Source organism: Elephantulus edwardii, unplaced genomic scaffold (assembly GCF_000299155.1).
Source record: "Elephantulus edwardii isolate Elephantulus edwardi_28Jun2011 unplaced genomic scaffold, EleEdw1.0 scaffold00038, whole genome shotgun sequence".
Classification (NCBI taxonomy): domain Eukaryota; kingdom Metazoa; phylum Chordata; class Mammalia; order Macroscelidea; family Macroscelididae; genus Elephantulus; species Elephantulus edwardii.
Window position 1 is genome coordinate 7,916,821 of NW_006399788.1, and position 65,877 is coordinate 7,982,697.

The 65,877-nt window shown below is 40.8% G+C and overlaps 1 protein-coding gene across 1 annotated transcript; it reads right to left on the reverse strand.

Annotated features, from left to right (window-relative positions):
- Nucleotides 1-19,492: 19,492 nt before the first annotated feature.
- Nucleotides 19,493-40,929, reverse strand: ENTPD4 (ectonucleoside triphosphate diphosphohydrolase 4). The gene is made up of 12 exons (XM_006884909.1): nt 40,922-40,929; nt 39,341-39,538; nt 37,996-38,201; nt 33,447-33,597; nt 32,348-32,451; nt 29,423-29,482; nt 29,009-29,163; nt 27,047-27,213; nt 24,713-25,037; nt 22,747-22,832; nt 21,715-21,876; nt 19,493-19,841 (listed from the first exon to the last, which is right to left on the reverse strand). The coding sequence occupies exons 1-12, from the start codon at nt 40,927-40,929 to the stop codon at nt 19,613-19,615; spliced, it is 1,851 nt and encodes a 616-aa protein (XP_006884971.1). The 3' UTR covers nt 19,493-19,612.
- Between the last annotated feature and the right edge of the window lie 24,948 nt (nt 40,930-65,877).

The following is a 65,877-nucleotide window of genomic DNA, read 5'->3' on the forward strand; positions in this document are numbered from 1 at the left end:
GAATTTTTTATTCATTGTTGCACATTTTCCTCCCTACCCCCACCAGTTTGGGGGTGGAGCTCCCCGATTAAAATAAGCTTGGATGGAGGAGTGGCATCCACTTCCATAATAGCTTGCCTCCAGAAACCCTATGAACCTGGCGAGAGGATGAAAGACACCCAAGTGTAGAGGACTTAACAACAACAACATTTATTCATTGCTGCATAATTTCCTCCCTCCTCCCACCCCTCCCTTAGTCCACTTTGCGATGCATTTTAACTGTCCTTTCTCCCACAAAATTTCACTTTAATATCTGTAATTCTGAGGAGTCAACTTGGGACTGGGCTTAGAATAAGGTAAATATTCAGAAGTTATTTTCTTTAAGCTGAGCTTTGAGAAACGTTAACCTTCCTTGCCCTCACTTTGTGCAACCTAATTTGGTGCTTTCTTTTTCTTTTTTTCTCCAAGCTTGAGCAAGCCAAGAAAAAAGGAAGCCACCTGAGGTAAGTTTGGTTTGCCTAAACTTTTCTAAGTACAGTTTTAAAATGTAGCACCTCCTTAACAAATTTTATGGTGTGAGGGGAAAAATGAATGGAAAAACAGGGCAAGAAGTCTGGAATTCCACTTCACACTTCGCATCACTTTACATGTGGCTTTAGACACATTTAAAAAAAAAATAGCATAAAACTCTACAATCTGAAAAGAACAAAGAAGATAGAAAAGAAGATATTTTAAAGGACTTTTTTTCACAAACCCTAGAAACCTGAGGAGGTGATTAGACAAAGAAACTGCTTTTTTATAAAGTTACAAATAATCATGGAACATTTATTGTGTGTTACTAGGAGTCTTCTTTCTTCAGTTACATTGTTGTTATGACTCCTTGAAACCCTATGAACAAAAGCTCTGAATCCTATCCTTTCCTCACCAATCTCATACACTGGAGTATCAGAGTTGAGTCCACTGTTGCTGTCACTGTGCTAATTCATCTTGTTGAAAGTCTCACTCCCTACTTTACCAAGCATGGTGTCCCTTCCCAAGGAATAGTCTTTACTAGCAAAATGCCCAAAGTGGGAGAGAAGAAGCTTCCCCATCTTGGCCTCCAAGGAATACTATGGCTGCACTTTTCCCAAGACATAAATGTGTATTCTTTTGGCAGTCCCTAGGATATTTAGTACTTTTCTCCAACACTACAGCTCAAAGACATCAATTCTCCTGCTATCCTTATTTTTTGTTCAGTTCTCAGATGCATAGCAAGTAATTGAAAAGACCATACCCTGAACCAGGCTCATCTTAGTCTTCAAACTGACATCACTGCTTTTCAGTACTTTGGAGAGGTCTCTCTCTGAGAGCAGACTTTCCCAGTGCAGTATGTCTCCTAATCTCCTGACTGCTGGTACAAAGGGTGTTGATTAGTGATCCAAGCAAGATGAAATCATTGACAACTTCAGTGATTTTGGGGTTATAAATATATGGAAAGTTAAGTATAGGACCAGGCTGAAGGAGGATCAAACATAGAGTAGATATAGTGAAGGATAACAGAGCTGTGGAAAGTTGAAGGGAATGAAAAAAAAAATACATAATTTAAACTTTGTGGAGAATGGCTGAAAGCTTCCAGAAAATGCCCTTGTACTATGACCAGAATGAAAGACTTTCTTTGCAAGACTGAAAAGTTCAATCTTGAACTCAGTCAATAAAGTGTTAATTTATCTTGTTCTTTTTGATTCAAACATCTTTGCAGCAAATTAAGCATAGAATAGGTGTAGAAGACCAAGGACTGCAATCTCCAATATGGATTACATCTCAACATTAAGAAGACAAAGATTCTCACTACTGGACCAATTGGTAGCACCATAGCAGATGGGGAAGAGATTGAGATTGTTAACAATTTCGCAGTCAACACTCTAGGCAAGAGCAGTCTGGAAATCAAAAGACAAAATTCATTGGGAAGATCTGCCACCAGGGACTCCTCCAAAGTGCTAAGAGCAACAATATCAATCTAGAGACCAAGGTGTACCTGATCCAGGCCATGGTTTTGACAATTATTTGCTATGCATCAAAGAGCTGGACAATGACTAAGGACAGCAGAAGACTCAATGCCTTTGAGTTGTGGTGTTGGAGAAGAGTATTGAACATACTACGGACGGCCAAGAGAACAAATAGGTCTGTCTTAGAGAGGGTGAAACCAAGTTACTCTTTAAAGGCAAGGAGTGTGAGGCTCCCTCTCACATACTTTGGACATGGTGCCAGGAGGGGCCATTCCTTGGAAAAGGACATCATGCTTGGAAGGGTAGAGTATAGGAGAGGAAAACTCTGGATAAGATGGATTGACACTGTGACTGGAGTAATGGATTAGTTGTATTAGAGTCAATAAGACTGGCTCAGGATAGGCTAGGGTTCAGAACTATTGTATATAGGGTCACTATGAGTCACAGGCAACTCCACAGCACATGACAACAACAGGTGAAGTCTATAAGAGGAGAAAGTGCTGAGTCTGGCTCCCAGGGTGTCAGTCATGATTAATCACAGGCAAGCGCAGGATGAGTGCTCTTTCTGTAACCGTCTACTTCAAACTCTGATTATCATGAACGAAAAAAAGGAAAAGATGAAAGGCACTGTTAACTTTATCAATTATAGAGAGGAATAGCAAAATTCTCTAATATGGATTTTGTCTAGAAAAGCAAGTCCTGTGTGGGGCATTGAAAATGGGCTCCGTTTCCACAAGGCCACCAACATTCCCCTCCCTGTGACAGATGCTTTCCAGGAGTTCCAGTCCCAACAAAATGAGGTGAGATGCCTGAGATGCTTGTTTGATGATTAGTCGACTAGAAGAAAGAAAAAGCAAACCAAAATCAAAACCTCTTTTCTGTCCATTTAGTTGAGTCTGGGTGTTTAAACAAGGAACTTGTCTTTTGTGCCGGTGACCATTATGTGCTGTGAAGAAATGTATTTCTCTCAGGGCAGGAATCCCTCCTGAAGGCTGGTTGTTTTGTTTGAGTCTTTCACACAGGACAGACTTAGGCTGTTGACAGAAAGGCTTAAGTGGCCATGAAGTCTGGAGCCCAGATGTAATTCACCTGCTGCATCAGAGCAAGGGTGAAGGGCAAAGGTTGGAGGCCAGAGGGCCTTGTCTCCCCCGCAGCCCTCTTTGGCCAACCTTAATGGATATATTAATAGAAAGGCAATATTATGTGAAAAGGGATATGGATGACTAACCTTACTAAAAATATATCAACAGACAGACTCCTTCTGTGAGGAAGCACTAGGATCAAGGCTGGGACCACCAGGCCCCCAGAGCTGACAAAGCTGGAGAAGACTCTGAAAGGTATTGGGTTTCATCCTGACAGCCAGTTCTCTTGCTCCAGGCAACTGAACAGACTTTGCCCAGAGGCATGTGAGGTTAGAAAGGCCCTTCTTTGTCTTTTGATGACTTTGCCATGGGAAGACAGTGACTCTGTTGGAGATGACAGTCTTCTCTCCCTCCCAGAAGACCACCCACAAACTCATCTGTGAAACTGTTGTTGTTGTTGTGTACCGTCGAGTCACCTGCGACTCATAGCGACCCTATGGACAACAGCCCTAAACTCTGCTCTGGCCTGTGCCAGTCGCACTGTTTCTGACACTCCCAACCAAATTATCCCAGTCACTGAATCAATCCACCTCATAGAGGGCCTTCCTCTCCTGAGCTGTCCCTCCACCCTCCCAAGCATGATGTCCCTCTCCAAGGACCGGTCTCTCCTCACAACATGTCCAAAGTAAGTTAGACGGAGCCTCAGAATCCTTGCCTCCAAGGAGTCACCCGGTTTAACCCTTTCCAGGACAAATCTGTTTGTTTTCCTAGCAGTCCATGGTATTCTCAATACTCTTCTCCAGCACCACAGCTCAAAGGCATCAGTTCTCCTTCTATCCTTCTTGGTCATTGTCCAACTCTCTGATGCATAACAAGTGATTGCAAAGACCATGGCCTGTATCAGACACACCTTAGTCTCCAAAGAGACACCATTGCTCTTCAGTACTTTGGAGAGGTCCCTAACAGCAGACTTTTCCCACAGCAATGCGCCTTTTAATTTCCTGGCTGCTGGTGCTATTAGCTCTTAAAAACAAAACCCAACAACAAGCCTAAACTGTGTACTCCAAATTCAAAATTACAAGACAGAGACATATTTTAAAAAACTAATAGCTGAATCACTGCCTTCTGTATCTGTTGACATGATCAGTCCCTGCTCTCCAGTGTATTCCAACTGTATATCTGAGGCTCTAAATATTTTCTCTCTCTTTTTTGATCGGTAACTCAGGTATCAATTAAAATTATTGATTTTTTTTGGACTATTTTAAATAGAGATTTTATTGAAAGTTTATAGAGAACTTGAATTTCCATTCATTCATTGTTGCACGTTTTCCTCCCTGCTCTACCTCTCCCCCAGTTCACTTTTTTCTTTGGAAAATTTTTTTTCATTGTTATACTGTATCCACCCCCGCCAAGCCCACTTTACTATGCAGCCCTTATTCTGGACTCTTGTCAAGATGAGGCTATAAATCTTAAAGGAGATTGCCCACTTGTCTCCCTCAGAGGAACTAGTGGATTGATACCATGACATACATATTAGAACTATGTTATTGAGTTGGTAAAAATAAGCACTTAAAAGATACAAATGACGTGTAATAAACAACCTTAAATCTTTTAATGTGTTTACTTTCAGGTACAAATACCCTTATCACATTATTACAAAAATTATTTAAGCAAGTCTTTTTTAACATTATTGCATTTTAACATTACTATGTTTTTGTGCTGACTTCTCTTTGCATTCTGCTTCTTGTTGTTAAGTGCTGTCAAATTAATTATAACTCATAGTGACCCCATGAACAAGGGAACTGAACCCTGCCCTAGCTTGTACTCTCCTGACCATTTATGACACACTTGAGCATTCTGTCACAGTCACTATGTCCATCCATCTCACTGAAGGGCATTCCCTCTTCTGCTGACCCTCCACCTTTTCAAGAAGGATGTCCTTCTCCAAGGACTGGCTCTTTCTAACAACGTGTCCAAAGTACGTGAGACAAAGTTTCACTATCCATACCTCGAAGGAGCACCCTGACTACACATTTTCCAAAACATATTTCTTTGTTCTTTTGGCAATCCATGGGATATTCAGTACTCTTCTCCAACATCACAGCTCAAAGGCATTGATTCTTCTATCATGCTTGTTCACTGACCAGCTCTCTGATGCATAGCAAGTAATTGTGAAGACCATCGCCTGGACTAGGCACACTTTAGTCTCTAGACTGACATTGTTGCTTCTTTTTAGTACTCTGGAGAGGTCCTTGACAGAAGACTTTCCTAATGCAATATAGTTTTTGATTTCTTGGCTGCTGGTGCCAAAAGTGTTGATTGTGGATCCAAGCAAGATGAAGTCATTCTCCATATATTTTCTTGATCTTTTACAGCTAGTGTTTTAAGTCCTCCTTACTTTCAGTAAGCAATGTAGTGCCACATATTGCTTAGGGCTTAATTTTGCTGTTTTAACAGCTGGTCCTCTTCCTTTTCCATCTGTCTCTAGAATCTATTTTCAGTTTTCAGCTCAAGCTCATCACATTCCTCCCCCCGTGAAAACCTTTATTTACCTGTTTTCAAATGGTTGGAAACAAGATCAATATTATGGTACTTTTGCCAAATTGTACTTATTGTTCTTTGTTGAAAATATACACAATAAAACACACACTGTTTCACCAGTTTCTAAATGTACAATTCCATGACCTGGAGCCATTCTTTGAGTTGTGTAATCATTCTCACCCTCATTTATTGAGTCTTCTCCACGAACTCACTGTCCCCCACCGTTCCCATGTCATCTTTTGAGTTTCTGTTGTCACATTGATACCACAGAGAAAACTCTTTCCTTAATGTTTTATAACAATTACTATAATCAACTCAATCATGCATACATATTTTATAATACCTTTGTACTGGCAGGGCAATGAGGTGAGATGTCACAGTGACTGCAGCGATGGGCTTGAGTGTGTCAGAGATTGTGCGGATGACACAGGATAGGACAGGGTTCATAGTTTGCCATGAGACATACTCAGCTTGACAGCACCTAACAGCAACAACAAAGTAATTCATTAATAATGTCTCATAAAAAGGTATATTGTCTTTTCTGTCACCCAGTTTATCTGCTTATTAATTCTTACTCCTCTCTCCCTCCCTTCCTATCCCTGGAAACCATCCAAGAATGCTTCTATGTATAAACTTTCCCTTATCTTTTTGCAATAGTGGTCTTGTACCCTAATAGGGTGCTCTGGTGGCTTGTTGTTGTTATTGTTGTTAGGTGCTGTTGAGTTGAGTGCAACTCATAGTGACCCTATGAACAACACCCCTGAACCCTGTCCTATCCTATGTCATCCTCATCTCTGATACACTTGCTACATTGCTGCAGTCACCGTGTCAGTCCATCTCGTTGCCCTGCCAGCACACAGGTATGCAATTCAAATCCACCAGTTGCTCCATGGGAGAAAGACAGCAATCTCCTCCTGTGCCACTAACTGCCTCTGAACACCTGCTGGATAGGTCAGCTATGGGTTTGTTGAAGGCTCACAAAAACAATGACAACAATACTTAACAGTCCTTCTCTGATTGACTATGTAGCTCAGCATAATGTCCTCTAGATGTACCCACGTTATGCAGACTTTGATGACTTCTTTATTATTTTTTTTTATTGTGTGACTTCATAAATTTTAAATTCTTTTTTTTTTAAATTTAGGTTGCTTATTTTTCATTTCAATGAACATATTATTATTTTTTTAATGTTGCAGAGTAAACCACTGAGAGAGCTCTGGTGGTGTTGTCGGCAACTCAAAGGTGGCACATGCTGACAGTTCCAATCCACCAGTGGCTGTTCAGAGAAGATGAACAATCTCCTGTCGCGTAATTTACAGCCTCCAAAAACCTCCTGGAGGGTCAGCTCTCAGTTTGTTCTGACTCGATTGCAATGAGTTTTGAGTTTTTCTGACTCATGTACTGTATAAATGTACTTAGTTTCCTTATCCATTCATCTGCTGATGAACACTTGGATTGTTTCCATTTTTTTTTTTTTGGCTATTATTGCAAACAATACCTGGGCATGCATATACCTGTATTATAGTTCTTATTTCATGAGATACATACCTAAAAAGTGAGAGGTTGGAGCAAATGGTATTTCTATTCCTAAATTTATAAGGAAGCGCAAAACTACTTTGCACCAATACACAATTTTACGGACTCACCAGCAGTGTGTATGAGGTTACCAGTCTCTCCACACCCTCAACCAGCATTCGTCATCTTATTGAAATTTGGTATTATTGCTGGGTGAAATGTTAGCTCATTGCTGTTTTGAGTTGCATCTCCCTAACTTTATGAGGGGAAATGTGGCATCAGGGTTGAAGAAAGACTCTCAACAACCTGTGTTATGCAGATGACACAACCTTGTTGGCCAAAATTGAAGAGGACCTGAAGTGTTGGCTGCAAAAAGTCCAGGACTGCAGTCGTCAATATGAATTGAAGCTCAAGATAAAAAAAAGACAAAAGATTCTCACCACTGGGCCAAATGGCAACACCATGAGAGATGAAGAAGAGATTGTTAATAATTTCAGCTTGCAATTTCAATTTCATCCATAATCAACACTCTTGGCACCAGCAGTCAGGAAATCAAAAGACAAATTGTATTGGGAAAATCCGTCAGAGACCTCTCCCGAGTCTAAAGAGCAATGATGTCTGTCTTAAGAAGAAACTGGGCCTGATCTGGGCCATAGTCTTTGCAATTACTTGCTATGCATCAGAGAACTGGACAATGACTAAAGGTGACAGAAAAGTTAATGCATTTGAGTTGTTGTGATGGAGAAGAGCCTTGAACATTCCATGTATTGCTAAGAGAACAAATGGGTCTATTCTGGAGAGACTGAAGCCAAGTTGCTCCTTGGAGGTCAGGATTTTGAAGCTCCATCTCACATACGTTGGGCGTGTGGCCAGGAGGGACCAGTCCTGGGGGAAAGACATTGTGATCAAAAGGGTGGAGGGACAGCGTAGGAGAGGGAGACCCTGGATGAGATGGATTGACACAATAGGGAAATGTGGGTAGGTATGTTGGTACAGTGAGATTGGCTGAGAATAGGGCAGGGTTCAGAGCTACTGTTCACAGCGTTGCTATGAGTTGCAGTCAACAGCATATAACAGCAACAGCTAAGGACATCCAGTATTTCCTGTGTTTGTTGACCATCTGAATGTCTTTAGTTAAGTGTCTTTTCATGTCCTTTCTCCATTTTTCATTGGATTATGTGAGAATTGACTAAGTGTTAGAAATGTCAGTGATCCTTTCGGGCGATGCCTCTGGACTTGGTTGAGTTCACGTTGCTGACACTTGGATACTTCAGGAGTGAACTACATGGAATGAATTCGGCTTGAATATTTTTGGTTCTGTGGTGAACTCAAGTTGCTGGTGAACTTCAGAGCTGCTGCTTGGAAGACATTCTTTCCCAAGTAAAGCTATATAGAAGAATTTTTTGGATAGTGAACTAGTAGGACTGGAAAACCTGTTGTCTACTGCAAGAACACCAAGAAAGCCAGCTACAGACGAATACCTAAATTGTGGAACCAAGAAGAACCTCACATAATGGCAAAGAAGGAGCAGTCAGGTTCAAACATGAAAAAACCTCAACATACTCTGTATGAAGCAGACCAACAGTTCACCCCTCTGATTATCCCAGAGTCAGGAATCCAGAAGTTATTTGATGTTGTGGAGTATTTCCAACAATACGTAGCTTGGAAATTACAAAAGCTGAAGGATAGTTTAGAAACCACAAATAAAACACAGTAAGCAAAATTATTACTACCGTATGGAAAGAGTACAACCAGCACATACCAAGAAGAGTCTTCTACAATGCCGAGGGAGCTGCAGTCAAGTTCAAACATTATGAAAGGACAAAACAAGCCTTCTTGTAGAAAAGCAGACCAGATTGCCCATCCAGTGACTCTCTGACAGGAAGCCGAAAGAAGTGAAATGAAACATGAGAATGGAAACCACATACCAAAACCTATTATGTGGTAAAACCAGTCTTCAACCCCATTTATAGAAATAAACATTGTTAAAAAAAGGATCAGAACCACTGAACTGAAGACCATTAGGGAAAAACAGATATAAATTTAGGAGCCCTGATCTACAGCATAGGGAGTTTTGGTGGCTTAAGTGCTAAGGAGTTGTGTTGCCAAATTGGGCTCTCGATTCTTAGACACCAATTGCTCCATAGGAGAAATACAGGCAGTCTCCTTCTGTGTGATTTTTCTGCCTCTGAAAACCCCCTGAACAGCCAGATGTTGGTTCCAACTCTCACACAGCCATAATGTGTAACCAATAGAAGATAAAATGGTTGAACCTTCTAGAAAAGAAATCCTTATATACATAAAATATCTCCATGAAGGGTGGGGGATCCTACACACTGGGAAATATTTTGTGAACTTCATAGAAAGTTGCCATACTTCAAAGGATTGATTCAACTGGCTTTTAGGAAACACTACACTACTTGGATGAGTCTATAGGACATAGTGAAGCAAGTCACAAATGAACTAAGTGCTGCTGTACGATGAAACACTACAGAAAAGTTTAGACAGAGGAAATATGATGGAAGTTTTTCACCCAGAATGGTGTGGGGAAATACATAATGAACACTGTTGGAGTAAGGGTAGAAAAGGGTACACACAAATATAGGAGATTGACAAGGGAAGCTGACTATATAGGCCAGTGAGGTGTAGAGGAAGCCGATTTTATATTGTATCCTTACATAGTATGCTTTTTGAACCAAATGATGTTTTTGGTAAGGATATTTGGGAAGTCAGAAACGGTTTTCAACTGAATAGTGGCAACAGGTAATTTTTGTTGTATGTAAATTAAACCTCAATAAATAGCACCATAAAAAAAAATGTCAGTGATGAGCCTCTTTTCAGATGTGTCACTGGAAAATACTTTTCCCAATCTGTAAGCTCTCATTTTACTCTTTTGGAGGATTTTTTTGGTGCACAGGATCATTTTTTAGGAGGATTTACCTTTTAGGAGATTATAATCATCTAGTTTAACCTCTGCTGTTTGGGCAATTTTTTGTTATTTTTAATAGTCTATTTATGCCACAGATTAGGGCTCCTAATTTTGCCCAAAGCAGCTCTGGTAGCTTAATGCTAAGAACTGTGCTGCCAATGAAAATGTACACAGTTCGAATCCCACCAGCTGTGGGAGAAAGATGGGCAATCTCTTTACACGTGATTTATGCTTCTGACACCCTCTGGAGGGTCAGCTATCGGTGAGTTCCAACTTGATGGTACAAAACAACAACACCAAGTTTTCCCAGATTATTTTTCTTTAGTGATATTTATAGTTTAAGTTTTTATGCCAATGCCATTAATCCACTTCGAGTTACTTTTTTGTGTATAGAGATTGTTTCCATTTTTCTGCAGTAGATATCCAGTTTTGCCAGCATCATTGTTAAAGATCCTGTCATTTCTCTACTTAATGGATTTTCTCTCTTTGTCAAGGATCAGCAGTTCATCGGTGGGTTGATTTATTTCTGGGTTCTCAATTACATTCCACTCATTAACAAGTATCTTACTATACTAGTATCAAGCTGTTTTGTTTACCGTGATTATATAGTAGGTTTGAGATAAAGAAGGGTAAAGCCACTATGTTTTCTTTTTCACTGTTGTTAATGTGCTGTCAAGCCAGAACTGACTCATATCTGATCCTCCAGTGGGTTTTCAGAGGCTGCAAACTGCACAGATGGAAAGTGCCCATCTTTTTATTGTGGAGCAGCTGGTGGATTCAAACAACTTGCCTTTGGGTTTCAGCCTAATTTCTTACCACACACCTGACTCAAGGTCTCTTTCCTTTCCATATAAAGTTGGTGATGACTTACTCCAAATCCTTGAAGATAGATTAAAGGTTCTGGATTGGTACTGCATTTTCTCTGAGTGCTGTTTTTTATTATTATTGCCATGTTCATATTGTCTTCCAATCCATAAGCATGAGCTTTCCAATTTTTGTAAGTTTACAAAGACAACTCTTAAAAGACCCTAATATTCAAGGACAACTTTATTGTTGTTCTTTTTTATACTCTTATATGTGCTGTTGAGTCAGAAGTAACTCATAGGTGATCCTCCAGAGGGTTTTCAGAGGCATAATTCATAAAGAAGGAGATGGTCCATTTTTCTCCCACAGAGCTGCTGGTGGATTTGAACTACCTGCCTTTGGGTTGGCCAGCTCCTTCCCCACTAGACACCAGAGCTCACTTTATTACTAGTTAAGCTATTATTTGATTTTAAGAAGGCTTCAGGGGGCTATTTTTTGTTTTAAAGTTTAAAGATTATCTCAGGGCTGTAGTTTCTGGAGGTCGTCCAAACTTAATGACTCCAGAAAATCTGAAGTCCATAAAAATTTGAAATTCTTTTTGCCTTTCCCCTTCCTGATCTCTTCTTACATGGAATCTTTGATAAAAATGTTCACTCATGGTAGCTGGGCACCGTCAGGTTCAGTTCATTCCTAGCAGCTGTTCATGAAGGCAGGCAGTTAACCACATGTTCACTATCATCCTATTTATGACTCTCCTTCCTCTGTTTCTCCAAGTGACTAGAGGCTGATTGTTGTACCTTGTATGACTGCATGCCTTTAAGACCTCAAACACTAAGAACTAAAGGAGAGAGAACAAAAGCATTAAACATACATTAGACTAAGTGGGCATCTCACGGAACTATGACTCTAAGCCTCCAAACCACAAAATCCTGTAAAGTACTTGGTTATACACAAGCAGCTTAAGCAGATGTTCTGGTCATTGTTACAAACATATACTACACAACTTTTGTCAATTCAACTTTTTACATGTGTACAATTTATTAGCAGCAAGTATAAAAATTGGCTTTCCAGTCCTACCTACCCAGGACCTATCATTTGTTAGGTGCTGTCGAGTAACTCATAACAAACCTATGAACAATAGATCCAAATCCCATCCAATTCATTGTCATTCTTGCCATCTGTGACACACTTAAGCCCGTTGCTGAAGTCACTGCGTCTCGTGTCATTGGGATTCTTCCTCTCCTTTGGTGACCTTCCACCTTTCCTAGCATGATGCCCTTTTCCAAGGGACAGCCTCACCTAGCTACATGTCCAAAGTATGAGAGACAAAGCTTTATCATCCTTGCTTCCAAAGAGCACTTTGCACCTTTTCCAAGATGTATCTGTTTCTCCTTTTGGCAATTCATGGGGTATTCAGTATTATTCTTTAACATCACAACAAAAACATCAATTTTTCTCCTGTCATACCTACTCATTTACTGTTGTTGTGTACTGTCAAGGTGGAACTAATCCATAGCTGACTCTGCAGCCAATTTACAGAGGCAGCTAATACACGGGAGAAGACTGTGCATCTCTCCCACGGAGCAGCTGGTGCCCTTAAACTGTGTGCCTTCAGAATCACAGCACAGCTTCCTGCCATTAGATCACCAGGAAAATGAGGCTCATCATTCTCTGGAATAAGTCAAAAGACTTTACACTTAGATCTATTTGCAAATGGACTAACAATGTCTGCACTGGCTTTTACTATTTGTAATGAAATAAAACATACCTCAGTGCTGCTTAGTCAGAACTGAAGGTCACAGCTGACCCTCTAGCTGGTTTTCAGAGCTTGTGAATGAAACAGGAGGAAACTGCCCATCTTTGTCCCTCAGAGCAGCTGGCAGATTTGAACCACCTGCCTCTGGTTGACAGCACAACTGCTTACCTAGTAGGCTACTCAGAGCTCCCTAAAAACATAACAGGTGACTCATTTTCTTTTTCTTGTCTGTGCATATAGTTAATTTTATTAGTTGCTGTTGATTCTGGGTTATGGTTACCCACTGGGTACTTTGAAATAGCCTTAGAAAAATTGTCCTTTGCGATCTATGCTCATGAGGCTTGGTATTTCACTACGGGAAATACTTCTCCTTGTGGAATGTTTGGTGATGGTGCTCAGGCCCCGCCCTCCATAACTGGTGTGGCTGTGCTTCCCTACACGCACGTCAAACACAACAAATGCAAACAGAGCATGCAGGCAGATGCAATTTATTTTACTGAATTTAGACTCAAAAGGATGCTTTAGGCAGAATATTAAATGATCCAGGAAGTATTAAAAAAAGATGGAAGGAATATACTGAGTCATTGTATCAAAAGGAATTGGCAGATACAGAAGAATTTAATGAAATAACACTTGAGCAAGAGCCTATGGTGATGAAGGAAGAAGTTCAAGCTGCTTTGAAGGAAACAGCAAAAAATAAGGCCCCCGGAATAGATGGTATACCAATTGACATATTTCAGCTAACAGATGTTGCCCTGGATGTGCTCACCAAGCTGTGCCAAGAAATCTGGAGAACAACCACTTGGCCAACTGACTGGAAGAGATCTATATTTGTTCCCATCCGAAAGAAGGGTGACCCAACTGAGTGTGGAAACTACAGAACAATATCATTGATTTCACATACAAGCAAGACTCTACTGAAGATTATCCAGAAACGACTGGAACAGCACATCAGCAGAGAACTGCCAGAAGTCCAGGCTGGGTTTAGAAGGGGTCGTGGTACTAGGGATATTGCAGCTGATGTTAGATGAATCTTAGCTGAAAGCAGGGAATACCAGAGGAATGTCTATCTGTGTTTCATTGATTATGCAAAGGCATTTGACTGTGTGGATCATAACAAACTGTGGCTGACTCTGAGAAGAATGGGGGTCCCAGAACATTTAATTGTGCTAATGCGAAACCTGTACTTGGACCAAGAGGCAGTAGTCATAACAGAGTAGGGTAACACTGCATGGTTCAAAATTGGGAAGGGTGTACGCCAGGGATGCATCCTGTCTCCATACCTTTTCAACCTGTATGCAGAGCAGATTATCCGGGAGGCTGGGCTCTATGAGGAGAATTGTGGCGTCAGGATTGGTGGAAGATCTATTAACAATCTGCGTTATGCAGATGACACAACCCTGCTCGCTGAAACTGAGGAGGACCTCATGCACTGCAGAGGGTCAAGGGCTGCAGCCTTCAGTATGGACTGAGGCTCAATGTCAAGAAGACAAAGATTCTCACCACTGGACCAACTGGTAGCATCAGGATGGATGGCGAAGAGATTGAGAGTGTTCATAGCTTCAGTTTTCTCTGCTCCACGGTCAACACTCTTGGCACTAGTAGCCAGGAAATAAAAAAACATATTGTGATGGGAGTCTGCTGTTAGGGACCTCTCTAAAGTACTCAAGAGCAACGGTGTCTCTCTGGAGAGTAAGGCGCACCGGATACAGGCCATGGTGTTTGCAATCACCTGATAAGCATCAGAGAGCTGGACAATGACTAGGGAGGACAGAAGGAGAATTGATGCCTTTGAGCTGTGGTGCTGGAGAAGAGTATTGAATGTAAGATGGACTGCCAAGAAAACAAACAGATTCATCCTGGAGAGGGTTAAACCAGGCTACTCCTTGGAGGCAAGGATTCTGGGGCTTCGTCTGACACACTTTGGGCATGTTGCAAGGAGGGACAGGCCCTTGGAGAGGGACATCATGTTTGGGATGGTGGAGGGATGGCGCAAGAGGGAAGACCCCTATGAGATGTATTGATTCAGTGACTGGGGTAATCAGGATGGGTGTGTCAGAGGTAATGCAATTGGCACACGATACAGCAGGGTTTAGGGCTGTTGTAGATAGGGTCTCTATGAGTCGCAAACGACTCGACGGCACACAACAACAACAACAACAGGTAATAAAAGCCAAACCTAGGAGAACACATTTAAATCACAAGAAAGTGAGCTCACACAGTCTATGCGCAATTGGACAAAGGATGCTTTTATTGATTCTCAACAGCCGTCATGTGCAAGTGTGGGAATAAGAGGTTGTCAAAATAAAGAACGTAACATGACACCACAATTCTCCAAGAATTCCAGTTCTTACTTTGACAGGAAACATTACATAATAAACACTTAAAGAATCTATTCAATTATGTCCCTTAGCTTTTACAACTCCTAATTGCAAACTGGAATTTTAGTAACAGAACAAAGAATTCTGCCTGGTTGGTCACATTATTCATTACTTAAAGGGAAAATCAATGACAGGGGAAAAGAAAACAAAAACACCACAACACACACAGAAATAAATAATTTACTTAAAGCTAGTTTTACTGCATTGCACATTACCACATGAAATTCTAAAGCTGGTTTTAAAAAAAGCTTGGAAAACACATTTGCCTCATTTCGTTTCTTGCTAAATTTCCAGGTGATGCATGCTCCTTGTAACAAAAACTGTCCTAAGTAAGCCACCATAAAAAAAAAAAAAAAAAATTTAAATATTAAGTCAGAGTGTAGCATCTCCGGAGCACAGGGTGGTCAACAGTGGTGAGGTGATCCCTGAAGCCCTCAGGCAGCCCCGCAGAGCCATGTTCTGGGCTCCCAGCCCCAACTCCTGCTTGACCTTAGGCTGGGAAGCACTGCCTAAAGCCAGCCATTTAGGCTGAAATGTGCAAAAAAATCACTGATGCAAGTCTATGTGCTTGTACTTACACTGCGATGTCCCCAAATGGATTCTACGATCTTTGAGACCATGCTCTGAAGGTTTATAAAGGAGAAACACATTATGGCTAAGAAATGCAAGCATTTACCGTAGAAGTGTTTCTACCAAGAGAGAGCACACAGCACTTTTCATGATAAGGCTTTTAAGTGGATTCCAGGTCCAGTTTCTTTTGCTTTCCAGTAAAAGTATACAGAGTTTGCTGACTTCCTGACTAGTAGTGAATCAAATTTGACTCACTGGGTTTGAACAGATTGGGCTCGCTTAGATCTGAACAGTTTTTCGACTGTGGTTACCTATGATAGGCAGATTGATATACTACTTGCTGAAAACAAAGATGACTTAATGAACTTACTGATGAAATCAAGGACTGCTGCCTTCCGAATGGATTACATCTCAACATAAAGGAAACAAAATCCTTACACGGGATTGATAAGTAATATCACGTTAATCAGAGAAAGACTGAAGTTGTCAAGGATTCTTCCAGATCCAGTATCAACAGTCATGGGAAGTTGCATTCTAGAAAGCAAATAATGTATTGCACTGGGCAAATCTGCTGCAAAAGATCTCGTTAAAGTGTTAAACAGGATGAGTGTCACTCTGAGGACTAAGGCGCACCTGATTTAAGTCACAGACATTTCAATCGCCTCATATTCATGTGAAAGTTTCCATACAAATAATGAAGAAACCAAAATAAAAATGATGCCTTTGAATAATTGTGCTGTTGGTGAAGAATGCTGCATACATGGTTAAGAACAAATAAATCTAGCTTGAAGGCAGTGCAGTTAGGATACTACTTGGAGGTGATAATGGTGAGCTTTCTGCCTCATGAGTTTTAGGATTGTTATCAGGGGGTGCCCATCCCTGGAGAAGGAGAATAGGCCTGGGAAAGTAGGTCACTGAAAAATAGGCTCAACAAGATGCACCAACACAGTGGCTGCAACAATGGCTCAGGTACAGCAGCAAATGAGAGAACAGCATGTGTTTCCCTCTGTAGTACACAGATATCTACGATGTGGAACCAACTTAAAACTACCATATGGTGAACTCCAGTGTCATGAGAATCTGCACAACATGCTGTGTGACATTAAGCATTTCCATGGGCTTCTCCAGTAAACTGGTTATCAATTTAAAAAGTGCTTATGTGACGGGGGGAAGCACGGCACTTCTAACTAACCTTCAAGTGTTTAAGGATCAACTGTCTTACCACTCCTCATGAATTAAGTAAGCTCTTTTGTTGCTTGCCTCTAGGACTCCGACTGGCATAGTGGTTAAAATGGGAGGCAGCTAATCATGGGACTAGCAGTTTGATCCACCAGTTGATCTGAGGAAGAAAATGCGAAGTGGTCTGCTGCTGTAAAAATCAGTCTTGGAAACCCAGAGGGCAGCTCTGCGCTGTCCTGTAGGGCTGCTATGAGTTGGAAAGGACTGTTTTGGGTTTGGTGCCTTGCCATTCCTACAACATTTGGAGAACTAGCCAGCCTTAATTTCTTTGGTACAGAGTGGAGAGTAATTATGTGAGACATTCTCTGAAGGACAATCTGTTGTGGCTGTAAACATTTCAACATAGCACAGTGATCTTTCCTAAAGAGTAATAAAAACCCAATTATTTATGATGGAAATTATTTCTCCTATCTTTTTATTATTCACAGGTGATTCCTGCCTTACTGAATTAAGAGAACAATACTGTCTATACTCTTTCTTGAATCAACTGTTCTTAAAGAGCAAATTTTTCTTCTGTAAAAGGCCAGATAGCAAATATTTCTCACATATCTGTTATGATATATATACATATTTCTTCTTTCTTACAAACTTTAAAAATGTAATAAGCTATTCTTTAAACTTTCTGGCCTCATAAAAACACTCCATGGACACATCTGGCCTATAGGAGATAGACAGCCTGTGAATTTGCTCTGACCGAGGGAGCTCTGTTAGGGAGCACAAGTGCTTAACAATACCTGATATAATGCTGTCTAGACCTTAGAAGCCTCGTTTGGGGAAGTGTTTTGATGAGACAGTTGCAGGGATCCCCATGTGTAAAGCAGAGCTTCTCTGTATTTGTCTCTAATCCATCCGTGAAAGTTACAGAGCTGAAACAAACTGACACCTTTGATTTTGAAAGTGGCATTTATGTAGGAATTCTTAATGCAGCCTATTTAAATCTGTGATTACGCTGGTTTATTCTTGCTTTGATCTTAAAAATAAAATAACACACTGGCTACTTAAGATTTTTCGTTCTATAGACTAGATACTTATTAGTACACAGTGGTTGATGGTGGAAAAATGAGAGTGTAAACTAACCTCCTTTTCAACACGAATGCTCCTAGTCTATAGGGCAAACCTTCTCTTAGCACTCAAGAAGTATGGCAGCTCTCTCCATTTCTGAGGTATTTATAACATAGCGAATTGTGGATCTTGATGAAGAAGAATGTTAATCATGGACCAAGGTTTCAATAGTGGAGACCAATATTTCAGAAGTTGGATTGTTTCTAAGTCTGTATGAAATATTCCCGTGGTCCTTGGGACAAGATTCACGACATACTAATGTTGTAACACCTCACAGCTCCTCTAACCTTCTAGATATCTGAGATGCAAAGTACCAATATATTTTCATTGCTAGGTTATTAATTTGGAAGAATAAAAGAAAAATTTTCATAAACTTGAATTCTTTTAAGTCATTCTACCTGTTTTGCAGGATTAAGGGTTTCAATCTGAATTCTTTCTTCAGTGTCTTTATAAAAAGCAGCTGACAGATTTCAGCATATATATATAGTACCAACTACACCAGTTTAACTATTATGCAATTATGATACAGCAAGCACACACGCACACACAGACACACGCACGTAAAGAACACCTAAAACTGCATGTAACCCAAGCCAATCCAGTTGTCACTCCTAGGCTTCTGTTTAAAATGTCAAATCTGTTTTCTTCAAAACATGTTTATTTCATGCATTAAATTCAGATTCTTAGTCTGGGTTTACACTGTCACTGGCAACATAACCTCTACCAGAGCACTAATAAGGAGAATTTTATGGGTTCCACAAAGTAAAAACACTGAGACTCCTTTTAATGAAAGGAGAAAATGTCAACCTGGTGCTGGAATAAACTGACACAATGAAACAAGGAAAACGCTCTACTCAGAAATACTGAGGGGCCTTTAAGTGGGCAGCAGACATAGGTCCAGTAACATCTAAGCTGGTGAAAACATCATGGACTTTCCAATTCTTTCAAAACAAAGAGTTCTAATGTTGCCGAAAAATGAGACATAGAAAGAAATTACCTGTAGTCATGAAAACATGAATGATAGTGGAGCTTTTTCCAACTGCAACAAAATAGGAAATTCAGAAGGATCTGTTTTAAGCAAAAAAGCACTGCCTTTCTCATTCTGCTTCCTCAGTATTTTTATAAACACCCAGTATTTTTCACACACACCCACACACGCTCATGCATGGGTCACACTGCAGAGTCTTCAATACCAGTTTTTTAAAAGAACCAGCTCCTGGTATCTATATTGCTCTGTTTTTACTATGAACAGTTTTGGATTTTCCTAACTTCAAGGAAAACAAAAGCAACAGACCTGAACAATAAATAAAAATGCAACAACATCCTGTTTTAGGTGCACACTTTAGAAATGGGGAGGGGGAAGATGATGATTTCAGTTAAGATGCTGTCTTGTTTTATACCAGAGATAATGCTCTTCAGTCTTATGTCCACAGAGAGTTTTTATCTTTCATTTCTCCCAAAATCAAAGTGCATTTGGTTAAATGTTAACATACTTTACAGAAGAACCAAAAATCTCAGTAAATTTTGGCAGATATCCTTTTGCAGCAAAAAATCAAGTGAAATTCAGTTTTTTTTACTTTTTAAAAGTTGAATCCCTAAGAGTGGACTGTAGTATTTCTAGGAAGCAGGGCTTGAAAACAATGATTTTTTTTTGTTTTTGTTTCAAGAAGCCAACAAGGAAAGGAGAAAAGAAAATGAGAACAAAGACAAACCCTGAGGCAAAAATGGCTTTTCCTTTAGAGTCTTCCGGAGCTCGCTGACTCCCAGGCTCACAAGGTACCGGCAATCTTCTGAGGTGGAAGGCCTTCTTCCATCCAGAGAGTGGCAACCGAATTGTTGCGGGGCACCCGCCGGTGAATGCGTCGGAGCCGGAGCAAGTAGAGGAGGATGGACAGCAGGACCACCAAGAAGCAGCCAGAGAACAGGTAGTGATTGTAGACGAAGGAGAAGCCCCGCCAGTGCGTGTGGCTGGCCCGGAAGATCTCCTGCTGGATATCTCTGCCCGTGTGGAAACAAACAAACAAAACCAGACTCAGCGGGTCAGAGTTAACAGAAAGGAGAACTATCAGACAGTGTGAGAAATGGGCAGCACCAGGGTGAGAGGACCCCGCTCTGTCAACAGAAACACGCAACTACGACTCATGACTCCTTAACTCTAAGAAGTGGAATAATATGGTTGAAAATAAATATTACACAACATAACATGCAAAAATGCATTAAAATATTCCAGCTACTGTCATTCCAATTTAGGTAATAAAAGTAGAGGAATTTTAAGAACTATGAGTAAAGTTTTCATGGAAAATGGAATCAAACCATTTGATTGTGATCAGTAATATCTACTCTCATAATGTTTTCAAAGAGCTCAGTTAAAAGTACTCTTGGGAGATACACAATTAAATGGAGGGGAAAATAAAAAAGGAACCAAAAATCTTCCACAAAAATACTTCATTTATCAGTTAACCAGGGTTCTTAACATGGGCCAACAGATGGTCAATACATGAATGGAAAAGATGTTTATCTGTTTACTTTTAGCAATCTCTTACTAAAATAGTATTTCCTTCAATCATTAATGTAGATAACAAACTACTGAAGTACAAATAGGCCTGTCATTCTGTTACTTGTAAAAAATTAAAAAAAAAAAAATTCGAATATTATATTGTTGGTATGTGCCATCGAGTTGCCTACCACTCACAGCGACCCTATGCACAATCTCTCTGAACCCTATCCTATCCTGTGGTGTGTGCCATCGAGTTGCCTACCACTCACAGCGACCCTATGCACAATCTCTCTGAACCCTATCCTATCCTGAGCCAATCTCACTGTCTCTGACACAGCTGTCCCTATTGCCCCAGTCACTGTGTCAATCCATCTCTTTCAGGGTCTTCCTCTCACATGGACAGTGGTCCTTCTACTTTTTTAAGCATAATATCCTTCTCCAAGGACTGATCCCTGCTGGCAACATGCCCAGTGTATGAGAGATGGAGCTTCAAAATCCTTGCCTCCAGAAAGAAACTTGGTTTCACCCTCTCCAGGATAGACCTGTTCATTCTCTTGGAATCCATGGTATGTTCAACAATGTTCTCCTACGCCACAACAACTCAAAGGCATCAATATTCTTCTATCATGCTTATTCACTGACCAGCTCTCTGATGCATAGCAAGTAATTGTGAAGACCATAGCCTGGATCAGGCACACTTTAGTCTCTAGACTGACATTGTTGTTTTTCAGTACTCTGGAGAGGTCCCTGACAGCAGACTGTCTTAATGCAATTCATCTTCTGATTTCCTGATTTCCTGACTGCTGGTTCCAAGAGTGTTGTAGACCCGAGCAAACTGAAATTGCTGACCATTTCAATCTCTTCTCCATCTATCATGGTGCTGCCAAGTGGCCCAGTGGTGAGAATCTTCATCTTTTTGATGTTGAGCTTCAATCTATATTGAGGACTGCAGTCCTTAATTTTCTGCAGCAGATGCTTCAGTTCCTCCTCTGTTACAGCAAACAAGGTTGTACCATCTGCATAATTCAAGTTATTGTTGAGTCTTCTTCCAATTCTGATGCCCAAATTCCTCCTCATAAATACCAGCCTCTCGAACTATTGAAGAGATATAGAGATAGGACTCATCCCTGACACACTCCTTTCCTGATTTTGAACCAAATACCTCTTGGTCCAAGTATAGGTTTCACACAACACTTTTATATATGTGTACATGTAATATTAAATATTAAAATGTTGAATGTCTAAAAATATCACCAATACTCACTGCTATATTGAAACAACAGAAATTACTATTTGAGGAGTTTTACAGGCCACAGTGTGTCCTAACTGTGGAAAGTATCTTTTCTGATTCACATTGCAAATCCACAGCCCTACCTTAAAGGTAAAAAGCGTGTTCTGTAAAGGATTGCTCCGAGGGTCCACTGAACCTCCTTGTCATACACTTGCAAGGCAGTCTTTAAATTTTTATAATTGACAGGAAATGAAAATCCTCTATGAAACACCTCGAACATCCAGGCAGATTTGAAGCACTGATACCTACAAATAGAAAATCAGACTAGTGAGAACCTGAAAACATACACAAAGACATCTTCCACTCTGCACCAACACTCTGCTAAAAACTGTATTAGGCAGCTCTCTGACAAACCAAGCCAACTGGATGCATTTCCAATGGGTTTAAGTGCTTATGTCCCTGGTCCTACAACATGAAACAGCTCACCTGTCATATCAATTAGACCATAAAACATGTCCCTATATTATTTAATATGATGCCATGACAGTTCCCCTACCTCAGGCAGTCCATCATTTATCTACCAAATAATGAGTTAAGTTATAATCTCTCTAGACCTCAGTTTATCTAGAAAAAAATTATAAAAAAGGGTAAGACTTCTTTCAACTTTCTTATTTTACATATTTACAAGAAGCTTACTTTTTACAAAGTATTGTGCTAAGCGAGTAATAAGATATAATAACTAAAATGATAGTCACTGCTCTTTAATCATAAATGTTTGTAATGAGTGATAAAAGAGGGTGTCTGGAAAGTAAAAAATAGCTATATAATAAAGCGGAATGTGATAAATGCCACTGGTGGTATAACTGGTGGGAGGGAAACTCAAAGCATCAGAGATGGAGTCTAGTGGAGAGGGAAGGGAAAGATCTGACATTGACGCTTGGCGAAGACTTTAACACACAAAGATATGAACAAAGAGATTTCAGGTGAACAAACAGCAAAATTAAGCAAGAAAATGTAGGATATATCTGAGAAAAAGTGTGTGCCCTGTATGAAAGGAAACATGGGCAGATGAATGGGAAGAGAATGATGTGGATAAAGAGGCAGATGGGGCAGGAGTGTGACAAGCCAGTGGGTCCATGCTGAATTACTGGCTTCTCTGAAACACTCTGACTTACTTTAGCCTATGGAGGTCAGCATGAGAGGCATAGAGTCCTCGGTCAAAGCGTTCCCGCAAGATCGACCACTTTGTTGCACAATAATCCTGGAAGAAATTTCATCCAAGACAAAATATTAGTGAAGATTGTTTATGGAAACTTTTTTCCATTTTAAAAAAGCTTTGGCAAAGTCCTATTGATAACAAGCATATCCTAGAAGCAAACAAGCTTAACTTAAACACATAACAGAGAAACAAGGCACAGAGTCAGTCAGACTGCCAAATCTATGGTTGGAAAAAATTTAGTTTCTCTCTGAATGAGTGCAGGTTTGAGGTATAACATTTTGGAAAAGAGAAACAATATTGTAACTAGTTTAAACTGAGTACCCTCTCCCTGTGCTAACATGGCACAAGGTGCTGGCAATAGAAAATCCTTACCTTTCTCTTTAAGAGAAAGTGGTACCAACTTTTCCTAAAGTTATTCAATTACAATTATCTTAATAGCTAACATTCACTGAGCACTGTATATCTGAATGTGTGTTTTTCATGAATTTAACACTTAAAATGAGACAGGAAATTTTCCCTATATAAGCTGTATTTAAAGGGGGATGAACTGGAGGCTTGGAAGGATAACAGGGCTGATCTGAGGTATGCACTAAGGGGACAGCACTTAGCCTGAAGTGAGAGAGTGACGATGGTATTTCATGAAGAGGAAACATCATAAACAAAGACAGAGATGAAAAACAGGATGAGACACTACTACGTGTTTGACAGGACTGGGGTATAAAATGCTAGGAGGCAACAGAGGCTGGAGAGGCAGGTTTTATGTGGAAACCTATTTTTAATTTTACTTTTATATTTTATTGTGTACATGATGGACAGTGTTTGGTGGAGCCTCCCAATTAAAAGAAGCCTGGAAGCAGGAGTGGCATCCACTTCCAAAATGGCTTGCCTCCAGAAACTCTATGAACAGTGCTCAGGCATTTCATTCATAGGGTCGCTATGAGTTGTCTACAACTCAATAGCACCTACCAACAACAACAACAACAACAACATGTATTTAGAATTTCCCGTGGAAGCAACAGGAAGCTGCTAAAGACTTTAAATAGGAGAACAAACTGATGATATATGTGTTTCAGACTAAACAATCTGGACGCAATGTGGAAGAGGAACGGAGAGAAGACTAACTGCAGAAGGACCACTAGGAGGCTCCCATGCAGCCAGAGTAGTTCACATTGGACTAGGGTGATGAGAGGACAGAAAGTAGAGAGTGTCTAAAAAAGATTTGTGAAACAAGCTATCATGCTTGATGACTGCTGATAAGTGGGTTAGGGAAGGCTGAATGAGTAAAAGGGAGAAATCTGTAACTCCAAGGCTTTGGATAAGGGGATTTATAGTTGGTAACGTCTTTAATGGAATCAGCACAAGAGAAACAGAGTGGGGAGAACATGGTGTTTGAATCATGAAATCTTGCAGGCAGATGAGCAGAGGCCAAGGCTGGAGCCTTATCCTGAGAAGCAGCCGCTAACCATGAGTGTGGACGAGGCCATTCAAGAACCTGAAGCTCACATGTGGAACTCTGGAATCCCCAAAGTTCCAGGGAAATAAAGAGGGGACACTCTCAAAAGACCGAGAGGAAATTGTCAGGAAGGTGGGTAAGGGGAAAAAAGAGTAAGAGTATCCTGGAAGCTAAGGGATAGGAAGGCCTGAGGAATTATTTCCAGATGCAGCAGTAAAGAACACTAATGCTGCCACTGGAAGTCCTTGGTAACTATGGAAGTTAATGGAGCGATGGGAAGAAATCGGCTTTTAGTGGATATTAGATTTCTCTATTTCCCCTCCCTTAACTAAAGGGAACAGGATTCTCAGTATGTGCTACAAACACCTTTCCCTCCTCTAGATGAAGGCTTCCAGATGTGAAGGGAGGATATAACTCCCTATCACTTTCTAAAACACATGCAGGAAAAGACGGTGTCTTTGAAGGTTACCTTTGCAGCTTTAGTAAATTTAGCAGCATTGTAGTCTCCTCCCATTCGTAACACATCCTCAGTGCAATAGTAGAATTCAGAAAAGCCATAGAATTCACTGTTCTGGAAGTGAATTGGAGGCTGGTAGATCCCATTGAGGGAAGTCTGTGTCTCGTTAGTTTTATTCATGAAAGGCTGGATAGTTTCTCGACACAGGTCAAAGTCTCCTGTTCCCCGAAGGTACATGGTCTGTCCATTTTGTTGGATTTCATCCTTGATGTCTAGCGGTAAGCAGGGATCCAGGAATGGAGCGTCAGGAGTTAGACCAGTCTGTTTACCCAGAAGCCTAAAGGGGAAACAGAAACTTTTATCATGAGATTTCCTTTTCAGAGATATGGTTACAGCTTAACGTTTCTCAGCGTGTTCTGTACAATATGAGTCCCATAGGATGTTCTGTGGGGTAATAAATCAGTTCCAGGATCAATTAAGTTAGGAAAGTACATACTTGATCTCCTCTTGGAGATACATAGTGTGAGCTTACAGCAGACCCATTTGCGCTGCTAACTCGAAGGCTCGGTGTCGAGCGGTTCAAACACACTAGCCGCTTCCTGGGAGAAAGATGGTCAGTATCCTGTTGCAATTAAAAGCCTCAGAAATCCCATAGAGGGTTGTAGTAAGTCAGAACCAACTCTAGGAGTTTTTCTGTCAAATAACCTGCCAGACAACCAGAAGCTCTCCATTCTTTCTGTAGTCTAAAGACCACGTTGATGGTCATGGTCGGTTCTGTGTTCGGGGTGAGGGGCCTCCTCTCTACGGTCACACACTCATGCAGCCTAATGCTGACCAATGGTGCTGCTCCCAAGCCCATTTTTGCCATTAGTGCTTGCTACTTTAATTATACATAAATCAATGAAATGTGACCCTGAAAAGATGGTAATTGATCCACGAAAACAAGAGCAGATGCTTTAGAAAACTATTAAGTTAGGAGTGGGCAAGATAAAAAAAAAAAAAACCATGAAAAAAGATGGGAAAAATCTAGGACTTGTTATTAAATTACTTCATAAGTATCTCAGGGTGTTTAAATACTTTAAATGACTGGATGCAGTACAAGCAAGGTCAATGACGTCACTGTGTATGGTCGAGTTGTAACCGACTTATAACTGACCCTCCTGCATGTTTTCAGAAGCAGCAAATTGCATGAGAGGAGATTGTAGATTTGAACCTCATGCCTGTTGGCAGTGCAGCCCCTTGCACCAGGCCACCAGAGCTCCCTAAGGGAAACGATAGAGATCTATAATCAATGGATGTGTCCTAAGGAAAAACCCTAAGTTCACTGCAAAAAAAAGGCAAATAAATGTTTATTTTAAGTTAAAGTACTTTAAAGATTTGAGACTATTTTTATGATCTGTTCTGATTTTGTTTTTAATCAGTCAACTACTGATCCCAATTATAGCAGGTAGCAGAATTTCTATTGATCCAGGCTCTGGTGAAGTCCTGTAGGAAAGAAATCTTAAGAGAGTCTATATTTCTAGGAATTAACAGGTGTCATCCTACCACACGTTCTCATTTAAGCAATGGCCAAACAGAAACGAGCTTATGATAAACTACAGTTATGCTAGTGTGTACCAGCATGAAATCACACAGGGTCAAAAGGCTTTCTCAGGAGAACATGTGACATCAATATTTAGGTACAGATAACACATCACATTTTCATTCTCCATTTCTCTGACAAGTTATGTTTTCCTAAGATGAGGGCAACTCAAAATTCTCTTGAATATCATAAACTAAGGTCTCTGTCATCAACATTATTTTAAAAAACACAACACCTGAACACCACTACCAATGACAAAGCATGAATAAGCATGAATTTCAAGGCTTAATTTATGATTCACCAAAGAAAAAGTGGTAAGTAACATAATTAATAACAAAGCCTAGGTCTAGTCAAATGCATACTTCATGCATCTGGTTGGCCTGCACCTAAATGAAGAAGTTATTACTGAATTGTTAACAGTGTGTAAAAATTGACATAAAAATAGATGAATAAAAATTAGAACTCCACAGGAGCTCAGTGATTCCACAAAAATTTGATTCAAATTGTCACTTATATTTCTATTTTAAAACTATCATAATAGCTATCTCCCAAGTGTGAGAGATATATATAAATAAAACAAACACTTTTGGAACAGACACAGGAAAAGGTTTTCATTGCTTTTTCTCATTCTATATGCCCCTTTCTTCCTTGATGCTGCCGGTGGATATGAACTGCCAGAGAAGTGTAGCCTTTTGGCTTGGGGTGCAACTCAGTAAGGACTAGGCCACCAAAGCCACCCTGTTGAGTAGTAGAAGGTGCTTTACCTATTCTTTTGAACCGTGTTGGCAAATATTCTGTCTTCGTATCGCTGTCGAGCAGCATTGCCACCAAATCCGAGAAATGTGGCCACATAGACCCTGTATACATGTTCAGTTTGGTGAACATCACATCCCAAGTTAAATTCAGCTAATAAGTTTTTGGCTATTTCCTCCTGCAGATATAAGGATAACAAACTTTAGTATCTGAAGCAACACAAAACACTTTCTGAATGTCTCTTTAGAAAGAATCTAAAAAAGGTTTATCTGAGGCAAAAACTTTTTGCCTCTACGTTTTTAAAACTCTTTCTATGCATCCTTCATAATTCGGTGTGACAATCTTGACCAGAAAATATAGATGCACATTTGTAATACTGTTACGATTCTGTGTAAAAGTTCATACCCTTTGAAAATCTTAGTACATCTATTTATAAATCTTCCTGAATAATTGAGGACCAACTGGAAATGACCCTAAACATAGAAAAGTCTCTATACACAAAATATTCATTACAGTTCTGTAACAGAAAAAACAGGTTGTCATCTGAGTACAACAAGGTGTCTTCTATCCAAGGCCAACCAGCCTACTACGAAACTTAGAGGCAGTGACTGCGAGCACACTTGGTTGACTATGATGTATCGATAGTTTAGATCATGTAAGGAAGTCAGAATATTGGAACATGCTCATGTACTGTTAGAGAAAACAAAACTGCACAGAGAATATGATTATAACTATATTTTAAAACCTGTAAACTGCTAACAAGTTGCTAACAATGGTTGTATTTAGATAGTGAGCCCACAGAAAACTTTTTTTAATCTTGATTTTGGTATTTTTCCAAGCTTCCTTCATATGTATGCCTATTTTGTGTGTGTGTGTGTGTGTGTGTGTATGTATCCCAAACACATTATACATATATTATGCAAAAATGAGAAGATTGACTTTTTATAAAAATAGTTTCTAAAGGCACATTTGAATAGAAAATAGGAAAGACAACTTGAAAAACTTGAATTTACAAATCCTTTTTCCCCCTCATGGAGCTGAAAACATTTACCGACCATGCTAATAAATGTATTCATTAACAAATATGAGGTGCCTAGCAGTGCGCATATACAGTAGGTACACTGTTCTATATATCCCTTATCATGTTCTAAGTATGTTGTAAGTATTGTTATTCATATTTATAGAGGAATAAAGCAGTTCATCTCTTTATAATAACTTGCACAACGGCAGAGAACTAGTAAGGCAGAAAATGATGATGATGATGATGACATATCATTAAGCCTGATGATAAACTCAGGCTTGTACAGCTCCACAGCCTCCCTTTTAACCACTACAATATGCTGCATCCCTACCTTCTAGAAGAAATACAGGAAACCTGGCTTTGGTATTAATTGACAGCTGAATAATGAGGACATACTCAGTGTTACATCAGAAAAACACAAGCCCAGGTTTCCATGCTGGTGTCCTCTGTACAAGGCCATCCAGCCCACGGAAAGCACAGGAGGAAATGGAGAAGAGAGAGCATAAACTGTAAGTTGAGAAATGCAGGAGTACCAGCTACAAACCTCAATCCTTTCAAACACGTTAAAAGCTGTCTGCACCATTAAAACAGAACATTTTCCCAATTATACCTTAAGAAACGGAATGTTATTTTACAATACCTGCTGAGAAGAGAAGTGATTGAAGAAGAGAGAGAAAAAAAAAAAGGAAAATTCAAGTGTGTTACTGACAAAAATATCAAAGAAAATCTTGAAGTTCAGAAAACAAATCAGCTGAGTTCAATGAACACACACAAGCGGCTTAGCTGAGGTTTGCTTTGATTTCCTCCTGTCTCCTTTCTCCTGGGGCGAGAAGGTGTCACCTCAGCAAGCACAGTAAAGATGTTGTCAGACTCAGAAAACAAAACAAAAATGGATGGAGACATGTTAAATGAAAACCAAACCAAACGGAAGGAAATTTGTACAGATAATAACCTGCTGTGAGGAGGCAAAGCTTACAGTTTTGGGGACTTCGTATGCGATCTGAGTCGACACGCCTCCCATGTCGAGAATACCCGCTGTTCTCTTGCGGATAATGGCTTCACTGCTTTCACTACCGGGAATGTTAACCTCCACAACTGCTTCATCATCTGCAAAGAACAAGAAACATTCATCCGAACAGAGCAACTGGGATGGTTTGAAGAGCCATCTTGTTTTCGTGGGAGATTTCAAGACTATTGAGGCAAACTCAATCTCCTCCTTTCACCAGAACCCAGTGTAACTGCAAGAGCAGCTTTCCTCCCACATGTTTAGCAGTGTCAGACTTTAACTTCTATTTTAATCCTTTGGATTAAGCAGGAAAAACTTAGATTTCCGGTTAAATACATTAGTTAGAAACATAATACTTACCATCTTCAATATGTTCAAATCGTCCGAGGACAAAATTAATGCCAATCCAAGCATACACACCTACAGACATTTCATAGGGTAAAAGAAAATGAAAGTTTAAAATCTTTTCCTATTACTCTTATTAATGCAGACTGTGTAAACATACCATTTATCCTCTGACATCATCAGAAAGAAAGTATTTTTATCACTGTATTTAAGCTGATTATGTGGCTGCTGACCACTCTTAACTGTTGGGGGTTAGAATCCACCAGCTGCTTTGAGGGAGAAAGATGGGTCCTGTGTTCTGTAAAGATTACAGCCCTGGGAAGCCTACTCTAGGAAGTCCTACACTACCCTAAGGGCTGCCATGAATGAGGATCTACTCGATGGCAATGGGTGACATAATGGTAAGAGTGCCTGGCTCCTCGAAGGCTGGTGGAGGTTCAAAGCCACCACCATTCATTCCACAGGAGACAGCTATACAGTCTGCTTCCGTAGAGAGTAACTCAGGGAACCTGATGGGAGAGCTCTACCCTGTCACAGGGTTGCTATGAATGAGTAGGAAGCAACTTTACAGCCATGAGTTTGGGGTTGGTATAATTCTTTTTTAATAGTTTTCAAAAAACTTTAACGTTTTATCATAAGAGTATGGAATGAGGGTTGCAGAGTGGATTATATTTGGGGTGGGGGTGGGGGATGTGCGGGGGGGGGGGAGATTGTGTACCATTGAAGGAGTTTTTCTTTTGCTTTTCAAGGAGAGGAGCAAATGGCGGAGGGGGGGGGAGGGAGTGGGGAGAAAAGTGCAACAATGAATGAATGGAATTCCAAAATCTCTGCAGATGTTCATTGAAATTTATAAAATATAGAAAAAAACAAAAAAATTAAAAAATGAAAAAACAACAACAAACACCCCTTTAACATTTATGTTGTTGTTGTTAAGTGCCATAGTAATTGGAAATACAGCACCCTAGGAGTCGGTTCTCTTCTCTAGTTTACGGGTTGTTTTGAACCAGAGCTTTTACTTTTTACAATGTTAAACCTATCAAATGCAAAGTTTTAGAACTCAAGTAATTTTTGATTCTTTATTCGCCTTTATGCTAACATTCATCCATTTGACAAATGTGAATGACTCTACATTTCCTATGCCCAGTCACTACCCAATTCCATTGCCAACTTGATTTAAACAGTCTATTTAATCCATCTCCCCGCCCTTATTTCACTTCAACCCATTCTATACTCGGCTAATGAATTAACAGAGAGGATCAAGTCCAAACTCTTTAGACCGACCACTCAAGATCATCTGGATCTGACCTTCACCTGCTATGTTCTGGCATGCTCCAATAGTGTCACCTGAGGTATAATGCAAATGTAACTTTCTCCAGGCTGTTCCTACTTGAAGAGAAAAAACTCCCTCTTGATATTTTTCCCTATATTCCTTACAGTACTTAAAACTTAACCTTTTTCTTTTTTTTTAAATTTTCATTCATCGTTGCACTTTTCTCCCTGTCCACCCCTCCCCCCAGTTAGCTTTTCTTTTTGAAAAGTTAAAGGAAAAAATTCTTTAATTGTTATTCAATTCCTCCACCCCTCCCCCCAGTTAGCTTTTCTTTTTGAAAAGTTAAAGGAAAAAATTCTTTAATTGTTATTCAATTCCTCTCCCCAAGTCCACTCCACTATGCTACCTTTGTTCTGGACTCCTGCCATAACAATAATATCTAATCATATATCCCTTTTAAACAGTTCTCTCCCTCATCCATTTCAACACAGTATCCCATCTTTCTCAGTCCTCTCCCCCAAACCCCTATGTCAGTCCCCTTTTATAACAGTGGCATTATACAGTATTTGTTCTCAATCACAAAGAGACAAACTTAACCTTCTTTAGTAGCTAACTGTGTATTTCACTCATCTGTAAACAGCTCTGTGGTAGTATCTTTTATTTCTCCCAATTTTGTATTTTCATCTTAACAATTCTGCAGGGTCACTATGAGTTGGAGTCCACTTGACAGCAGGGACTCGTGTTTTGGACACAGCCTTTTACGTAATAGGTAATGGCTAAAATGATAAATGATTTTGAAAGACATTCTCTCTGGCCTCTATTTCCAGTAAGCTATTGTCGGGTGCATTCAATAGGGAGTTGGGCTGCTAATCCAAAGGCTACGTGTGCTTCTCTGGCAGTCTGAATGCCCCAGCAGGTCTGAGGGAGAAAGACAGGGAATCTCCTCCCTTGCAATTTGTAGCCTCTGAAAACCCAGCTCCAAGATGTTCCCACTCAGTGGCATTGGTCATCATCACCTTCACCATCATTCCCTACGTAATTTCAGTGATTTGTCATTTCGTTTTCAAGAAGAATTAACTCTTTAAAAACTGAACTAATATTTTCTCATTGTATGAAAGAATAATTTTCCCTTCTTAGCATTAAATCAGCAGAAAGGTAGAAAAGATCAATAATTATCATAATTTCAGAAAACTGTATAATGTGGCAAAAAACATAATTATGGTCCATTACAATGAGTTTCAAATATGCATTCTGAATGTGACAAGGACAATTTAAAAAAAAACTAGTGAAAAGGTATACAACAAAGCATCAGTTCAATAATTTCCACATCCGTAACTCAGCAACACTGATTACATTCTTCATGTTGTACCACCATTCTTGCTATCTTTTCCCAAATTATTCTACCACCATTAACGTAAACCTAACGTTCCCACGTAAAAAACTTGTCCTTTTCTTAGAAACTATTTTTCACAGGGCTCCAATGTTTAGCTAATAAACTATTTGTATAAGAAACTAATTTAGTAATTTAAAAATAAAATTATTGCAAGGCTATGTTTTCCAAATTTAAGAGTAACTTAACAGAGTTGTACACTGAGGAAAATAGAAAGAATGCTTTAAGTGCTCAATTTTAAATTAAGTTGATATTGGGAGTTGAAGGTCAATATACCAACCTTCTTGCTTCCCTGAAATGACTTCTGCATGGGAGTCAGAAAACAGGAAGTCAAAGTGCACAGGGATGTCAGTCAGAAGGTCTTCCAGGATGGCTTTTTGTTGACTGGAAGGCAACCCAAAAGTTTACAAGTCAGAATATTGTTATCTTGAACGTGTCTGTTTTAAACAGTAAAAAACAAAAACTAAGAAAAACCAAAATGGCGCGGAGAAGGGGGAATTACTACAGCTCTATTACTTCCTAGGTGAAATAATTTTAAACCAAAAGAATTTATTGAAAACACTGTGCCTCTGAGGTAAGAATTTCCAGCATGAGCAAACTCATGAATTATATAATTGCTAGAACAAATAGGCCTGTTCTGGAGGGGGTGAAATCCAAGGATTTTGAGCCTGTCTCACACGCTTTGGGCACGTGGCCAGGAGGGACCAGTCCTTGGAGAGGGGCAGCACGCTTGGAAGTGTGGAGGGACAGCCCAGGAGAGGAAGAGGATTGACTCAGTGACTGGAGCGATGGGATTAGGTCTGTCGGAGACGATGAGATTGGCACAGGACACGGCATTTCATAGGGTCGCTATGAGTCACAGGCACTCACAGGATTGCTATGATGGCCCATAACAACAACAACAACAACAGAACAGAAACCTTAGGCAGCAAAGATGGCTACGTTCAAATCCACCCAGAACACCTCAGCTGACAGACGTGGTGATCTTCCAAAGGTTGCAGCCTTGAAAATCTGATGGAGCAGTTCTACCATGTGCACGAGTTGGAATTGACTTAACAAAAACTGGTTAGGAAATAAAACTACATATCACATAAAGCTTTTAATTCATGAAATAGATTGGGGGGTTTCAAGTGGCAACTTCAAAATCGTTTACTCTTTGTTGTCATTAGGTCCAGTCGACAATGACTCACAGCATCTCTACTGAACAACAGATGGGAACCTTGCCCTATAAACAAATACACTGATAGACGTTTCACGGATTCTAGCAAAAGGAGAATCTCAGCTGTTAATCTAGATTTGAAGAAAGAATTGATGATTTCCCCCTTTTCAAAGAGAGGTTCAAATGAAGAAGTGGTGCAGAGGCGTCATGCACAGATCACCTTTCAGGAAGGATCCTCATCCCGGCTGTGCAGAGGATGTAGAGAGGCGTCTCCTTGTGTTTGGCCCGTGGCACATGCTCTGCAGCAAAGTTTAAGAGTGGAGAAATGTAATCACTGACCTTCTCTGGAAAGGTAGCAAATTCTGAAATGCCTAGAGAAAAAGAACACCTTGATTAACAAGTAGATCTTTGGTGTGGCTCATCTGAGAGAAACACTGTGTCCTATATTCCTCTGGCTTTGCCTATGTCCTCTGGTAACTATTTCCAAACTATTTAATCTTAAATGTCAGAAATATGAAGTGTTCAGGGCTTGCTTCTTTTTACACCTTAAGAAACAAAGGACTGATTGAGCATCTAACACTTGGGATTAACTGCAACTAAGATCATCTTGGATTCAAGAAACCCAATCCCAATTTCCTAAGGCAACTCACTCTCAAGATTGCCAACACCAGCTTTGCTGCTGATTTCCAATTACCAGCAACCAGATCTCTTCTCTAATTTCCAGATTATACAGTAACTGTCTACTTAATAACACCATGTCATCTTGTGTGCCATTGAATCTGAACCAACTCACAGTTGGTTGAAAACCCTCCAGTGGGTTTTCAGAGGCAGTTAACTGCATGGGAGGAGACTGCCCACCCTTCTCTGCGTGCCTTAATATCACAGTTGCCTTCATAGGGAGTTCTGGTGGCCTACTGGTAAGAAGGTATGCTGCAATCCCAAAAGCAGGTGATTTGAATCCACCAGCTCCTCCGTGGGAGAAAGATGAGTAATCCGGCCCTGTGTGACTTACTGCCTCTGAAAATCTACTGTAAGATCAGCTATGAGTAGGTTCTACCTCAAAGTACACAACAACAAGCTAAAGTAAACAAAACTAATGCTCTTTCCTGTAACATTGTTTTAAAAAGAGGTTTTCCCTCTTAACCTGTAGAAGAACTGGCAAGCTTCCTTTTAAAAAAATGAAGCCTGTAGATGTTGTTTGCCCTTCTACTCTGCAATCTGTGGCTAAGAATTATTCCTTATTGGTACACAGTAGGGCCAAGCTATCTTGACAGAATGACAAACTGGGTCACTAAGCCCAGGACACAACTACCAGGCCCAAATGCCTAGGTAAAAGAACATACAGTAAAAATGTCTTACTCTACTGTCCTACCCATGCCCTGCAGACAAATAAAACTTCTCACTTTCTACTGTCCTGTTCCTCTCCCAAAAAGCCCTGCTGTCTCCATGAAAGGAAGACAGATTCGGGAAGTTCATACAACTTGTCTCCTTATGTTGTTGTTGTTATGTGCCGTAGAGTTGTCTGAGACTCCTAGTGACCCTATGTACGACAGCCCTAAACCCTGCCCTATCTCTTGTCAATCTAACCGTCTCCGACATGCCTATCCCCATTACCCCAGTGACTGAATCAATCCATCTCATAGAGTGTCTTCCTCTCCTGCACCGTCCCTCCACCCTCCCAAGCATGACGGCCCTCTCCAAGGTCTGGTCCTCCTTGCAACATGTCCAAAGTATGTCAGATGAAGTTTCAGAATTCTTGCCTCCAAGGAGCAGCCTGACTTCACCATCTCCAGTATGAACTTGTTTGTTCTCCTAGCAGTCCATGGTATATTCAATACTCTTCTCCAGCACCAAAGTTCAAAGGCATCAATTCTTCATCTATCATCCCTAGTCACTGTCCAGCTCTCTGAAACATAGCAAGTAATGGCAAAAACCATGGCCTGTATCAGGCACATCTTCGTCTCCCAGACTGACATCATTGTTTATCGGTACCTTGGAGAGGTCTCTCACAGCAGACTTTCCCAATGCAATTAGTCTTTTAATTTCCTGACTGCTGGTACCAAGAATGTTGACTCTAGAGCCAAGGAAACTAAAGCTGTTAGCAATCTCAATCTCGTCACCATCTATCATGATGCTGCTAATCAGTCCAGTGGTAAGAATCTTTGTTTTCTTGATGTTGGGCTTCAATCCATATTAAAGGCTGCAATCCTTGACCTTTTGCAGCAAGTGTCCTTCTCAGTTTCAGCAAGCAGGGTTGTGTCATCTGCATAACGCAAGTTGTTGATAAATCTATTTTCAATAATCCTGATGCCACACTTCTCCTCATGGAGTCCAGCCTCCCAGTATAATCTGTTCTGCATATAGACTGAAAAGATATGGAGATAGGACAGATCCTTGATGCACACCTTTTCCAATTTTGAACCATGCAGTATTTCCTTGCTCTGTTCTGACGACTATCTCCTGGTCCAAGTATAAGTCTCGCGTGTCTCCTTATATACTAGAATATATTAAAACTTCTGCTTCTAATATATACTAGTATATAACAATCCAACCCACCTCCAAGATTTTTTCAGTGGCAGAACCATGATTTTTCCTGGTACTGTTATCATTTTCCTAAAATCTTCTGCACATTACCACTCTCTGCCAGTCTGTTACCCTCCAGTCTTATCATCGCCCCACAATTCCCTTCCTACATTGCACCTTGTCCTGGTTTAACATTCTCTCAGGGCTCCTCTCAGTGTCTTCCAAATAGAGCTCAATTCCTTAGGTCAGTATACCCACTCCACCTTTTCTCTTCTTATACTTTCAATGATGCTGAACTAACATTTCTGTCATGCAGTGCACTCTGGCCTTGGTGCCTCTGCATCTCCTTCAGGAAAAGGCTGCTCTCTCCCTCCTCATTTCCTTTCACCTGGCTAACTCTTATTCATCTTCTGGGCTATTTCCTCAATGGAAGTCTTCATTAACAAAAATCTGAAGATTAGTTACATACCTCTCCTAAGCACTTTCATTATATTCCATCCTAACTCTTAAGTATAAGCAAACACTTCTTAAACCATACCTAAATTGCCTATTTGCTTGCTTGTCTCATAACCAACAATTTCTTGAAGGCAACCAACTTGTGTCTTTTTCAAATTTATATCCCTAGAACTGAGCACAGTATCTTGCAGATGTTTCTTGTTAAGTAAGTATATAAATGAATGGATATTTCCAAAAGTTAAAAACTTTCCTATTTCAGAAGCTAATAAATTATTATTCAGAACAATTACATTATTTTCATTAGCAGAAATGGACACATATACATTTATTTCAATGGATACTGAGGTCGACACTAGATTGAGCTTATTCAGCAAAGAAATTACTAGAATCTTACTACAATGTTATGCATGAGCTTCTAGGCAAAGAAATACTATAAGATATTTTAAGTTGCACTTCTAACATTTCCTAGTTTCAAACATTCTGTTCAGTGTGATTTTAATGAGATTTTGGTATACATGCTGGAAGGCTTTTGTTCTAAAACAGCCAATTTCAGGGCATGATAGTTTTCATCTTGTTCCACCAGGGCAGGTTAATCACTAATGGTGCCTGCTCTGTGAACTCAGATGAAATGCAAGTGGTGAGCACTTTCTGACCACTTCATGGAATGCTTGATAGATTTTTGGTGATTTTTAAATGTCATCAATACTTTTTTTAAAAAATATTATTTTATTATTTTTTTTGTGTACACCATCAAATCATATCTGACTGGTACAGGAGGAGATTGCCACTCCTTCTCCAGCAGAGTATCTGGTGGATTTGAACTGAATACCTCTGAGATTGCAGTGCAGCTTCTTGCCACTAGGCCACCAGAAGTCCCCTCATCAATACTTTTTAATCTTAAAAATGTTTTCGATTAGAAACGTCAAAATCTAAGAAATAGGAAAATTAGTTTTATAAGGTTCGTTAGGAGTTGAAAAGACATTCACTAAGACTTATAAAAAAACCCTAATCATAATTCATGGAAATGTACTCCAGTGTAAAAATGCCTGCACAGAGAGTGACACAGATTATGTTCACTCATTCGAATCCGAAATATGAGTGAACCCCAAAATCAAATCCACTGCCATGGAGCAGATTCCGGCTCACAGCAACTCTGCAGGACAGAGCAGAGCCGCCTCCACACAGTTCCACAAGTGTCATCATTATGAAGGTGGACTGCTAAGTCTTCCACCTGGGAAGTGGCTGGCAGGTTCCAGCTACTGATCTGTTTGCAAACAAGTGAAATCAGAAATTTTTAATTTCTTGAGTAATATGCAGGTGCTACCTGCTCAGATACCAAAACCCAATCAACTTCTTGAAGGCTTCGTGAAGAAGATAGTGGATCTTTGAATTAACCAGCTGCTCTGTGGCAGAGGAATGGTCAGTCTCCTCCCATTTGATTAACTGCCTCTGAAAATCCACCAGACCGTCAGCTATGGGTCGGTTCTGACTACGGTACAAAATAACAACAAGAACAATGAGAAATCAACTAAAGTAGAGGAGTAGATTAGGTATCTTAGGAGGATAGGTGTTTTAACATGTGAAAACTGAGTATTCTTGTATTTACATTTAGGATATGAGGAAAGATAGCTATGATAACCATTACTTATCAATAGTCTTTAATTATTTGGGGGTTTTTCCCCTTTTAATATTTTTTTTTTAAGATAAATTCCTGAAATTGAGGAAAAAGAAAACCAAGTAAGTAAAATTACAGAACATGGTAACCAAGCAGATATTTATCAGTTACATACCGGGTTTTATTTTCATAACCACTGGCTTTCGGTTTTTATCCCTCATTTGTCTAATATCCAAAAGATCATGAGGATTGCCATTATGCCTTGGCCAGCAATAGACAAATATCCGAGACCCACTGCTACCACAGTCCACCACGATGCCATAGTTCACATTAGGGTTATTGGTGTCTGTTGCTTCGATGTCAGTAACTCGTGCCAAGTACCTTATTTAAAAAAAGAAATGTATTTATTTAGACGGAGACTTATTACCCCACATACAACAATGAAGATGCAATAAACAAATGCCATGTAAGTGATTTATAAGCTGTGTGACAGTAGCACCAATAAAGTATTTCTTACAACTATCAAATGATTAAAAACTTAAAATAAGTGATGGATGGAGAGGAGACTGAAACTGTCAACAGCTTCATCTTGCTTGGATCCACAATTAAGACTTCTGGAATGAGCAGTCAGCAACTAAGGAGATGCACTGCACTGGGAAAACCTGCAGTTAGGAACCTTTCCATTATTGAGTACTGATGTCAGTTTGAGGACTAAGGTGTGTCTGATTCAGGGCAGAGTCTTTCTGATTACTAGCTATGCATCTGCGAGCTGGACAATGAGTAACGGTGACAGAAAGAGAATTGACACCTTTGAGCTATGGTGTTGAAGAGCACTGAATATCCCATGTATGGCCAAGAGAACTAACAGGTATGTCTTGGAGAGGGTGCAGCCAGAGTGCTCTTTGGAGGCAAGAATGATGAGGCTTCACCTTACATACTCTGAACATGCTGCTATGAGGTACTATTCCTTGGAAAGGGACAGGATGTTGGGAAGGGAGGGTTCAGGGTTAGCAAAGGAGGGGAAGACCCTCAACTGGACAGAGTGACACAGTGACTGCTGCAATGGGCTCTTCTGTGTCAGGAGGTATAAGGATGGCACAGGACAGAACTGTGTTCAGATTTTTTTGTTCATATGGTCGCTATTCGTCGACTCAACGGCACCTAACAACAATAAGTGATGGTGATAAAGATCATGTCAATCAAATATACATTCAATCTTATCTTAAAGAAGGTCAAGCAAGTTCTAAAAGACAAAACTGTATTTCCAAACTATCAATAATAATTAAAAAAAAATCAGCCTAAACACTATGTTTAAATCATTATTGCAGGGCCTTTTTGTGCTGCGTATTTGGTGACTAGCAGTGAACAAGTACCAGGCAATTTACTTTTTCACATTGTTTTGTACTTACTACTGACTGTAGTTCTTACAGTCACACCTTCCTTAAATTCCAGCCTAATCCCAAACCTCTTAAAGTCTTGAATCCAAGGCATGGTAGAAATATTTTTTTTTAACCTCTTACCTCTGAAACTTCTTATCTCTGGATAACCGTCCATACTTATTTCGGATTATGACAACAGAAAAGTATAGAAGTGAAACAGTCACAGCTAGGATGCTGATGACAATAATTTGGCGTAAATTAGCATTCAAGATTCGAAGACACCCGACTGGAGAGATGCTAAAATGCCAGGAAGCAGGGAAAAGGCAGGAGATGCCAATCCTGAAAACAAAACAAAATCCTAATCAAAATAAAATTATTTTATAGCAATCTTCTCCAAAAGGCCCCCTTACAGAAAATGACTCTATAGTAATGTATTTAGTTGAGCTATCCTCCTTTCTCTGCTTGCAGGCATCAGAAGTTAGTATATTCCATACTGCTATAGAATCCATTATTATGAAATTATATAAGAATTAAGCCCTGATGGTTTATCATTTTTAAATATTCCTGCATCCACAGCCCCCTAGCCCCTCACTTTTCTTTCTGGGAGCATTAAGCAGAATTTTAAAACCTGTATCCTTGGCTGGAAGAAATGAGCCCTGGTGGTGCAGTGCTGTTTAACCAAAGGTTGGTAGTTTGAATCCACCAGCTTCTGCATAGAACATACACAATCTCTTCCTCTAACAATTTATAGCCCTGGAAAGCCAATGGGGAGGATCACTGTGAAGCAGCATCAACTTACTGGCAGTGAAGACTTTGTTTTTTTGTTTTGCTTTTAAAAAAGAATCAGAAATAGTTTATAATTTCAGTAAGATAAAGTGATAATGAAAATAGGATGATGAAACTAAGAGGAAATTTATCACAGAAATACATATGATAAGGTATGCTTGGATATTTAACTGAGCTTCTAATCACTAAAACATTATCCATTAGATGAAAAACTTATTAACAGCTCAGTAAGAACAAGATTTTCTTAACAGTGAATTTCTAAGGTACATTTTGGCCAAAGGATTTAACAAAGAAAATAGTATGTTTAACAACAACCCTATAACAATGGCAATAAATGAGTTTTATAATCTCATGGTTTTGTAACAATTCTTATGAGACATGTTTGCAAATAAATGAGAGCTTTCCTCTCAGCTTACTGAGGCATGAACAGCTCTTCCTGAAATTCATAGGCTAAAAGCAAAACAACAAACATTGCTTTTATGATGCATTTTATTGTGTAACAGTTCAATTTTACATTCTTCTCTTTAATGAGTGCTTTGTGGACTGAAATATGTCTCACTCAAGAAGGTATCCTAACCCAAAGAAATTTCCAACTTGTGGTTTCTACTTGGTTCTCAGAACACTCCATAAAATTCATCAGGCCATCTCAGACTTACTGTCATCACATATAACCTTCTCTCACATGCCTTTACTGTCAACTGCATTAATCCAGTATAATACACTTCACATTTCATTTTCTTTCTGTTACAGGTACTTCCACTGGGTCTTGTAAGAATAAAACGGGTTACTCGAGGTTTACATTTTTTGCTTCCCCTCAAGGTTTTTCTTCTGCAAACTACTGATTCGGGCTTCAGATTTTTCTTTCCTCTGGAGATCTGTGTCGCGGCTCCAAAATCTCAGGCTTTACCCTGTTAGTGATTAGGCGCCATCACTTACCTCCCCATACTGACAGGCCAGAATCAGGCAATGTTCTCACACGCAATTACAGACACAACAGGGTCTTCTTCACAGAGTTTCAGTTGTCCTGTTCCAGGAAGTGAGAAAAATCACAAAAATAAAACCACTGAAAAAATGCCTATGTTCTTTATCAGATGCTTGTTTAAGCCCAATGACACCTAGTCTAGAATATAATCCTTGCACTGAAATTGTTGATGCTACCTATGCAGGCCTAAATCAAGAGGAGATGGTAACAGCTGGGCACTGTTAGTGCTGTCTACATAAAAAAACTCTGTCTAAAAGGCCATCAAGTCGGCCTTACATATTTTTGATAAGGATTTTATTTTCTATTGGTTTGCTTACAAAGTTTGTTCACATTGTGTTTCACGCTATGCTTCATTCACACTGTGTTTTACGCTATGCTTCATTCACACTGTGTTTTGTATAGTCATTCCCATTCATTATGTTTTAGAAAATTAATCAACACTGAACTATGCCCACTCTTACCCTGTCTTTCTAGATCCCCGCTGGATCTTTTCCATTTCCTTTACCCAGCCCTTCCTCCACCACCAAATTGTGTGACCCTATCATTTTCCCCCTGCTCATCCTACTCTTATGCTCCTACTCTCTACCCCTTAGATCTCTTGATCCAAATGTCAGACCAAAATTCACCTGTGTGTTGGGGTCAATTTGACTTACAGTGACCTTCCATTGGGTTTCCAAAGCTTTAGGTCTTTATGGGAGGACACTGGCGTCTTTCTGCCAGTAGAACAGCTGATGGATATGAACCACTTACCTTTTCGTTAGCAGTGTAACATGTAATACACTACGCCATCAGAGCTCCCTGAATACAAACAACCAACCAACCACACTCCCTGTATAAACCAGAAACTAGGGAACTGTGTCTAAGTCTTACCTCCCTTTCCACCTTCAAGATCCTCTCATTTCTTTGCCCCCAGTTTATGAAAATCTGTCCCTTTTTTTTATGACTCTATTCTGGGGTCAGGTTCTTCTCTCTCAATTTCGTATCTAGTTCATCCTAACAGCAGTCTACTGAGTCCGCTAAAGTGATCACAGACCCTGCCCGCTATGGTCCATAATAATGACAATATGGCACCAAAATCCTCCACTGGCTTCTGTCTCACTTAAAATAAAAGCCAAAGTTCTGTTGTGCACATGATCAAGGTCACTGTGAGTCAGAGCCGACTGGACAACAGAGACCTCCAGGACTGGCCACCACTCTGCTCTCATCTGCCACTGCTCTCTCTCTCGCTCCACCTCAGTCACACTCACATTCTCACTGTCTTCAAACATACAGGGTACTCTCCAAATGTGCCACTCTGTTTGGAAAGAAAACATATGGTACTTTATCATTTCAGTCAATGTCATAAACTACATTCACCACATTGTACCATCATCATTGTTTCCAAATCTTTTCATCACCCTTAACTGAAACAGTATCTCTTAAGCAATGCTTCCTCTTTTCCCCTTTCACTCCTCCCAGTAACTACAGTTTTGCCATATCTACTCTAGATTTTCACAAAAGTGAGATCACAAGGTATTTGTCATTAGCATGTATTAGAACCCTTCTGCCTCAACAATACTCCATTTCATATTCCATATTTTGTTTCTCTATTCATTGATAATAACTCTAGGGAGTTACAATCTTTTCCTACAAACTCCTATGGCTTTCCACATTTTCCAGGTATAAAAGAGTTATCATTATTACTTGGGTTCATGTGATTCTCAATTTTAATTCTCAATCTCAATCAAATCTCTTCTGTCAATATATTCACTAAGTTCTGGTAATACTTTTGCAAATAGTCAGCCTGCCTAAAACGATGACAGCAAACATCACTGCTTCAAGACAGCTCTCTGGGTAGATCTGGGTACCTTATACCTTCACTGTGAACACCATTAATTTCTTTCTGAAAACACTGCCTTCAAAATACAACCAAGAAGTTTAATAATATTCCTAAAGATTATGAGTCAACTTTGCTGCATGGCACCTAAACTTTTCATCAATAGATCCCACACGGTGTCACTAATCTCTTCTCCACTGCCTGGCAACATCCACTCCGCTGTGATGAGCCTCTGCTTTGATGAGCGTTCTCTTTCTTCTCTCCCCAAAAAACAAGTTGTTCCCATTCTTGCCTCAGGCCTTTACTAATGCTACGTCCTCTTAACTAGTTTGTCCTGCTCTTAATATTCCACTGTCTTTCAAGGAACAGATCTTTGTCACACTATGAATTTTCTCCCTGTGTGTGATTACTTGAAATAAACCAACTAAATAAAGATTTGTTGCTGTGCTGTTACGTACCAGTATAACACAACAGTCAGAAGGGTCTGAGAGCTGGCCCTCCTCCAGTGAGTTTTCAGAGGCAGTAAATCACATGGGAAGAGACTGCCCATCTCTTTCCATGGAGCAGCTCATGATTCCAAACCATGTGTCTTTGCAATGGCAGCACAGCTCCTTACCACTAGGCCACCGGAGCACAAATAAAGATTTAGAGACAATAAATCCCTAGATCAATTTGTTTTCCTCTTACTTTTAGACTATGTACTCAAAGACTAAGTACTCAGTGTTAGAGCTAGATGATGTTAAGATACAAATTCTACATGCAATGGAAACAGTAGCAAATCAGTCCTTAAGCATAGAAATAAGCACTTATCTTTTTAGAAAAACACTATTTTACAATTCTAATATGTCAACAAGAATTAGCAAACCTTACATTAAGACAGGGAGCTCTGGTAGCTTAATGGTAAGCAACTGTACTACCAATCCAAGAACACACAGCTTGAATCCACTATCTACTCCACGGCAGAAAGATGAGCAATCTCCTCTCATGATTTACTGCCTTTGAAAATCTACTAGAGAGTCAGCTATGGCAACAACATAATAAGACAATAACAAGCATAAAATAACCCAAAGAACATTATTTTCTTAAGTCATGGCAAATTACTGAAAAATACCAATTATCATATTAAGTAAAATTTTGCTTAAGATAATTAAAAAGCAACTATAACAATACGCTGACAGAGAACCAAAAGAAACTAAAGCTTGTTTCAAAAGAAGATGGAGAATAAGGAATATCTGTCACGTATCCATCTATGTTAGATGGATCTTCGCTAAAAGAATACCAGAAAGATGTGAAAAGGCATTTAACTGTTTGGGTCATCACAAATGAAGGATAATATTTTGAAGAATTAGAATTCCAGAATATTTATCTGTGTTCACGTGGAACCTGTACATATAGACCAAGAGGCAATCATTAACACAGAACAAGGGGATACTCTTAGGCTTAAAATCAGGAAGGATGTTTATCAGGGTTGCGTTCTCTCATTAAAATCGTTCAATCTGTATGCTACACAAATAATCAAAAACCTAGACTACATGAAGAAGAATACAGCATCAAGATTAGAGGAAGACTCGTTAACAAGCTGTAATGTACAGATAACATAATTTTGCTTGTGGAAAGCAAAGAGTACTTGAAGTACATCAGTGAGTTTATGATAAAAATCAAAGACTACAACCTTCAGTATGTGTTACACCATAACATAAAGAAAACAAAAATCCTCATAACCATTATTACAAAAATAAAAGATTGCCAGGGATTTCATTTTCCTTGGATCCACAATTAACACTTATGAAAGCAGCAGTCAATAAATAAAATTAAATTACGCAGTGGGAAAATGTTGCTTAAAAAAACCTCTTTAAAGTTTAAAAGTAAAGACATTACTTTTTTTTGTCTTTTTTTTAAATTTTATTTTTTTAAATATTTTTTTTATTGGGAAAAACATATTGGGGTTACAAGGAGGTGAGGGTTGAGGGCAGAAGGGTGAGGATGGGCCAGGATGCAGTTGCAGAGCTGCACAGTTTGGTTGGTGGGGGGAGCAGGTGAAGGAAATGATGAGGGTCCAGTGGGGACCAGATGCTACAGAGGAATGACAAGCATTTTCCAATAGTAATTAAGCTAACTGTCATATTGATTTGGGAATTGGATGCCGACTCTCTGGCTTCTTCATGCTGAACAGGGGCGTAGATATAAAGGGGGGAAGGCAGGACGCTTTATCACCTTACTGGTGGTCTTGGGTTACAGCTGCTTGCCTTCTTGCTCCTGAGGGCCGCGACGGTTCGCCCCGAGCCGGGGGCCGAGGGCAGCTTGCCCCGGGCAGAGGGCCACGACGGCTCGCCCCGGGCAGGGGGCCGAGGGCAGCCTGCCCTGGGCAGGGGGCCATGACGGCTCACCCCGGGCAGAGGGCTGAGGGCAGCCCGCCCCGGGCAGAGGGCCGCGAAGGCTGAAGTAGTCTTTTAAAAAAGAAGAAGAAAAAGTGTGTGTGTGTGTACCGTCAAATTGGATCTGACTGGTACAGGAGACTGCCCCTCATTCTCCAGCAGAGCATGAAGTAGAGTCTGGGATCCCCCCCCCCCAGGTGCCTGTCGGGGCCTGGGTTTCAGCTGTCCACACCACAGCAGTGGGCAACGAGCTTAAAGCCCCTGATGGCTCTGGGCGCTGACTCTCACCAGTGGCTATGGATGAAGTCACAGGCAAGACATTACTTTTAAGACTAAGGTATTATGTGACAATTCTCTTAAGTATGTAAAATGAAAGATGGAGAAAAGATTGAAGGATTTCATTTCGCTTGGATCCATAATCAATACCTTTCCTCAACACCCATGGTAGCAATAGTCAAATCAAAAGACCTGTTGCACTGGGAATATGTGCTGTCAAAGACCTCTCCAAAAGAACTAAAGAGCAAGATTATCAGCTTAAAGACTAAAGTGTGTGCCTGACCCAAGACGTGCTATTTTCAATTGCTTCCTATGCATCTGAAAGTTGGTCATAAAGATGGCCAAAATATTAGATGCCTTTGAATTGTGATGCTGGCAAAGACTGCCCAAAAGAACAAGCAAATCTGTCTTGGAGGAAGTGCAACAATAGTAGTCCTCAGAGGCCAGGAGGGTAAAACTTTGTGTCACAAACACAGGGCATGTTGTCAAGAAAGGCCAGTCCTTGAAAAAGAAATAGGGCTGAGAAAGGAAGAGTGTCCGCATAAGAGAGGAAGACGTCGGTAGGATGGAGCGATACAGAGACTGTAACAACTGGCTGGAGCATGTTGGTGAGCTGATCTTGGCAGAGGATGGAGCAAGGTTGAGATCCGTGGTTCACCAGGTCGCTCTGAGTTGTAGTGGGCTTGGTGGCACATTACAGCATATATATACTTGTAAATGCGGGACAATGCACAAGAAGACTACAGGCATCTGAATTACAGCACTGATAAAGTATATTAAAGGCACCATGGAATGTCAGAAGAACAAACAAATCTATCTTAAAGTAAATACAGCCACAATATTCTTTGGAAGAGAGGATGAAAAGTCTTCATTTAACATACTTTGGACAGTTTATCAGGAAAGGCTCAAGCAGGACATCATGCTTATTAAAAGAGAATCTTAGTAAACAGAGACTAAAGTTAAGTCCTGTGCTACATGTTATAATAAACCCTACTGGATCCTCCGCGAAACCCCGTCTCCACTGCAGGTCCCTCCCCAGCGTGGGCCAGATGAGGAAGGGTCAGTGCAGCGTGGTCAGAGAGGAGGTGCGGCAGCCCGACCGCGGAGCTTTACCCAGCCAGGGCCGCGGGGTAGCACCTGCCGCGCAGGGTCACTGTCGCTGGCAGCGGGGCGCCCGGATGTACCCGCACGCTGCGGGAAGCAGCTGCCCCAGGTCGATGCACGGTCCGCGGAGCGGGGCTGGCGGCGGCAGCGGCACTGGCGCGGAGGGAAGCCTCCTGCAGGCGAGCAAAAGGGATTCGCGCGGCGCCAGCTCAGAGGGACTCACCACCGGCCTCTCACTGCCCTACTGGTCTCCCAGCTCCAACTGTCCCCACCAAGGCCAACGCTTCGGCATCCTGCCCTCCCTTCGTCCACGTCGGGGAGGCCAGCCTCACCTGCCTGGCTGCGTCCTTACGGCGCCCAAGCTCTGGGGACCGCTCGCTGGGAGCATTGCGGCTACGGCTGCGCAGCGGCGGTGGCAACGCAGACCCGGCTTCCTCTAGCTGGAATCCTTTCCCCCCCGAGCCGCAGCCCCGCCCGGCCGCCGTGTCACGTCACGTGGAGCGCGCACGCAGCCGGCGGGAGGGCGCACGCTGAGGGGCGGGGCCAGTCGAGGCGCAGGGACTGAGGCTGAGTGATTGAGGAGGGACCTTCCAAAGGCCGGGCGTACCTGGAGCGCTTCCTTGGACCTCTTGAGTTGGGAGTGTGAAAGAACTCCTTAACTAGACCTACTGATTTATGCTCAGCTCTTAAAATGTTTACAACATCGCCAGTAACAAATCCTTATTTTACAAGACCGTGCAGTAATTAAAGGTCTTGACTACTGACCGAAAGAGGAGCAGACATCCACTTCCTCCCATTGGAGGAAGAAGTGGCCGACGGTTTCCATAAAGATTTAGAGTGTGAGTGTCCGCTATGGGTCGGTTCTGACTCGAGGACACACAACAACAACTGGTCACACACACACACACACACACACACTCACACTCACAAAACTAGATAATGAGATGGGCAATGAATAAGAGTGACAGAAGAATTGATGCCTTTGAAGGAGAAGAGTGTTGACTTGGAGAAGAGTGTTGACTATTTCATGAACTGCCAGAAGAAAAACGTCTTGGGAAAGGTGCATGCAGAGTGCTCTTTGGAGGCAAAGATGATAAAGCTTTTTCTCATACTATAGGCATGTTGTTTGTTGTCGTTAGATGCCATCCGATCAAATATGGCTCATAGCGACCCTATGAACAAGAGAACCTTGTCCTCTTCTGTGCCATCCTCACAATCTCTGACACACTCAAGCTGCAGTCATTATGTGGATCTCAACCCCACCTGGCTGAGGGTCTTCCTATCCTTCGCCATCCCTTCACCTTTCTGAGCATGAAATAACCTCTCCCTGCATCTTATCCAATGTATGTGAGACTTCATCTCTTTGCCTCCACGGAACACTCTGATTGCACCTTCTCCAATATATATGTTTGTTCTTTCGGCAGTCCATGGGATGTTCAACACTCTTTCTCCAACATCACAGTTTAAAGGCATCAATTCTTTTTCTATCATCCTTATTCATCGTCCAGCTCTCAGATGCATAGCAAGTGCTTGAATCAGGCACCAGAAACTCCATTACCTCAAAGTGACATCTTTGTTCCTCAATAATTTGGAGAGGTCCCTAACTACAGACTTTCCCAGTGCAATATGTCTCCTGATATCCTGATTGTTGCTACCAAGTGTACTGATGGTGGATCCAAGTAAGATAAAGTTGTTGAAAGTCTCAATTTTTCTTCATCTATCATGATGTTGTCTATTGGTCCATTGGTGAGGATTTTTGTCTTTTTGATGTCGAGACACACTTTATATTGAAGGCTGCTGAGTTTAACCATTCCTAAGAAAGGTGATCCAACAGAATGCAGAAAGTATCGAATAATATCATTAGTATTACATACAAGCCAAATACTACTGAAGATTGTTAAAAATGGCTAGAACAGTATGTAGACCGAGAACTGTCAGAAGTTCAAGCTGGATTTGAAAGAGGTTGTGGCTGATATCATATGGATACTGGCTGAAAACAGAAAATACCAGAAGAATGTGTATTTGTATTTTATTGACTATGCAAAACCATTTGACTGTGTGGAGTATAACAAAATAAGGCTAACATTGAGAAGAATGGGAATCCCAGAACGGTTATTTGTGCTTATGTGAAACCTGTACCTAGACTAAGAAGTTGCTGTGTGAACAGAGCAAGGGACTAATACGTGGTTTAAAATCAGGAAAGGCTTGCATCAGGGTTGAAACCCACCATACTTATTCAACCTACATGGTAAGCAAATCACTGAAGTTATACTCTATGAAGAAGAATGTAGCATCAAGATTGGAGAAAGATTCATCAATAACCTATGTTAGGCAGATGACACAGTTTTGCTTACTGAAAGTGAGAAAGACTTGAAGCACTTGCGCAGAAGATCAAAGAATATGGCATTCAATATGAATTCCATCTCAGCATCAAGAAAAACATTCTCACCACTGGACCAAAAGACAACATCATGATGGATGGAGAAAAAAATTGAAATTGACAACAACTTCATCCTACTTGAATGCACAATTAACACCCTTTGTACCAGCAGTCCTGAAATGAGGAGACGTATTGTACTGGAAAAATCTGTTGTCAGTGACCTGTGCAAGTTATTGAAGAACAGCGATGTCAGTTTGAAGACTAAGATGTGCTTGTTTCAGACCATGGTCTTTTCAATCACTTGCTATGCATTTGAGAGCTAGGCAATGAGTGAGGATGACAGAAGAAGAATTGATGTTTTTGGAGGAGAGTACTGAGTAGTGCATGGACTGCCAAAATACCAAAGAAATATTTTTTTAAGAAGGTGTAGCCAGATTGCTCCTTGGAGGCAAAGTTGTTAAAGATTTGTCTCACATACTTTGGGGCATGTTACTAGGAGAGGCTATTCCTTAGAGAGGGACATCATTCTTGGAAAGGTGGAGGGTTGGTGAAAGAGAAAGATCTTCAACCAGATGTATTGGCACAGTGACTATAGCTCTGGACTTGAGTGTGTCAGAGTGTGTGAAGATGGCATTAAATAGGACAGGGTTCAGATCTGCTGTTCATAGGGTCATTATGATTTGTACTTGACTTGACATCACCCAACAACAACATACTCCAAAAGTTTTAATTCACCAGTCCAGGAATCCTAAATTAACTAGAAATGATGTTTGCATCAATAGACTGTCCCTCCTGGCAGAGCATTTGTGTGTGTGCATGTGAGATAAGTGGATAATTGTGGGGTGCTCGAAGCCATGAAGCAAGGGAATGAATCACGTGGCTCATGGAAATAAAGAATGCTATTGCTCTTTCCAGCCTTGTCTGCTTTCCAGGCCGTTCATGCATAGACAGGTTTTTAGCAGCTTGGCGAATAATACTATATATTTAATGCAACATTTATTTTTAAGGAGATCAATGTACTTTACAGAAATGACCTCATTTCTATGCCTGGCATTCCTAAGGTGAGCCATGGACTGAGACTTCTTCTTGAAATGTTTTGTGGTAAGGAGAAAGCACTTGAACTCCAGAAGGAAAAACTGACTCGTTCAATGTAATGTCAAAATTTACTATTTTCTTCACCTTTTCTCATCATAGCTATGAACAAGCTGTATCATAAAGGAATCATATGAATGAATCATAAGATTGTTGTAGTTAGATGCTATCGAGTCGACTATGACTCACAGCTACACTGTAAACAACAGATCTGAATCTTGCCCGGTCCTGCACTGTCCTCAGGATCTCTGGTATGTTATAGTCATTGTGTCAGTCTGTTCTATTCTTTCTCTGACCTTCCACCTTTCCCACTGTGATGTCTTTTCCCAAGTTCTAGCACCTGCTGACAACATGCCCAGAATATGCATGGATCATTAAACGCATGTACTTACACACACATGAACACACACACACACAGAAAATACTAGATACTGCTCAAGGAGGTCCATTTTTTCTGTGTCTAGTGGCAGTATCTAAAATTTCAGCACGCCTATATTTATCAAACACTCACAGTCCTTTTCATCACATAATATGATCCTTGCCAGGCCAAGCAAGGTAATTTTGTCCCCTATCTCCCATATAATTCATGTCGTTTTGATCAGATAAAATCCAAATTCCTAAAGGTCAACTTTATCCACAAAAAAATAAGATGTTTGGATTTTCATATATTCTTTATCTCATTACCCAGATGGCCCTGACTTGGGGAGCAGATTATTTACTGGACCTCTTGAACATCAACCCTTCCATTGTCATTCCTCACTTAAGCGATCATGCCACTCTCCAGAATTGTTCATTAATTCCCCATCACCTCTAGGAAGAAGTTTAAATTCTTGACAAATTCAGCCGGGGCGGGGGTAGGGGGTGGGTGGGGGGTGGCGGTCTGTGAGCTGATTAGATGTCATGGCTAGGCCAGACTTAACCTCACCTCTTCAGTGTGACAGCTAGACTTCAGAAGAAATCTTTTCTACTGAGTTCTAAAGTACTTAACTACTCTCTTACTCCTTCAATGAGCGTCATTTTCATGCCTCTGTCCTTTTACACGTATGTTCCCTATCATGCCCATTTTAGAATGAAGAGGACTCCAGCTACCCTGCCTTCTGTAGGAAGGAGTCTACTGCTCTCCCCATAGGACGAAACCCTCTCCTCTCTGGCTGCAACACTTCTACTTTTCCCCATCCCCAAACTCTCTCACGTATAACCTATGACTAGACCAAGAAGCAGTCATCAAAACTCAGCAAGGAAACACGGCATGTATCAAAATCAGAAAAGACATGCATCAAGGATGTGTCCTGTCTCCATGCACTTTCAATATATATGCAGAACAGATCATTTGGGGGGCTGAGCTTTACGAGGAGGAATGTGACATTAGAACTGGAGGAAGATTCATCAACAACTTTCATTATGCAGATGATACAACCTCGCTTTCTTGAAACTGGGGCAGACCTGAAGCATCAGCTGCAGAAAGTCAAGGACTACAGTCTTCAATATTAATTGAAGCTCAACATTAAGAAGACAGAGATTCTCATGACTGGGCTGATTGGCAGCCCCATGATAGAGAGAGAATATATTATTGAGATTGTTAACAATTTCATCTCACTTGGGTCTACAATCAGCACTCTTTGTACCAGCAGCCAGAAAATAAAAAGATGAATTGGATTAGGAAAGTCTACTGTCAGGGATCTCTCCAGAGCACTGAATAGTAAAGATATCAATCTAGAGACTAAGTTGTGCTTCATCCAGGTCATGGTATTTGCAATTACTTGCTATGCCTTAGAAAGCTGGACAATAACCAAGGATGACAGAAGAATTGATGGTTTTGAGTTGTGGTGTTGGAGATGGGTATTAAACAGACCACGGACTCCCAACAGAACAAATAGGTCTGTGCTGGAGAGGGTGAAACCAAATTGCTATCTGGAGGTAAGGATTGTGAAGCTCTGTCTCATATACTTTAGGCATGTTGCCAGAAGGAACCAGTCCTTGGTGAAGTACATTATGCTTGGAAGCATGGAGGGACAACACAGGGGAGGAACACCTTCGATGATATGGATCGACATGGTAACTGTGGTAGTAGAGGCAGGTGTGTTGAGACAGTGAAATTGGCTAAGGATAGGACAGAGTTCAGAGCTCCTGTGGCTCGAGTTGCTATGAGTCACAGGTGACTTGACAGCACATAACAGCAAAAGCAACAAAGGGCTTAGAAGTAGTCAAGTTAAAGGGAGATGGTTTGAATACACCAGCTGCTCCATAGGGGAAAAGATGGACAATCTCCTCCCTACACATTTAAAGCCTCTAAAACCTTCCTGCTGTTGTTGTTGTTGTTGTTGTTTTTATGTGCCATTGAGTCACCTGTGACTCATAGAGACCCTACGTACAACAGTCCTAAACCCTGCTCTATTCTGTGCCAATCGCACTGTCTCTGACACGTCTACACCCTTTACCCCAGTCACTGAATCAATCTACCTCACAGAGGGTCTTCCTCTCTTGGGCTGTCCCTCCACCCTCCCAAGCATATGTCCCTCTCCAAGGGCTGGTCCCTCCTTGTAACACGTTCAAAGTATATCAGACGAAGCTTCAGAATCTTTGCCTCCAAGGAGCAGCCTGGCTTAACCCTCTCCAGGATGAACCTGTTTCTTTTCTTAGCAGTCCATGGTATATTCAATACTTTTCTCCAACACCACAGCTCAAAGGCATCAATTCTCCGTCATTGTCTAACTCTCTGATGCTTAGCAAGTGATTGCAAAGACTATGTCCTGTATTAGGTGCACCTTGGTCTCCAGAGTTACACCATTGCTCTTCAGTACTTTGGAGAGGTCCCCAACAGCAGACTTTCCCATCACAATACGTCTTTTAATTTCCTGTCTGCTGGTGCCAAGAGTGTTGACTGTGGAGCCAAGCAAACTAAAGCTGTTAACAATCTCAATCTCTTCACCATCCATCCTGATGCTGTCAGTTGGCCCAGTGGTGATAATCTTTTTCCTCTTGATATATTAGCCTCAATCCATACTGAAGGCTGCAGTCATTGGCCTTCTGTAGCAAGTGCTTCAGGTCCTCCTCAGTTTTAGCAAGCAGGGTTGTGTCATTTGCATAACGCAGATTGTTGATGAATCTTCCTCCAATTCTGATGCCACACTGCTCCTCGTATAGCCCAGCCTCCCAGATAATCTGTTCTGCATGCATGTTGAAAATGTATGGAGACAGGACACATCCCTAGCATACACACTTCCCAATTTTAATCATGCAATGTTTCCTTGATCTGTTCTGATGACTGCCTCCTAGGTTTTACATTAGCCCGATCCTCCCTAGAGGATCAGCTATGAGTCCATTCCAACTCTACAGCAATGAAGGAGAGAGAAAGAGTTTAGGAGAGTGGTGGGCCAAATTGTCCAACTTTTGACACTAACAAAAAAATTGAAGATAGGAAACCACCTAGAGGTTCTTAAAAAAAAGGCACCCACCTCCCCCCACCTCCAGGCATTAAAGATTGTAGGGAGCACTGATCTCTTCTGACACACATGAGTCTGTACACACAAAATGGCTCAGAAGTTACCCACTTCCATACCAGGGATCCTTGAACTTCTGAGTGCTGGATCACATGTTAGTTCTGAGGACTCTGGCGAGTCAGTAAGTTCTTTAAAGTTTCTTTTTTCTCAAAAGGTAAAATGGAACTAGTAATACACATCTTTTTGAGCCTCTGAGAGGCATAAGCAAAATAACCCAGGTGGAATGCTAAACACCATGTCTAGTTCCTATCAGTTTGATAAATTTCATCTATCACCTGTTTTTAAAATTATCTCCTGGTTTGGTAGTTGAAGGTGAGCCAAAGGAAAGGAACACATCTTTATGCAGGCCTTTCTCAATTACACTTTGTTTATTCACATATTCGGTTCCAACTCTACGGTACACAACAACAAACCCCAAAGGGCTGAAATTAATGTTCATTGCTAATGAGTCTCTCTTTCACTTCTGTCTTTTGCTCAATTGTTGTAGAGATGTCCAGAGGGTCATTGTGGCTGCACCCTCAAGAATGTGTCTTTGGATTATAAACTATTGATCAGGGCCTTTGGCTACTTTGGCTTCCTTGCATCTTTCCTGGAGCCCAGCACGTTTTCCCATACCTTCAGTCTTCAGAAAGCACGTTCGAAATCACCGATGTTCGTGGTAGTCAAGCCACTTCCCACTCATAGCAGCCTGTGTCCAACAGAATGTTGTGCAGTCCTGCACTATACTCATGTGCACTGCTGACCAAACACGCTCTTCTTTAGCAACTGGCCTTTCCCAATGGCGTGTCTAAAGCAAGCGAGCACAAGTCTTGTCATCCTCACTTACAAGGAACCTTCTGGCTAAGACTGGTTTGCTCAGTCTTCTGGCAGTCTATGCATGGTCGATCCAATATTCTTTGCCAATACCCCAGTTTAAATGCACAGTTCATTTTTACATTATCAGACTTTCACGTGCATATAATTTAAAAAAGACTTTAGAGTTAATCAAGTCTCAATTTTCCTTGTCTGCACAAGAAAACTGTTGGAGTCCCACACAGGCAGCAATGTAAAAACGATGAGTAATGCAAGGTGATGCTTATCCTTTCCCAGTTAAACATGAAGCAATTGGGGAGACAGGTAGGGACAGGTGGTACAGCCCCTCAGGGCCACTGAAAATTTTACAAATACACAGAGGCTGCCAATTGAGGCTCAAATGTGGCCTCTTAGTGCTGACCCCACCTGTGAAAGGCCAGTGTGTTCAGCTGGATCCTACTCCCCTCCTGGGAGAGAGGTTGACCTCCAGCCCTGCGAGGTTGTGTTTTGTTGTTTTTCTAAACAGTGCATTTAAGTCCTGTTTCCTCAACAAGGAGTCAGCTGTCACTTTGTGCTCTGCATGTTGACTTATGGCAAGATGCTTAAGTTCCTCTCTGTGCTCTCCATTAATAAAATCTTGATATCTGAAAGGCTAGTATTAGAAGGTTAAACAGAATACACACCGAACTAAAAAAAACTATTATAAATTATTATAAATAATTTTCTATTTTTTAAAAAATTATTCACACCTTAGCACCAAATATTACTCAATCTCACTGCCATCAATTCAATTACTTATGATTCACAGTGACCCTCCACTGCTTTTGCCAAGGTTGAAAATTTCAGAGAAAATCTCAGAGAGGCTGGAGGATTAGAATAGCTGGAGATACCTGGCCTTGTGGTTTGCAACACCAGGCCCTACATACTATACATGTTACAAGAGCTCCTTTATATATGCTATGGATCTTCTTAATTACTTAATATTTGGAAATCTGCTGCAGAACACCTGCTGAATCATTGAATGCAAGCTGCTGTATAAAATAGCATTTTCACTTGAGTATAGTAAAAACATTTTCTGTTTTTATACTATTAATAATTGCCATTTTTAATGGTTCCATAATGACACCAAATCATAATAGTCACTATCATGTCCTCAACCTGAACTTTCAAATATTAGGTAATTTGATCAGAATTGGTAAGGGTGTATGCCAGGAATGTGTCTTATCTCCATACCTTTTCAAACTATATGCAGAACAGACTATCCGGGAGACTGGATTTTATAAAGAGAAATGTGGTATCAGGATTGGAGGAAGACACATCAACAATCCGCATTATGCAAAAGACACATCTCTGCTTGCTGAAATAGAGGACCTGAAGCTCTTGCTGCTGAAGATCAAGCACTTCAGCCTTCAATATGGATTGAAGCTCAACATCAAGAAAGCAAAGATTCTCACCACTGGGCTGATTGGCAGCATCATGATAGATGGTGAAGAGATTGAGATTGTTAATAGCTTTAGTTTGCTTGGCTCCAAAATCAACACTCTTGGTACCAGCAGTCAGCAAACCAAAAGACAAATTGCATTGGGGAAATCTACTGTCAGAGACCTCTCCAAAGTACTGAAGATAAAAGTTGTCAGTCTGGAGACTAAGTCTGGAGACTACTACACCTGATAAAGGCCATAGTCTTTGCGGTTACTTGCCATTCATCAGAAAGCTGGACGATGACTAGGAATGATAGAAGGAGAATTGATGCCTTTGAGCTGTGGTGCTGGAGGAGAGTATTGAATATACCATGGACTGCAAGGAGAGCAAACAGGTTTGTCCTAGAGAAGGTGAGACCAGGCTGCTCCTTGGAGGCAAGGATACGAAGGTTCATCTGACATATTTTGGACATGCTGCAAGGAAAGACCAGTTCTTAGAGAAGGCAGTCATGCTTGGGAGATCGGAGGGACAGCACAAGAGAGGAAGACCCTGGATGAGATGGATTGATTCAGTGACTGGGGTAATGGTGGTAGGTGTGTTGGAGACAGTAAGGTTGGCACAGGATAGAGCAGGGTTTAGTGTTGCTATGAGTAACAGGTGACTCAATGGCACATAACAACAAGAGTTGTTATGAAATATTTGACAAGTTATTAACTTTTTAAAAGCCTCATTTTCTCAAAGGGAGAAAGATTGGTTCCTACATTTACAGCCAGAAAAGAAGAAATTGAACTGTTTTTACCAAATCTTGCAGTTCAAAATGAATTGAACTTATAAACAAAATGCGTTAATGACAATCTGTGACTGGAATGCAAAAGTTGGAAACAAGGGGGAAAAAAGTTGAAACAGGAACATTGTTGCTGTTATATGCCATCGAGTCACCTACGACTCATAGTGACTTTATTGTACAACAGCCCTAAACCCTGCTCCATCCTGTGCTAATCTTATTGTCTCTGACACACCTACCCCATTACCCCAGTCACTGAATCAATCCATCTCATCCAGGGTCTTTCTCTCTTGTGCTGTCCCTCCACCTTACCAAGAAGGAATAGCAGTAAAAAATATAGGCTTGGTGACAGAAATAAGTCTAGAAAGAAAATGATTGAATGTTCTATTTTTAATGATATATTCATTGCAAATACCTTTTTTAAAAGACACAAATGGTGGCTTTACACATGGACCTCACCTGATGGGCCACATAGCCATCAGATTGACTACATCTGCAGAAGGAATTTCTGGAGAAGCTCAGTATCAGCAGTCGAAACTAGACCAGGGGCACAATGTGGGTCAGATCATCTATTACTCATGTGCAAGTTCAAATTGAGGCTGAAGAAAATGAAAACCAGTACATGAGAACAAAACTATGATCTTGAATCTATTTCATTTGAATTTCAAAATACCTTAAGAATAGGTTTGAAACATTGAATAGCAGTGATCAAAGACTGGGTAAGTTTCAGGATGATATCAAGGATACCATGCAGGAGGAGAGCAAAGAGATCATTACAAAAAGAGAAGAAAGAAAAAATTGAAATGAATGTCCGAAGAGACTCTGAAAATTGCACTAGAGCATCATGAAGCTGAAACAAGGAGGAAAAATGCCGAAGTAAAAGAGTTGAATAAAAGATTCCAAAGGGCAGCTGGAGAAGACAACGCAAAGTATCATAATGTAATGTGCCAAGAGCTGGAATTAGAGAATTAATAGGGAAGCGCTCACTCTGAATTTTTCAAGCTAAGAGAACTGAAAAACAAATTTAAGTCTTGAATAGCAGTATTGAAAGATGCTATGGAAAATATATTGAATGACCCCGGAAACTACAAAAGAAGATGGAGAGAATACACAGAGTCATTGTGCCCAAAAAGAACTGACTGACATTGAAAAATTCAGGAAGTACCATATGAACAGGAGCAGATGGTAATGAAGGAGGAAGCCAAAGCTGCATTGAAGGCATTGGCTAAAAATAAGGCCCCAGGAATCGATGGGATACTAACTGACTTGTTTCAATTAACAGATGCAGCCTGGATGCACTCACCAGTCTTTGCCAGGGAATTTGAAGGACAACTGTGTGGCGAGTGGATTGAAAGAGGTCCATATTTGTTTCCATTTCCAAGAGAAGTGATCCAACAGAGTGTGGAAACTATTGAACAATATCATTAATATCACGTGCAAGCAAAATACTGCTGAAGATCATGGGAAAAAATGGCTAGAACAAGTACATAGATAGGGAACTGCCAGAAGTTCAAGCAGGATTTCGAAGAGGCCAAGGTACCAAGGGTATCATTGCTGTTGTCAGCTGGATCCTAGCTGAAGGTAAAGATTACCAGAAAAATGTCTGTTTATGCTTTATTGATGATGCAAAGACATTTGACTGTGTGGATTATAACAAGTTATGGCTGACATTGAGAAGCATGGGAATCGTAGAGCACTTAATTGTGCTCATGTGAAACCTATCAATAGATCAGGAGGCTGCTGTGCGAACAGAGCAAGGGAGAACTACATAGTTTAAAATTATGAACGAAGTGTGTGAGGGTTGTATTCTCCCTCCATACCTATTCAATCAGTTTGCTGAGCAAATTATTAGAGAAGCTGGACTCTATGAAGAGGAATGTGGCATTAAGATCCTTGGCAATAACCTGCGTTATGCAGATGACACAACCTTGCTTGCTGAAAGTGAGGAGGGCTTGAAATACTTGTTGCAGAAGAACAAAGAACACAGCCTTCAATATGGATTGCATCTCAGTGTCAAGAAGACAAAGATTCTTACCACCAGATAGATAGGCAACATCATGATTAGATGAATAACAGATTGAAACTGTCAACACCTTCATCTTATTTGAATCCACAATTAACATCCTTGGTACCAGCAGTTAGGAAATCAGGAGAGGTATTGCACTGGGAGAGTTTGCATTTAGGGATCTTTCCAAATTATTGAGGAGTAATGATATCAGTAATGAGGACTAAGGTGAGTCCGATTCAGGCCATGGTCTTTCTGATCAATTGCTATGCATCTGAGGGCTGCACAATGAATAAGGATGACAGAAGAATTGATGCCTTTGAACTGTGGTGTTGGAGAAGAGTACTGAACATCCCATGGACAGCCAAAAGAACAAACAAATATGTCTTGGTAAAAGTGCAGCCAGAGTGCTCCTTGGAGGCAAACATGATAAAGCTCCGCCTCACAAACTTCAGGCATGTTGCTAGGAGGGGCTAATCCTTGGAGGAAGGACACGATGCTCAGAAGAAAGGCAGAAGGTTGGCAGAGGAGGTGGACTGGCATGGTGACTGTGCAGTGGTTTCTACTGTGTCAGGAAGTGTGAGGATGGCACAGGATAGGACAGGGTTCAAATCTGTTGTTCATGGGATCACTATGGGTTGAATTTGACTCAACAGCACCTAGTAACAACAACAACAACAACAACAACAACAACAACAAAGTGCTACAGAAGTCTGACATGTTCACAGACTAAAATAAAGATGCTGTTTTTCTTTTCTTGATTCTGTAAGAGAGAATCAGTAGTTTCCATGCTTTTTACAGTATTAAGAAGCTGTCCAACTGCCTCAATTTTTTATGATCCAGAGTCATCATAGTGCAGTGGTTAAATGGTTGGCTGCTAACCAAAAGGTCAGCAGTTTGAATCCACCAGTTGCTCTGTGGGAGAAAGATGTGGCAGTCTGCTTCCACAAAGATTTACAACCCAAAGAGACAGTTGAACGTCATCATCCAGGTTTCCCGTCTGTGGTGGACTTTGTGATGGTCTGTATTCTCCATCTGCAAAGCTAAGCACATTGAATCTCTTTTTGATCCTTCTCCAATATTTGTTTCAGTTGGACCACAAACTGGAAATTGTCTTTGATTTTTAAGGATCCATGATTAGATTAGGCCTATTTGGCCCATTAGGGAGCTCTGGTGACCTACAGATAAGAAGCTGCGCTACAATCCCCAACGTGGTTCAAATTCCCCAGCTGCTCCTCCGAACAAGGATGGGCAATCCTGTGTGTATAACCACCTCGGAAAACCCACGCAGGGTTAGCTATGGATCCGGTTACAACTCAATGGTACACAACAACAACAGCAACAACGCCATTGGATCCATTATGATCCCAGATAATCTCTCCATATCAAGGTCCTTAACCTTCATCGCCACTGTAAAGTCATTGTTTTGCCAGGGAAAGTAATGCTCCAAGGATTAGAATATGAACATCTTTGTGGGGATGAGAGGAGGGTGGCGTTTTCCTGCCTATCATAACATCCAACAGTTTTTATTTATTTTTTTTAAATGAAAACAATGTATGCATTCACCGAACACATAGCATTATTAATTCAGGAAGACAATTATTGACTAAACTGGTGAGTCAGCTGTAAAATTCAGCATGAACTCTGTGAACTCGCTCCTCTCCTTTACCCTCTGGCATGCCGTACAGGTTCTCCATAGTCTTATGTCTGAAGGCTGGGCCCACAACCTTGAACTATTGAAGCAGTCGGTCTCTTTTCATGTTCACTGGCCATTGCAACTGTCTGCTGCTATAGAGGGGCCAGAGGCATTGGCACCAGGTGGAGAGAGAGAGAGGAGGAGAGCAGGGTTGAAAGGTGGAGCTTGTGCCCCATGAGATTGCCAAGGATGCTCCTAATTCCCAAATGCTGTTTCCAGGAGCTTCTTTTGTAAGGAGGCCATTTTTTTGTTGTTGTTTTCTTCAGTGGCATCCTCTCCTTACCTCTATTTAAAGGAAGTTCCTCTGGAGATGTTCTGTAATGAAGGACCCTGCAAAGAACTCTGTGTGTGAAGCATTTTTGTAAAGCTGATCTTATTACATAGCTGGAGAGAGACTTCCGTTTTCGCTCTGTTTCTGGGAACTGTAGAAATAAAAAGTGTATCTTCTGGTACGAAAGCCCATTTATTTTGTATTTGCGTTTTGTTTACAGGCCGATTTGAGTTTGAATTTTTATTCTTATCTTCTGTGGAAAAGTATTCTGTAAGTCTCAGATTTCTTATATTTAAAATAAAGCAAATAATCCTTGGCACATGGAATTGCCTAAGAATAAAATGAGGTCTTGATGTGCGTAAGGTGTGTGGCCGGGAGGCGCTGTCTTATCTCACTTCTCCACTAGAGGGAGCAGGGGCTCCGTTTTATTAGTCTTTGCACCTCCACCTCTTATTGAGTCGGTGTGTAGACAAATATGTGTTGTGCCTTTTTAGATTTTTTTCCTTTGTTGTTGGTTTTCTTTCTTTCTTTTTTTTTTTTTTGGATGTTTTGAACATATTAACTAGTTCACATATCCACGTTGATTTTAATCAATATTCTATTATTGAATCACTACTAAGGAAAAAGAAGAATTAATGCCTTTGAAATGTGGTACTGGAGAAAAGAACTGTGCTGTTGGGAGAAGAGTACTGAACATCCCATGGACTGCCAAAAGAACAAACAGATATGTCGTGGAAAAGGCACAACCAGGGTGCTCCTTAGTAAGATTGTGAAGTTTCTTCTCACATACTTTGGGAATTTTATTAGGAGAGGTCAGTCCTTGGAAAAGGATATTATGCTTGGGAAGGTGGAGGGGTAGTGGATTGTCTCAACGGCTATAATAAGAGGCTCAAGTACATAAGAGAGGATGAGGATGGCGGAGGACAGGGCAAGATTCAAGTTTGTTGTTCACAGGATGGCTATGAATCGTAGTTGACTTGACAACATTTGACAATAAAAACTTTTTATGGAGGATTCAAATGATTGTTCTTGTTGTTATGTGCCATCAATTTGCCTGCAACTCATAGTGACCCTATGTACAACAGCCCTAAACCCTGTTCTATCCTGTGCCAATCACACTGTCTCCAACACACCTACCCCCATTACCCCGGTCACTGAATCAATCCATCTCATCGAGGGGTTTTCTCTCCTGCGCTGTCCCTCCACCCTCCCAAGCATGATGTCCCTCTCCAAGGACTGGTACCTCCTTACAACATGTCCAAAGTATGTCAGACAAAGCTTCAGAATCCTTGCCTCCAAGGAGCAGCTTGGTTTAACCCTTTCCAGGATGAACCTGTTTATTTTCTTGGCAGTCCATGGTATATTCAATACTCTTCTCCAACACCACAGTTCAAAGGCATTAATTCTTCTTCCATCATCCCTAGTCATTGTCCAGAGCTCTGATGCATAGCAAAGACCATGGACTATATCAGGTGCACTTTAGTATTCAGAGTGACATAATTTCTCTTTAGTACTTTGAAGAGGTCTCTAACAGCAGACTTTCCCATCTCAATATGTCTCTTAATTTCCTGGCTGCTGGTGCCAAGAGTGTTGACTGTGGAGCCAAACAAACTAAAGCTGTTAGCAATCTCAATCTCTTCACTATCCTGATCCTGCCAATTGGCCCAGTGGTGAGAATCTTTGTCTTCTTGATATTGAGCCTCAGTCCATATTGAAGGTTGCAGTCCTTGAAGCTCTGCAGCAAGCACTTCAGGTCCTCCTCAGTTTCAGCAAGCAGGGTTGTGCCATCTGCATAATGCAGATTGTTGATGATTCTTTCTCCAATCCTGATGCCGCATTTCTCCTCTTACAGCCCAGCCTCTTGGATAATCTGTTCTGTATATAGACTGAAAAGGTATGGGGATAGGACACATCCCTGGTGTACGCCCTTCCCAATTTTAGTCATGCAGTGTTTCCTTGCTCTGGTCTGACAACTGCCTCCTTATCTAAGTATAGATTTCACATTAACATGATCAAGAGTTGTGGCATTCCTATTCCTCTTAGAGTCAGCCACAGTTTGTTGTGATCCACACAGTCAAACATCTTTACATAATCTATGAAACACAGATAGACATTCCTTTGGTTCTCCCTGCATTCAGCCAAGATCCATGTAACAGTAGCTACAATATCCCTAGTATCATGACATGGACTTGGTGACAGAAATGAAGCTTAAGGTAGAATGATTGAATTTTGCACAATTAACAATTTATTTATTTCAAATACATTTTTTAAGAAACATAAACACAGGTTATACACATGGATTTCACCTGATGGTATGCATAGGAATCAAATTGATTATATCTGTGTAAAGAACCACTGAAGACGGTCACTATCAGCTGTAAAATCTAGGCCAGGTGCTGATTGTGGAACAGACCACAACTCATATACAAGTTCAAGATGAAGCTAAGGAAAATGAAATAGAATCCATGGGAACTAAAATATGACCTTGAGTCTATCCCACCTGAACTTCAAAACCATCTCAGGAACAGGTTTGAGGCCTTTAATACTAGTGAACGAAGACCAGATGAGTTGTGGGAGGATATCAAGAATATCATCCAGGAAGAGTGCAAAATGTCATTACAAAGACAGAGCAGGAAGAAAAAGACCATCACCAAGAAGCCAAAGCAGAGGGAAGAAATCAAGATATTAAAGAGCTATAGAGAAGATTTCAAAAGGCAGCATGGGAAAACCAAGTATTACAATGAAATGTGCAAGGAGCTAGAGTGAGAAAATGAAAAGGGCCAAACTTGCTGAGCATTTCTTAAGCTCAAGGAACTGAAGAACAAATTCAAATCTTGAGATGCAATATTTAAGGATGCTTTGGGCAGAATATTAAATGATCCAGGAGGCATTAAAAGGAGATGGAAAAAAGTATACAGAAGAATTTAATGAAACAACATATGAGCAAGAGCCTATGGTGATGAAGGAAAAAGTTCAAGCTGCTTTGAAAGAATTGACAAAAAAAAAAAAAATAAGGCCCCAGGAATTGATGGTATACCAATCAACGTATTTCAACTAACAGATGCTGCCCTAGATGTGCTCACCAAGTTGTGTCAAGAAATCTGGAGGACAACCACTTGGCCAACTGACTGGCAGAGATCTGTATTTGTTCCCATTCCAAAGAAAGGTGATTCAACAGGGTGTGGAAATTATCAAACAATATCATTGATATCACATGCAAGCAAGATTCTGCTGAAGATTAGCCAAAATCAACTGGAACAGCACAACAGAGGACTGCCAAAGTGCAGACTGGGTTTGGTTTTTTCCTCCAAATGATTACATTACACAGTTCTTGCTTACGGATTATGACAACTTGAGGGGGACAAAGATTTATTTAAATACATTTAAGAATGAGCATGGAAGATAATATATTTAAAAGTATTTAAATGGTATGAAAAGGACTGTACAGTCATAATTTCTCAACCAGCTCAGTGGACTATTGATGAAATTCTGATATTCATGGTGCTAGTTTATGTCTATGATTGTTTCCTGAAAGAAAGCCGTTAGATCCTGGGAATTTTGTTGGGGAAGTTGGGAGATAATTTTGCAACAGGGGCATTAAAAGTAGAGGCCGACTCGGCTGGAATCCAATAGGCATCACAAGTGCATCAACTCCAAAGAGAGAGATGAAGGTGTGTGGAGAGAAAAAAAGAAAATCAACAAAGAAATAAGAAGACATGGAAGAAAACATCTAGCTACTTCTCCATTTTGCTGATAATTTCTTCCTTATTGCAGATAAAAATAAGGTATATTTCTTGGAAGTTACCTTGAAAGTGTGTTTTGATTTGATCCTACACCCAATTTAAAAAACAACAATCCCAAAACTCCCAAAAAGCGACCATACAAGTCTGTGGTTACGAGTTGATTCTTATTCGTGACAACCTCATGTGTTCAAAATAGAACTGAGCTCTTCAGGACTTTCTTGGCTGTGATTTTTATGGAAGCAAAACATCAGACTTTTCTTCCATGGCACTGCTTGTTGTTGTTATTGTTGTTAAGTGCTGTTCAGTAGACTCACAGTGGCCCTATGCACAACCTATCAAAACTCTGCTGAACCTTGTGCCATTCCGATAGCCTCTACTGTGCTGAAGCTCACTGTAGTCACTACGTCGATCCATTGGGAGAAAGAAGGACAGTCTCCTGTGTGGTCAACTGCCTCTAAAAACCCGTGGGAAGGTCAGCCATGGGCCGGTTCTGACTCGATGGTACACAGCCCACACAATGTCAATCCATCTTGTTGAGGGTCTTTCCTTCTGATTTTCCAAGTATGACGGCATTCTCCAAGAACTAGTACTTCTTGATAACACACCCAAAGTATGTCAGGTAAAATGTCACCATACTCACTTCTAAGGAATACCCTGTCTATATTTCTATGACAAATTTGTTTGCTCTTTTGAGCAGTCCATGCATGTGCAATACTCTTCACCAACACCATAATTCAAAGATATCAGTTCTTCGAACTTCCTTATTTGTTGTTCAACTTTCACATCTGTATGAAGCAATTGGAAATACCATGACTTAGGCAGCTGAACCTTATTCTGTAAGCTGACATCCTTAGTCTTTAGCACTGCCTGGTAGGTGCAAACATCCAACTTTTAGATTACCCCATGGACAGCGGAAGAACAAACAAGCGTGTCTTGGAGACAAGGGTGCTCCTTGGAGGCGAGGATGGTACAGCTTCATCTCATTCACTTTGAGTGTGTTATTAGGAGCCTCAGTCCTTGGAGAAGGACAGCACAGGTCAGCGTAGGTGAAGAAGATCTTCAACAGGAAGGATGGACACAATAACTGTACCAAGGACTCAAATTGATCAGAGATGGTGAAGATGGTATAAGATAGGTCCAGGTTCAGATCTGTCATTCATTGGGGCACTATGAGTGGTGGTCCACTTGACAGCACCTAACAACAACAGTCAAGTGCAAAGGAGCTCTGGTGGCATAGTCCATAGGGGGTAGAACTGCTAAACTAAACGGAACACCTCTCCGGCGGTTCGAATCCACTAGCAGCTCTGCAGGAGAAAAATAGGCAGTCCTTTTCTGTGTGATTTCCTGTCTCTGAAAACCCGATGGAGGGTCGGCTATGAGTTGATTCTGACTTGAAGGCACTGAGCTGATTTTTTTTTAGTTAAGTGCAAACTCAGCTGGGTCGCCCTTCTTTGGGATGGGAACAAATATAGACCTCTTCCAGTCAGTTGGCCAAGTGGTTGTTCTCCAGATTTCTTGGCACAACTTGGTGAGTACATCCACGAAAGAAGGGCTACCCAACTGAGTGTGGAAACTACAGAACAATATCATTGATTTCACATGCAAGCAAGATTCTACTGAAGATTATCCAAAAACGACTGGAACAGTACATCAG

Excerpts from the sequence above, each read along its gene's own strand:
- ENTPD4 (XM_006884909.1), bottom strand. Across the intron at positions 33,598-37,995 it reads GGTTATGAAAATAAAACCCG|GCATTTCAGAATTTGCTACC; the intron begins GTATGTAACTGA and ends CTTTTTCTCTAG. Across the intron at positions 25,038-27,046 it reads AACACGGTTCAAAAGAATAG|GCTTCTGGGTAAACAGACTG; the intron begins GTAAAGCACCTT and ends TTTCCCCTTTAG.